Consider the following 72,089-nt stretch of genomic DNA (forward strand, 5'->3'; position numbering starts at 1 on the left):
TGTGTCAATCAAATTGATATCTCTACAAATTTTCCAACTAAAAAGTGTTGTATACAGAATAATTATAAGAAATTATTGTCAGTGACAAGTGTAAGCAAAATGTGTGCAAGAGAGAGAGGTGTATGCTAGTAAACCATTAGAATTTTTGAATAAAAACCAGAAACACGTGTGGGTTGAAAATGTGACTTTGCTTGGGGGTGACAAAGAATCATCTAAGCAACACAAACTTGTGTGAAATTATGGACTACCCAATTAGTGATGGAATTCGATGATGAATTTATCAGCCTAAGCTAGATTTCCAAAAGAAAATGTTAAGAAATATAGTTGAACATATGCACAAAAAAACACTAAAAATGGCTCCCTTATTCTTTGTAGACCCAAAGTGGTCACATGATGAGAGATAATAAGGCCTGGCTCTGTGGTTGAAAGACATCATACTGAATCTTTGTGTATGAAGGAGAGTATTCTTCATGTCCTTCCTCTTAAGCCATCAAATCTAGCTCGATGGTGGCTAGTGGAAAGAAATTTGTAGTGTAGTTGTGCCTACAATTGTATAGAGAGTGGCTCTAACTTCTTTAGTTTTCAACAAGCTACTTTCGTTCAAACAAGTGTATAAACTTCTTTCTATTAATGAAATGATATTGTTATTTAGTGTCTTATAACTAGTGCTAAGTTCGAATTTGATCTTAGGTGAATAGTTGAACACTGAATTTGGAAGGAAGTTGAATATAAATATTTGAATGTAATTTATTCTTAAAACAGGGGAAATCCGAGAAATATCAATGTGTCATATTGAAGATTCGATTGGAAAAGTCTTGATAGAACATCTGAATAACTAATTAAAGAATTAATCAATGAACTCATGAAGCCCGTGAATCTGTTATAAAATTGATGTATAGTAAGTAGTTGTTGGTACAACCATGGAACATAATACATGTTTATGTTGGAAAACTTAAAGAGCTTTTAGTTGTCACAAAGTGCAAGAGCCTATTTTTGGATTCTTGAATCTCGAAATTGTCATGTATGAAGGCACTAGATGTAACATGATGCTTAAATGTCTCTAGAATTCTTGGTGGTGTAATGTGCATTCTATTTCACCTAGATAGAAGTAAAGTTACTTAGATGAACATAAAATGTAAAGTAAAGTATTAGCCTTAATTTCTTATCAATTGACTAATTGGAAGAGTTGATGAAATTTGGTGTATTTCACACACAAATATTTTAATAAGTATTTATTGAGACATTCTCCCTTATTTGATAGAAATCTTATCCTTTCTCCTATATTTTTGGTGGGAAAGAGTTATCCATTGCGTGAAATAAGGCATTATGTTTAGATATAAATTTATTGTTTTATCATGTAAGATTTTTTGTGGAATTTATGCTTATGAGATAAGCTCCTACCTTATCCTTCCATGGCAATAAGAATTACTTACTTCATTAACATAAATATATTCATATTATTGTTTTAACACTCTAATAAGTCTTCTTCGCCTAAGAAATTATACTAAGTATGTCTTTGTAGAATGATCCATGTAAAAGTAAGTCTTTGTTGGATGATCCATGAGGGAGTGCATCTTTGTGGGAAAGTTATTCAAAACCGACACCCTCAAATTTAACATTACATGGCAAGATAATTCTTGCCTAAAACTTAATCTATAACGTTAATCATACAAATTACCAAAACATCTAAAATAACATTATCATAGAATCAATAAACAATGTGGCACAACATAAATGAATAAATGGCACTAAACTTAATATTACATTAAATGCATGAATCCCAACTTTAAATGGAATCCTAACCTTTTTGACATTATAAATTCCATTTTGATGGAATAAGCAAGGTTCCATAAACTACCCACATGCTATCCTTTTCTTTGCTTTGCTATCTAATGAAAGGATATAATAGATTTCATGTGGTGGGGGTCATTTTTTCTTTGGGTCACCTTTCAAAGCTACTCGAAGCAAAAGAATGAATTAAATATGAAATATAATAATATATTCATCGTATACTGCACTCCTGAAAATACCATCTTCTTGTGGTTAAAGACATGATAAACTTATACGATGGCTTCAATGGCCAAATCAACCCATATTACTTCCTAGATTTAGGTAGACTCCCTCCATAAAAAGTACTTTGCCCCTGCCTCAGGCACTTGGTCTATTAACCATTATTTCCCCTTTGCTTAACAATCTTGGAAGAAACCAAAAATGTGTGTGGAAGGAAGGAAGAGTAGGAGCAAGAAGCACTGATTAGCTTAGGCATCTCAATCTTATACACACAGGTAAATGCATACACAATAACTCATATATTTTATTCCTATTTTTCCAAAAATGTTGAGGAACGCCCAAATTAAAAATAGTCGTGTTTCCTGATATGTGATTTGTTTTCTATAGTTGTTTTGGTGCATTCCCAAATTAAGAAGAGAGAAAAAGCGAGTGACTTTCTTCATCCAGAGCTTGACGTGTTTTTGCTCAATAATGGGACAAATATTTATTCTTCAAGCTTAGATATATTTCTGCATTGCTTGATTCTGATTTATAAGAAAATGTCCTCCTTCTATTTTTATCAAGGGAGGGACTGTCAATCCCAGTATTTTGTCCAATTAGTTCATGTATACTAGTGTTTTTTTCTCAAGAAATATCACTGAAAAGAAGGATAATGACCTTGGTTTATTTCATGATTTTTTTTTTGTCTATCCTTCAATATGCCTTAATGTAGTGCTTGGTTGAGTGTTTTTGGGGAAATTCGTTTATTTTCTTGCTTAGGCATATCGTCTCCTAATTTGCGGTAGGATATTTGAAAGATTTAGTTTACTGTAAATATCATAGAGATTATTTTTTTCCCTTCAGTTTTTAATGCGAACCTAAGACCCCCAAAGCTCCATCAAATAAAATTGACATTGCCCATCAATCTTGTTGGGAATTCTTATTTATCGTTACTTTTTTTAGAGGAAAAAAACACTAACTTATATTAATAAAAAGTAGTTCGTATGCATGGATTTCTCAATTGTTTTCATCCCTTCAGTAATAGCCATAAAACACATCTCTTTCTATGTTCTATCAACTTATACAATTCTCAGGTCTTTGTCTTACATATTTTTCAAAACATTCTAACCGATATAAAAAATAAACATCATTGATTTTTTTTATCAATCTCTTCTCTCTACATATACATCTCTATAGAGCCTTGATACACCAACAAAAATCATGAAAACAACATCAAATAGTGAGATCAAAACTTTCAAATTGTAATGAATCCAGTTTTTGGATGGATCAATTGGCAAGAACTGAAAATTTGATCATATTAGGCGCAATACTGCTTCCCTCTTTTGAAAAGCCATTTGCCACCATGTTTTGTTCTCTGTGGATGTGTGAAAATGAAATACTCTTCAAATACCTATTCAAGAGCCTTATCCTCCTCATCCAATTTGATAACATAGAGGACTTGAAAGTAGATCTCATATTTATCCAATCAATGATCACTTTGGAGTTTCCAAAGACATCAATCTCTTCAATAGAAATCCATTTGGCACAACTTATAACTTCCCATAGAGCCAATAGATCTGCTTTATCATTTGATCCTAACCCACGAAACTAGTAAAAATGAAATACCTCTCTTGGCTTCAGTGCAATCAGTGCCGCACTTCCACATACCTTATCTGTTGATCTCCCATCAAAAAATCTTAAAGGGTATTTTTCCCACACATCCTTCATCTGAAAGTGACAACTAGAAACCTTTTCCTTGGGAAGGCCTATCTCAAGAAAATAAGCTGAGGTCTTCAGGAAAGTATCCCAAACATCTAGCTCTTCATTATCTAAAATCCTTGATTTATGAGCTCTCCATATGCTCCAAAAAAATGTAAAAGTGCAAAGCTTTGTGTTCTTTATACTCCATGGACCATTGTGAAAGGAAATCACCAATGGAGGATTGATCCCAACTGACACTTAAGTTGAGCAATTGTAGGACCCTTATCTAGACTAAAACTGTATATGGATACAAGAGAAATAGGTGTGTCACATCTTCACTGCTATTATAACAAAAAATACATGTGCCCAAGCCCTGAAATCCTCTTTTAAGCAATCCCATGTCAAAATATTGTTATGGACAACTGACTATAAAAAACACTTCATTTTTTTGTGGAATTTCCCATTTCCACGATTTATTGAACCATGTGAAACTAGAGTCTAGGATTCACCTCTGTATTATAATTGAATAGACCTTTTTTACCTAAAGTTGGCCATTCATAACATTCCTAGCTGACCATTCTTATTTATCATTACTGCCAACTTTCAGTGAAAATTCTTCAAATGTAAGTAGATTTTGCACCTTAAAATTATTTGAGTATGTGTTTCATCACTCCCTCCTCTTGTGTGGAAAATCAGAGTAAAAACTTAGTGGCAAGTACATGCATTCTTAAGTGAAGCTAGGTCAAATTATGAGCCAATGGAATTATAATTTCCACCTTTATGGACCTTCCTAGGGATTGTTCATTGTATTTTTTCTTGGAAATAAAGCTGCATTTTCTGTTTGCACGTAATACGAAGTCTTGTCAATTCACAAGTTATTTGATTACACTATAGCTCACGGATGGGGTTGAGATCTCCCTCTAACCTCTAATATCAATGTTTTCAAAGATTCTTGTTGGGGTTCAAGGACCTTATAATACGTGTTTTGATCTCATATTAGATATTTTAATATTGCTCTGCAAAACTGTTTATAATAGTGATCATGACCATCGAGGTTGAAGCAGGAAACCCAAGTACTATTTATTTTCTCGATTTTTTGAATATATAGTATACTGGCCATGGCTCTAGATGCGCTGAATGAACCACCAAATTTAATTGTTATATTGTTGTTTTAGTAGTTTTATAGGTGGGTTAATGTAACTCTGAACAATTAAGAAATCCCTCCCTGCACCTCAATTCCCGGAGGTTTGGAAATTTATATTTTATTCTTATATGATGACAGGAATTCAGAAGGTCACTAAAATAGAATCTCTCTTTTGGCTGATAATTGATATGGACTACGTATTAGCATAACCAACAAATATTAGAAGAATACTTTCTAGTATGATTAAAATTATTAGATGACTATGGTGGAAGAGATTTCAAATGAAGGATTACTACTGCATAGTATACAATTCATGGAAGTAGACAAAAAAAAATTCCCTTGAGAAAACTACATTTTGACTAATGGAAACATCTAGGACATCAGAGGAAGGCATCAAACAATCATGTGGGGTGGGCACTTGTCTAGCATCAGAATCTGATTCTCCCAAGAATTTATCAGAAGATAGGATCTCTCAAGTACTGGATACAACAAGCTTGAAGAAAAAAACAAGGACACCATAAGTTCCTCAGACAGAACACCAAAAGGACACCGCTCACAACCAGATCGCAGATCAATACACCAGTATTTTGACGTGGTTAAAACCCTCAAAGAGGGAAACAGTCCACGGCCTGAGCCAACGCGGCCACTTCAGGCAATTTATTAATAAAAGAATGAAAATTTACATATGTTTCTCTCATGCACGGATTACCCTACAAATGACCCTCCATGCGCTTTAAATAGAATTCATGGACCAATCGGGTGTCAATCCATGGATCAAGTGTCGCTAATACCGAGGAGAGAATGAACCGTCGGATCACTACATATCGTGACCGTCAGATTGTAAGTTACAAAATGTACAACGATAAAGAAACACACTTTACCTAACTCTATACCTAACTCTACACTAGACCAAGTTGTACTTAACTATTTCCTATGTGTCAGAATATCCTAACATCCCCCCTTAAGAACAACTTGGGATAGGATTGAAGGATTTACAAATATGACACAATAGGAGAAGGAAGGAGGCACCAGAGCCTATCCCCCCTTAGTGACAACTTCCTGAACTCCAACCATAAATCGAAGTTTAGTGAACTTCGCCTCTGTGAGAGCCTTTGTGAAGATGTCTGCAACTTGATCATCTGTTGAACAATATTGCACTTCAAGAACATGGTCGTGAATGAGCTTTCTGATGAAGTGCATGTGTAGTTCAATGTGTTTGCTGCGCTGATGTTGGACTGGATCTTTGCATAGCTGAATGGCACTTTGATTATCACACCAAAGTGTAGTCGGATGCTGCTGCTCAAAGCCAAACTCTGACAGGATCTGACGAAGCCACAAGGCTTCCTTACTAGCTTCTACGGCACCATGATACTCTGCTTCTGCTGATGAAAGAGAAATGGCACCTTGTTTCTTGCAAGCCCATGTAATAGGTCCTGAACCAAGAGTGAACACATAACCGGCAGTAGACTTCCGATCATCAGGGTCACCAGCCCAATCGGAATCAGTGAAACCAACCAATAGAGGAGATGCTTCGGCATTGTAATGAATCCCAAACTGAACTGTACCTCGAACATAACGAAGTATTCTTTTAGCTGCTTTCCAATGACTTTCACGGGGGTTTTGCATGAACCGAGAAACAAGGCCAACAACAAAGGAAAGGTCAGGACGAGTATGGGTTAGATACAAAAGTTTTCCTACAGGTTGACGGTATAAGGTAGCATCAACTTCAGGAGAAGTACAAGTGACTGAAAGTTTGACTCCAGACTGAAAGGGAGAAGGGGCTGGCTTACAGTCTTCCATGTGAAAATGACGTAGAATATCACAAGCATACTTGGACTGGGAAAGGGAAATACCCTCCTTGGATTGCAAGACTTGAAGACCGAGAAAATAGTGTAAGTGTCCTAAGTCTGTCATTTCAAATTTCCTTTTAAGGCTAGACTTCACATGGTTTATAAGGTTGGGATCACTACCAGTAAGGATAAGATCATCAACATAAAGAACAAGGATGATAAGGGAGTTGCCCACTTTCTTGGTGTAGACAGTATTGTCAGAATGACACCTAGAAAAGCCAGATTCTAAAAGAAAGCTATCCATTTTGGCATACCATAAAGGGATTTCTTAAGTCGACATAAGGAGCTTGCTTGAGACCATAAAGGGATTTCTTAAGTCGACATACAAGGCTGGAGTCTGTTTGTATGAAGCCAATGGGTTGTTCCATATAGATTTCTTCATGCAAGTCCCCATGCAAGAAGGTAGATTTAACATCCATCTGATGGACTTCCCATTTGAAAGAGGCAGCAAGAGAAAGAACAAGGCGGATAGAGTTCATTTTGGCAACAGGGGAGAAGGTTTCAGTGTAGTCAATGCCTTCAACCTATGAAAAACCTTTAGCAACAAGACGAGCTTTATGTTTATCAACTTTCCCATCTGGTCCATACTTGGTTCTGTAAACCCATTTGCATCTAAAAAGTTTTTGTCCCTTTGGTAGAGGAACAAGATCCCATGTATCATTTGCCAATAATGAATGATATTCTTCATTCATAGCTGCTTCCCAATCTGGATGGCCTGAAGCTTCTGCAAAGGTGTCAGGATCATAATTTACTGGAGCTTGAGCCAGTAAAGAAGAGGCTCTCTCGAACTGAGAACGTGTGCGTCGCTGATCTGTAGGATCACCGGCAAGATCACCTGCTGCATCTCGAGTAGCACGAACCCATTTTGGAAGCTCAGGAGCTGAAGGGGGATCCTGAGATGGTGGGGGAGGATTGTCATCCTCACTTTCATCATCTGAAGAAGAAATGTTTTCAAAAGTTGAAGAGATAGGGAGAGGTGGCACAACCGCCGGACTAGGCTCACAGGCCGATATATTTTCATCAAATTTTACATCTCTTCTAATGATAACATTTTTGGACTTAAATGGAATAAGTCTATAGCCTTTATCCAACAAAAGTACATTTTCACTCTTAGGTTCTAAAGCTTTATGCTTTTCATCTAGAATATGGGCCCACGCTTCACTTCCAAAAACACGAAAGTGACTTACATCTGGTTTGATTGAGCTCCATGCTTCTTCTGGAGTGATATTCTTTAAAGCCTTAGTAGGAGTGCGATTTATTATGTAATTTGCACAGTTAATTTCTTCTGCCCAAAAACTAAGACCAAGTCCTTTAGATTGTAGCATACAATTAGCCATTTCCTTTAAGGTGCGATTCTTCCTTTCAGCAACACCATTTTGTTGTGGAGTATATGGAACAGTATGTTGCATTTGAATTCCATTCTCGGTGCAATAGTTGATGAATGTGTTTTTAACATATTCTCCGCCATTATCAGATTTTAACTTAAGAATTTGATGTCCAGATTGTTTTTCAACAAAGGCTTTGAAGGCCAAGAATGTGTTAAATACTTCACTCTTGAGTTTTAAGAAGTATACCCAAGTGTGTCTGGAGAAATCATCAATGAAAGTTAAGAAATACTTGCAGCCAGAGAATGAAACAACAGGAAGTGGACCACATAAATCACTATGCACAAGCTGTAAAGGGGCTAAGGCGTGCCAAGAGGCACGTTTTTCAAAATTGTCCTGATGATGTTTTCCGAGTACACATCCGGAACAAACACCATCTCTGCAAGATACCATAGGAAGACCTGTCACCATATTTTCTTTACATAGATGCTGAAGGGAGCGATAGTTTAAGTGACCAAATCGCTCATGCCAAAGTTTGCTCACTTCATCGTTATGAGCAACAAATACTGAGGGAAGATTTGATGACCCAAAGTTGTGAAACTTATACAACCTTGTAGAATCATCAGCAATGCCAGTAGCCAAAATCTTTTTAGGATCTCTTAAGTCCTTGATTACAACATCATGAGGTGAAAATTCAACAATTTTACCTTCACCTGAATGAGTTATCTGATATACAGATAGAAGGTTGCAGGATAAGGTTGAAACACATAATACATCATTAAACTGACCATTGTCTAGATGAACAGTTCCAGTCCCTACAACATTAAGAGATCTATCATCACCAACATATATATTTTTGGTGTTACAATCATTTAAAGAAGAAAACATGGCTTTGTTTTTGGCCATGTGATAAGAAGCTCTAGAATCAATGAGCCACTCATGAGAATGAGAAGAAGAAGATACATTTAATGCATAGCCAGACCGAGATGCTTGACAACCACATGCAGAAAGTGCCATTCCTGAAGATGAAGTTGAAGTTGAAGATTGCCCCAAGTGGATGTTATGCTTCTTCATTGCTGCTTCCAAGGCTTCCATCTTCTTAAAGCATTTTGATTCTAAGTGGCCATCTCGATTACAAAAATTGCAATGTCTATCAGTCTTCTTCCCTTTGTTTTTATTTGTCTTATCATTTTGTTGAAATGATTTTTCATTTTGGGGCTGAAATTGCTTAGGACCCTTGTTTGGTTTAGGACCATTCTTTTTAGGATATGACTTCTTAGGATTCTTTGAATTTGGTTGCTGCTGGGCGGCTAACGCTTTCTTGGAAGAGTTTCCAAGATTAAGAAGACCAAGGTGTAAGAGTTTTTCTTGTTCTCTTATTAAAGAATCACAAAAAGAGTCAAAGGAAGGGGGCTTGTAGTTTGTTCCTTGAGAAATGAAGGCTTCTCTTGTAGAATGGAAGGCGGAAACAAACACAGAGTAGGCTGGTCCCAACTTTGTAAGAATGGAATAGATAAGGTTACTATCTTCTTTCTTAACTTTAACACCTTCCAAAAAATATCTAAGGGTCTTGAACTTGGACAAGAAATCTTCAATGCAAGAAAAATTATTAGGGTCCAATGTAAGCAACTCATTTTCAAGTTGATGGGCTCTAATTTCATTTTTAATCCCAAAAACTTTATTGATTTGTTTCATTGCTTCATCAGGAGTATCAATTTCTGCAATATGGAATCTAAGATCTGGAGAAATAGACATCCCTATCAATCAACGTGCTTGATCTTGCCTATTTTCCCATTTAGCAGCCTTATCTTCATCCTTCGGTTTCTTTTCTTGGCCTGAGGCTATTCTGTAGAGACCTTTACTTCTAAGTAAATCCTCAATGTAAGCCAACCATTGGAAGTAGTTGGTGTTGTCAAGGGTAACTTGGTATTGACTTTCCATTTCAATAGAAACTAAAGCTAAAGATGCTGAAAATAAGTGTTCCAATGGATAGATCTCGAAAAATTAGGCTAGTTTAAAAAAAACGGCTCTGAAAACGGCTTCCGGATGAAGAAGTTATGGCCTTTTGAAAAAAAGTTGTTGAAGTTGCCGACGAAGTGCGGGAATGTGCGGAAATGAAAAAATCCGCCCCCACAAAATGGAGACTTGAACCCAAGACCTCTACTCTCTTAAAATAGCTTTGAACCAATTGATCTATACAAAAAATTTGAGAGAGAGCGAGAGAGAGAGAGAGAGAGAGAGGGGGGGGTGCTTTGGGTTGCGTGCTTGCCTTGAGAAAGCTCTTTTTCCCTACAAAACAAAAACACAAAACCCAACACGGACATGCAAAGAAAACGAACCTTATGGCTCAAAGTTAGCTTTAGCCGAAAAACTAAATATTTTCAAAAATGAACCTTGCGGCTCAAAGTTAGCTTTGGCCGGAAACTAAATATTTCCCTCAATGTTTCTGATTTTCCGAGATCACCCTAAGGCGCAGGGAAAAGAGCATACGCATGAGAAAAATCCTTCCTTTCTGTTTCTGATTTGCCCAAATCGCACAGAGTCGCAGGGCAAAGAGCATATGCAGAAATGAAAGGTATAGATCCGGTAAAAAAAGGCTAAATAAACCGAAACCGAAATAAACAGAGAGAAAATAACAGAAACTGCAAATAAACACTGTATACCTCCAGATCTAAAAAATGACGCAGCTAGGGCTACCAGAAACCTTTTCATGTGAAACGAAAGGGGTTCCTCACTGGAACAGATGCTCCCAACACAATAGAGCAGTCCTCTCGGCCCGAAAGCAGTCAGAAACAGTAGATCTAGGAAACAGCAGTCGAATGCAGTTCTACCGGCTTCAGATTTGGATCACCAACGGATGCGGCCCTCAAATAGCTCTGATACCATGTAGGAATTTACAGGGTAAGTTCCTCAGACAGAACACCAAAAGGACACCGCTCACAACGAGATCGCAGATCAATACACCAGTATTTTGACGTGGTTAAAACCCTCAAAGAGGGAAACAGTCCACGGCCTGAGCCAACGCGGCCACTTCAGGCAATTTATTAATAAAAGAATGAAAATTTACATATGTTTCTCTCATGCACGGATTACCCTACAAATGACCCTCCATGCACTTTAAATAGAATTCATGGACTAATCGAGTGTCAAGCCACGGATCAAGTGTCGCTAATACCAAGGAGAGAATGAACCGTCGGATCACTACATATCGTGACCGTCGGATTGTAAGTTACAAAATGTACAACGGTAAAGAAACACACTTTACCTAACTCTATACCTAACTCTACACTAGACCAAGTTGTACTTAACTATTTCCTATGTGTCGGAATATCCTAACAGTTTCAACACTCGGCAGCTCCTCAAGTTCGTTACACTCTTCAATGTGCAACACTTCGAGCATTGGAAGACGAAAAAGGCCTTCTATATTTCTCAAATTAATACACTCCTCTAAGATTAACTCTGAAAGGTTGGGGTATACAACTTCATCAGATAATACCTCTGATGTGTGGATTATGGCAGAAGCAGCCACTTTCAACCAACTCAACTAACTCAGTCGTTCAAGCGATGCCGATAAACACTTCACTTCCTTGCAATACTCGAGACCCAATTCAAGTGATGATGGCAAACCATAATTAAGATGAAAAACAGAAGTGAAAATAGTGAAAACACAGTTATACCAGACAACAATATTGATTACGGAGTTCGTCCCTGATGGACTACGTCTCTGAGTCCAATTTCAAGATGGGCGACCGTTTTTATTAGGAATGAGAAGAAGGTGTCGATTACATAATGAATTAGACAGACTGAACTTGCACACAGGAAAACGTGACCTTTGTCATCAGATAGCCCTGTAAACCAGCTTTCCAATGCCACTTATGGTTTCTAATTCCGACTCTCGATGCTCTCGAAACACTAAAAACAACATCACCTCTATTAAAAAAGTTGAAAACCACCAATGCCTCTTCAATGATTGAATTGGTGACTTTATAAGGTAGTAGATACACTCTAACTCCTGCTACCTGAGTTTGGAATGTACTAGCTGAAGTTAAGGTTACATTTTAGGGTTTTAGATTAATGAATTAATGTCATTATGCCTTAGGTGTAATTAAACAAACATATTCGAATCAAAACCCACTGTTAACCTTAGAATAGCCCGAAAACCGTTATCGGTTAGCTAACCGGGTGGAAGCGTTGACAGCACATGTGAATAGGTGGATAACCCCCGCAGTTAGGGCTCCATGGTTCTGGTGACTGCCCCGCTGACTGCGTGGTCTACTGTTTGCATTCACATGCTGTGGTTCCAATGTTGCGGTTTGAAATGGCAGTTAAGGTCCTGACATCTCCGCTCTACTATTCACATGCCCAACTATTTGCACCACACGGTTCCGATATGGTTAGTGGCCAGTGGTTATGGTTGTAGTTAGCATTAACTAGGCGGCTTAACATAGCGCGCTCACATGAGCCCGACACGGTTTATGAAGGTGCGGTTTAGGGATTATGTGTTTTGTTTGTAAATGTATTGTTTTATACATAGGATAAGAGGTTTGTTAGGTATTTTAGCATAGGTATAGGATTTAATACATAAATTAGGGTTTTTATGTACTTTTTAAAAACCCATCTGTAAAATATTGTCACAATGCAACGTTCATGACATTCATCACATGATGACAATAAACCCATGCCTATCATCAACAAACAATGATATCGATCCTCTACCACGATGACAACCCACGCACAACGTCGACTCCAGCTATCTTTGCAATGACAACCTGGACGATGAACCTATGCCACGGACGACACCAATCCTTTTTTTTTTAACAACAAAACACATGTCGTCAACCAAACCTTGGGGAACTGTCGATGAAATTCAAGTCGACAACCAGGCACTGAACCATCTCCGCTGAACACCATGAAAACCTATGAACATTACTTGAAAAACTTGATCATAACCAACATTGTCGAAACTGAACAACACCCATACACTGAGGCAACAACGACACTGAACACCTGTACAATTTTGAATCAACGGATCCTCTTGGATCATTCCTCTCCACTTGAAAGCTTTTGGACCACAAAATTTTGACTAATTAAATAGTCGATAAGGGTAGAACTCCCTCTCTTTCCACCTTGACCTGACGATGTACCAATACATATGATTAATCACCTGCAAGTGATGACCCTAATAATGATGACCCTGGCACATTTTAATCGGTGACCTGTTTCTTCCATCCAAAGTATGAACAACTTGCGACGATGGGCAAACAACCTGTTATCAACATGGAAATTGAATTCTTTCCACGAAGAGTCATAAGTTAGTGATTCAGAAACATCTTTGAAAACAGTGTTTGTAGAACTTTGTTCAATACATTTGATGGGTATTAACAATCTATCTTCTGGAAAAAATGAAATATTCAAAGACTACTTTGATTTTGACTTCACATGAATTACTTGACTTGATTTACTTTCCTGTTGAATGAATACTAAGTGAATTTGCTGCACAGAACTCATCCAGCTGTGATGAAAAGACTGCTACAACTTAGTTTGATTTTGAAAGTATCTAAGTAATTGTTGATTTACTTGAATCACTATTTCTTTGTCTATTAATTGATATCTCCATTGACTAACACTTTCACTTAGTGCATTAGTTTTCAAATCATGATAAGGAAACTTTAAATCTGCTTTTGAAAATGCTTTGTCATGAAAACTTATAGGCTTCCTCTCCACTTGAAAAGAGGCTTCATTACTTTTTAAAGCATGAAATGATGATGCAATACTAAAGAAATGTATTCCTAACTTTCCCCAATACTGACCTACACCCCTGAAACTAAAAATAAACATACCATTTGAAACAAGTCTCTGAATAGACTCACATGTACCATTCCCTACAATACACTGTTGATGATGATAGTTTCTAGAATTCAGTTAAATGAATGAATTGAGATTCATTCTGTTTTTAAGAAGATGTTCATAGGACATTGAATGTATCTCATGTTGCTTATCTTGTTTATGAATAAGATTTCTTGGAAAAGAATTAACCACCTTGACCAATTGATCTATACACTGAATCTTTCGTTTCGAACAATCAACCTTATGTTGTTCCTTAATAAACATGAGTACATATTTACTTGAACTTATTAACCGCTTAACTTGATTTGTAACAATTAAATCCAAGTTTGATTTGACTTTATGTTCCCTAAAAATAAATTCAACCCCTTCTTTCTTTAGGTGATATTTATTTTCTCTTTTGTAAAACACCGCATCTCTATCATAAATATAAGGACTTCTGAAGACAACTCCACATATGTCTACTGGGACCACATCTAACTCCACTTCATCAATGTACTTAGATGTAATTGCAAACTTTAACCGACACTTCTTTGTGACATGTATCAGATTTGATTTATTAATCCAACCTAATGGGTATGGTCTTGGATGATGTTGTGTTTCCAATCCCAATTGATTAACTATATGTTCATATATTAAATTTTCTTGCGATCCACTATCAAACATTGTGTCAATCTTTGTATGCTTAGAAGTTATCCTTATGTGGAAGAGTTCAACTCTTTTATCCTCATATGGAGGATTTATGTTTGAAGAAGATACATTAGTTTTCAAACTTGAACCAGTATCAGAATTTTTACCTGTCGTAACCATGGCAGTTATCCTCCTTTCATCACTTGAATCTGAACGTAGATCCTGCTGGACTGCTGCAATGGCCTTCTTTTCATCCATCGACTTAAAGAACTTTTTGGGCTTAAGTTCTGGATGAAGTTTCCAGCACTTCGATTCATCATGACCGATTCTCTAGCAATGAGTACAAGTAGGTCTTTCCTTCTGAACGATCGCTGATTTCTTTCTCATTGAAATGTTCTTCCCCTTACTGTCACTAGAATCTCTAGTTTCCATCTCTTTGGATGACTGAGATGAAAACTTGAATGGTCTTCCACCTGATTCAATATTTATGGCCTGAACACACACCTCATCAAAATCATCAGGATTAAACATCAATAAAGTATGTTGCAAATATGAATGTAAATTGCCAATGTATTTTAACAAAGTTTCACATTTATCCAATGAAATACCAAGCGCTAATGCTTTCTTCCTGAACTCCTGAGTAAAATCCTAAACACTCTACCCTTTACCTTGCCTCAAATGCTTCCAATCAATAAAAACTTGTTGCATGTATCCTAAAGGATATAATTGTTTCCTAAGAGCTTTTAAAAACTTAGATCATGAAGAGATGACTTTTCCTTTACGCTTTACATCTAGCTGAGTTTTTCTTTGCCACCAAATTAAAGCTATTCCCCCCATTCTAAGTGTAGCTAACTAAATTTTAGTTTTATCTCTAGAAATGTTTTGAATGTGACAATACACTTCTAACTGCTTTATCCAGTTATCTAACTTTTCAGGATTCATTTTTCCATCATAAACAGGTAACTCAAATTTAACACAAGTTTCAAAAGAGATGATTTCTTAGGTTTCTTTTCCGTCTCAGATTCTGCACTAGAAGAAAAAGAAGATGAAGAGGATGATGGAGATGATGGAGGTGAAGGTGGTTTATCATTCTTCCCTTTACCTTCGTCCTTCTTCGATGCCTTTGAAGAAGAATTTGCATCTCTCACCTTCTTGTCTTCGTACAATTCTCCCAACATCTGTTGCATAGTTAAGAATGCATGCTGAAACTGTTCCTCACTCAGCTTAGTCTTAGTGTTTTCGCCTGCATGGTCAATTTCTGAATGACTCGTCACTTTCCAATCACTAGATCGATCTGCTCAAGGGTTCCTTCTCCTCATTGCAACTTAGACCTAGTTAACATTCAATGGCACATTCTACAAATGAAACCTACTCTGAAACCACATTATATGATCTTAAATGACCATACACTAAAAATTGATGTAGAATTGATTAGCCATTAATGAGTTGAATATTAAATGAAAGCATGGAAATCAAGGAAAACTAATTGAATAGAACACTTTACGAAAACTGATAAACCATAATTAATATGAAAAACAGAAGTGAAAACAGTGAAAACACAGTTATAATAAATAGTAAGATTGATTACAGAGTTCATCCCTGATGGACTACGTACTTGGGTCCACTTTCAAGATGGGCGACCGTTTTTATTAGGAATGAGAAGAAGGTGTTGATTACACAGTGAATTAGATAGACTGAACTTGCACACATGAAATTATAACCTCTGTCATCAGATATCCCTCTGAACCATCTTTCCAACACCACTTACGGTTTCCAATTCCGACTCCTGATGCTCCCGAAACACTAAAAACAAAATCGCCTCTATCCCTCTAGAATCTGCATACAAAAGTTGAAAACCACCAATGCCTCTTCAATGATTGAATTGGTGACTTTATAAGGCAGTAGATACACTCTAACTCCTACTACCCAAGTTTGGCATGTACTAGCTAAAGTTAAGGTTATGTTTTAGGGTTTTAGGTTAATGAATTAATGTCATTAGGCCTTAGGTGTAATTAAACAACCATATTCGAATCAAAACCCACTTTTAAACTTAGAATAGCTTGAAAACCATTAGCGGTTAGCTAACCAAGAAGAAGTGCTGACAGCGCATGTGAATAGGTCAATAACCCCCACGGTTAGGGCTCTGGCGGTTCCGATGATTGCCCCGCTGACTGCGCAGTCTACTGTTTGCGTTCACACGCTGTGGTTCCGATGCTGCAGTTTGAAATGTCGGTTAAGGTCCTGACATCTCCGCTTGACTATTCACATGCCCAACTATTTCCACCATGCAGTTCCGATACAATTAGTGGCCAATGGTTAGGTCTATAGTTAGCGTTAACTTGGCGGCTTAACATAGCGTGCTCACATGAGCCCGACACGATTTATGAAGTTGCGGTTTAGGGATTATGTGTTTTGTTTGTAAATTTATTATTTTATACATAGGCCAAGAGGGTTGTTAGGTATTTTTAGCATAGGTTTAGATTAGGGTTTGGTGTTTTAGCATAGGATTAGGCTAGGGTTTGGTGTTTAGCATAGGATTAGGCTAGGGTTTTGTGTTTATCATAAGATTTTCTTGTAAGGCATGACTTTGATTAGGATTTAGGCATAGGTCTAGGATTTAATACATAGATTAGGGTTTTTATGTACTTTTTAAAAACCCATATGTAGAATATTGTCACAATGTGACATTTGCGACATTCATCACATGATGACAATAAACCCATGCCTATCGTCGACAAACAATAATATTGATCCTCTACCACAATGACAACCCACGCACAACGTCGACTCCAGCTATCTTTGCAACGAAAACCCGGACGATGAACTTATGCCACGGACAACACCAATCCTTTTTGTCGAATGACAAAACACATGTCATCGACCAAACCCTAGGGAACTGTCGATGAAATCAAGTCGACAACCAGGGACTAAACCATCTCCGTTGAACGCCACGAAAACCTATGAACATTACTTGAACAACCTGATCTTAACCAACACTGTCGAAACTGAACAACACCCATACACTGAGGCGATGACGACACTGAAAACCTGTACAATTTTGAATCAACAAATCCTCTTGGATCAATAAAGGCTAACCACTCAAGCTGAAGCTTTGGAGGTCTTGATGAGATTGCACGAGACTCTAATGCAAGATCCTAACCTGGGAGTCTAGTAGATTCATGCACCGTTGAAGAACTTGTGCCTTGAGATGCAGAGTTTGAAACAAGATAGGACAGCTCATCCAGAAGTGTGCGACGAGGTATGGTGCATAAAGTGTAAGGGCCAGGGGGACGACAAGGACCACTGCCCGGTGTTTGCAAATTACCTCGCAAGAGGAGGACCAATGCCATTGAGACCGGAGGCACAAGTAGGACTAAGCGCGATGCCTGTGTTGTGGTGCACGATTTGTTAGATAGGAGGGAAGCATGCTACATATAACTACCATGTGTTACAGAAGTATACACAAAATTCCCAGCAGTTGTTTTGTAATTTCTGTAGATCAGTAGGCCATGATGAGTGCGCTTGTAGAATTTATGAACTAATGATGGATTGGACTCCTACCTACAGAGTTCAGGCCAAAACACGGCCCCTCGATCAAAATGCAGGAATGACGCGCACTGGATTTCAGGGGCATGGACGAGGTTGAGGTGGAGTGGGACCAGGAAGAGGTCACGGATAGCTAATATGTTACAATTACGGAGGACCAAGGCATTATTCCTGCGACTGTACAAATCCAACGAGACCATCATGCTTATATTATACATAGTTTGATCATGAGACGGAGGACTGTCCCATGCTGATAGTGAGGTTGTGTGATAAAGGAGCAATCCAACCTCCCCCAACTCAGAACCTGCATTTGATGAGGTCTGAGCTACGCGAGGAAGATCCAAATGTAAATATCGTGCTCTGAAGTGGTATCATGATAGGGGATGACAAAGGCAAGCAACCCAAAGAAAGTACCTAGGTTCACAAGGCTCCAACAAAGGAACTAGAATTTGATTTGGAGCGCGCTAAGGAGATATTCATGGAAGCTAAGAAGAGCTTCACGGATGCCTCCACTTCAGGAAGTAAAGACAGATTGGAACCAGAAATGGACCCATCAATGCTCACTACATTCTTGGAGACATGCATGAAGCTGTTGCATGACAGCAAAGCTGTGAAGGGGTTGTAAGAACTCATCACTAGATGCGCTGGGACTACGCTAAGAGAACCGCGCGTAGTCTGGAAGCTGGAGAAGCACACAATGCGAACAAGAAGAGAGATGAGATTGACCGCACAGATCGGGGAATATGAAATGGATCAACTAATTTTGGATCTAGGATCGAACGTGAACGTCCTGCCAAAGCAGACGTGGGATCGCATGGGCAAGCCTATGCTACAATGGTCTCCTATCCAACTGCGAATGGTGAACCAACAAAAGATCCTACCTATGGGAAGATTGTAGGGAATAATGGTAGATATCAAAGGTGCGAGCACGCTAGCATATTTCGAAGTGATATAGATTGTTGATGACAACAATCCCTTTCCCATGCTACTGGGAATAGATTGGGGCACTGACATGAATGGAGTGATAAATCTAAAGAAGCGCAAGATGATTTTTGAGAAAAAATCACTGTGCTTAGTGGTACCTTTAGACCCTACGGAATGATTGCGTTACACAGAGCCAATGCACGACTACGATAGTGATGACAATCTAGACTGCATCTACAAGATAATCGCGTGGGAGCAAGATTGGGTAAATCCAACCGTGGATGGTTGAATATCATGGGATCCTGAAAGCTCCTACACATCAGATTTTGATGAAGAGATAGAATGATAGCAGAACCAGTTACATGACGTACCCACACTCAAATATAACATGATGAAAAGGTCGCTACACTGCGTGGCAACAGAGGTAAGAGATATTCCTATGTATGATAGGTTGAGCGAGGTGGATGGTTTCCTGAAAAAATTTGAAAGAGAAGTATTGGAACATCAACGTTTCGACACTATGAAATGGGTACTGCGTGCTGCACCTGCAAGATGGTGGGGTATGCACTAAAGAAGTTTTGAGGATTGGCGCGAATGCAGAAGGATGATGTGCATGCGGTTTGGGAAGCCTCAAATGCGGTTAACAAATAAGTATGACAGACGGGATGATCCACGTGTACACCTCGCAAAATGGACCAAGGTCTATGGTGATCCAGGTGGATATTGGTGGCCACCTACCAAGTCCACCTAGACCCCCACCATTGTTTCTCTCAGCATTTTCAGTTTCCTTAATTGTAGCACAACTTACTATTTTTAGCAGTTTTTCGGGTCCTGAACTTCTGGAGCCGTTTTGAGGCCTTAAACGACGTTTTTTGGGAAATCTAGGGGCCCTTCCCAAAGTGGTAGTGCGTGGATAGATCTTTTTAACGAGCTATTGTACGCGTCAAACGGAGATCGTATGCCAAATTTACGACCCCGGGAAGTTGATGTACCAATTTACCCAAACGGGGCCCATAGTTTGGCGTTTCATCTCCTAGGGTTAGGTTTTGGACTGTTAAGGGTTTTCCATTGTTTCTCAACAATAAATAGGCCTTCGAGCCTCATTGTGACACAGTTCAGAGGCATGTAGCCACCACATCTCTTCTCAGAGATAAGCTACCATCGCCCTAGCTGGTTTATTTCCATTTCTGGTTGTAAGCATATTTCAGTATTTTCCATTAATGAAATGAAGTATTATTTCCGCTGCATCTTTGTGTGTATGGTTATCTCTGTAATTTGTTGCGTTCTTGTTTAAATCTGGATCATACGGGGAAGAGCCACAACTTGAGTGGGTGCACCTGTTCTGTCATACCCTGGATATTATACCCATGCACTGGTATATAGAAACAGAGCTCTGCCATAGCATGAGCGAATGGAATATCCTGCGTGAAGGATTCCTATTAACCTTCATGTTTGAGGATCGTTGGTGGGATTCTCTTGATGATGCGCTACAAGCAGTAAAAGCAACTATCTTCAAAATACCCTAGGAGCCAATGGAAGTGCTTCAGTAGGAATGGGCGACCCAGCTGAGCTGCGCATTGGAGTGTTACCACGTAAACATTGAGGAAGACGATGAATATCCGCAAAAAGTTAACATTCTAGAAACTGAAGGCTATCGGGAGATTCAAGGACCATTGATTGAAGATCTTGACATCACCGTGCCAGTAAAAATGATGCATGTAAACATTAGGACGGAGGCTGAACCAAAGTATGCAATGCTCGGCGATTATTGGGATGATGCCACAGTGGATAAGGTCGCTAAGTTACTCCACGAGTACCAAGACTTATTCCCGACTAAGATTACAGAATTAAAGGGGATCGTTGGTGATTTAGGGATGATGAAGGTCACCCTCAAACCCTGTTGGAAATAATACTGAGAGGGGGGGGGTGAATCAGTATTATCAGATCAATAAAACTTTTTCATTTCCATACTTAGATACATATACGCTACTTCATTCAAGGGAAACCACGTGTATACGCAACTGTGTCTAAAGCAACTAGCGTATATCCAAAATACTTATGATTCAGTTAATCCATTAAATGTTGATCCTTAGTTAGTGTAGCAGAACTTCATTAATCATATGAACAGTAAGCAGGTGCAGTAAAACAAAACAAATCATCACACACAAGAAGCACACATGAACACCATGATATAAGGTGGAAACCCAATGTGGGTGAAAACCACTTGCTGCAATTCGTTTCTATCTTCCTTTATTAAGAAGCTTCTTTTACAATGTACTGGTGCAGTCCTTTACTAGCACACAGGCTACAACCTGCAGAAGGCTACAACCTTCTCTTGTTCTCCAGACTCTCCTGGAAGGGAGCTTCAACCCCCTTTGCTCTTGTACTAGCTAAAATACTAGTACGTAGGCGCCGGCCTACAATCTTCTTTCCTCCAGGTACCACGTTTCATAAATTTTCAGACTGGATACTCCTGAAGCACAACATATAATCTGAAAGGCCACGTTTCATCAAATTTTCATATTGGACCCATAAATATCATTGAAGCACAAAACAATCAATACTAGCCTCATCAATCTCTGAATCACTGAAACCCTGTCAACAACACAGTCACCAAAACACAGAGCAAAACTCTGCAATAACAATCAGAACCAACTGTACCATTAAAATCATGCATCAGACTGCATACGCTACTTGGAAGTTCCAAACCTGCGTGTATACGCAACTTCATCAAGATGAACCCGTGTATATGTCATTAATCACTTATTCATAACTTTGCTGCACTTCCTGACTTCAGACATAACCAGATCATGACATATACAAGGATAATATATTTGTTAGCACCCAGATCTGGTCCATCAGATCTCATAAATATGAGTCATTATGATCCTGATCCAATATTAGTTCTCATCCATCAATACTGAAGCTAAACACAATCAGCCAAACAAGATATGCAGAATACTGACACCTTTAAACTGTCATCAGAACCCTTCAACCACCTGTAACTGCAAATATCATAGCTCAAAAGGTATACGCTACTACAATGAACTCAACCTGCGTACATACGCGCATACACCAAAGCCAACCCGCGTACAGATCTATAAATATTCAATCATGACTTGCAGTGATTTCAAACTTAAGTTATACCCAGTTCAGATCATTACATGCGTCAATATACAGATCTAGAATAAACATAATCAATCATATAGAGATAGTTCATTTCAAACCATTTGATCCCGATCTATCCTTAGATCTTGTTCTCCATCCACCGGTGAGATCCCTCCTTAGCTCAGATCAAGCAATGCATCATCAACCCATAACCTGCATACTGGATCTCATACTTCCTCAGATATTCAAGACTTTTTTTTTGGATGCACTTGCCTAATGTTCTTCTTCTCCTTTTATAGTCTTAGGCCTTGCTCAATACCACGGTCCAAAACCATAATAAATCAATACCAAGAGCCCAATACTTGGGATCAACACACTTGTCGAGATACCATGGCCCAAAACCATAGGTTCAAATACCGAGGACTAACTACCACGGACCAAAAGTAAGCTTTTTGACATGTACGTGCTTTTCTGTGCATAAAACTGCGTGTATACCCTACTTGGTATATAGTGAACCTGCGTATACGCTACTTGGTATATAGTGAACCTACTTGTATACCCTACTTGGTATATAGCGAACCTGCGTGTATACCCTACTTGGTATATAGTGAACCTGCGTATATATATTTTCTCTTCATACTTGTAGTCTGATCATCAATTCCTTGTTGCTATCCTTCTGCACTATGATTTGTCATTAGTTAGATTTGCCATCAAGGACAACACTTGTCTCATAATGCCAACAATCTCCCCCTTTGGACTTGATGGCAAAGCTAACTTATGACACTTAGAACTTGATCTTCTTGTTCCTTTGAGCTGTCCTGCATCCCATTCATTTAGTCACATCTGTAGATTGATCTAGTTATATGTAAGTGAGATGTTCTTCTATGAGAGGGTTGCCATCAAGTACAACACATGCATCATAATGCCAATAATCTCCCCCTTTGGACTTGATGGCAACAACACCAAATAACTCTCCCCCTTTGACATCAAGGGCAAAGGGTGGACCAAGATATTCTCTTTCCTTGATAAACATTCTGCTGTCCATACTCCCCCTGAGTACCTGCTGAAATCTCCAAATGTGCTCCCCCTTTGTATATGCCAAAGTGTGCCAATCTGTCCATGCTCCCCCTGAGTACATGCCAAGTCTCTGTACTGCTGAAGTGTGCCGTTCATGCTCTTCCTGACTGAAGGCAAGATTTGCAAAAAGATGTTGTTCAAGAAGAACCATGACTTATACATCATAAGAGACCTTTCTATCACCAAAAAACTCAATACATACATCCATTTCCCAACCATGTGGGGATATACTAGAATTGACTCATCCACCCAACCAAGTGGGGATACATCAAAAGTTTACACATGATAAAGCAAGAACATTACATCTTCATCCCAGGCATAGTGGGGAAACCAATATAGGTTGTTACATGACCTTGACACCATGAAAGAGATATCACAAAAGAGATATATGACCGAAATATCTAGAGAAAGATAATTGATATCGCCAGCATTTGTCGATCACCATTCAGATCAACAACCAAGAGATCCTTATGTTCTCCCTCTGCCTTTGTTTCACCTGAAACCAACAACAACTGTGAACTAGAACCAAAAGCTTCTAAGGTAATGCCAACAATGCATCATTGGAAGATTATCTGCTCCCCTTATGCCATATGGTCTCTGTCAGACCCATATCGGAATCTTCTCATTCTGAGTTTGACCCACTGATTTCCTTCAAATTATCATATACGCGACTGTATGCACACAAACAAGCGTATATACGCGGATATTCCTTGTGAAACTCGCATACAACCAATTCTAGATCGGCAACCTGTAAATGTCCTGTAGAGAATAAGTCATCAACCTATAACAAGGTATGTCTGCATCAATTCATCCCTTTGAACAGAATTCAGAGTCATTCACATTATATCATGTGTGAAACCACCATAGCCATTTCATCAACATCAAGATCTACATGATCCAAGTATCATTGCTTGGGAACATCTCCATCAATCAACATATGTAAGTATCAACCTATCATCATATAGATAAGAACTCATCATCATGTCTCCAACAAAGCAACTTTGAGTAGTCATCCATGTATCAGCACTATGTATCTTGAGCTCAAGCTCATTTGGCAAAACTTCTTGATAACATCAACAGCAACAATCCTTATCCACAAGAGTGCCTGCATCATAACTGTATGACCTTTATGCATATGACAACAGCAGCATATGAGTGACTCATCATCAAGTGAGGAAGATGTGTATTCAATATTTGTACTTCTCCTTATCCTTATGAAGATCATCATGTAAGCACCATATATGCATCATCAAGAATCAACCATAAATCTGATCTTAACATCAACAATGTAACCCCAAGAATCATATGAGATTTTATCATGGACAACTCATAACCACATCATAGCAAGATATATCATTTATCCATATAAGCATCATCACCAAGGACTATTAACCATAATGTCAACAATGAATTATTAAAGGCATATGCTCCCCCTCAACCTGTGCCATCTGTTAGATCTGTTCATGCATTTATCAGCAATAAGCATCAAGACATCATCATCATCAAGTTAGGATCAAAACATTTCTAGACATCTTACAAGTATCAAAACATTTCCACACATCCTTAGCAGACTGTAACTATTAACCAATAGAGCAAATAATGGACTGAATCATATCAGGCACTTTTTCTCAGCATGTCCCCACTGCTTTTCCTCAGACTGACATATACGCAACTTTGCAGTGTCTAACTCGCGTATATACGCGACTTCCCTTTAAGAAACTTGCGTATGAGATTCAGGACACTGAAGTTTTACACTTTCAGCTCCCCCTGATTCTGTTATGTCTGTGCTGTGCTGTGTTTGATTATATTGTGTTGTGCCACATCTTTCTGACTGTACTTCCTTCTTCTTCCATATCTTCAAGCATGATGATGTTTTCTTCTTTTGGTATGGTGCCCGTACTTTGTTTCTACATTCCTTTGCTGTATGTCCAAGCTTGTTGCATGCATAACAACTTACATGTTTCATATTCCTCCTGTAGCAATCAGCCATTTTGTGACCAAACATATTGCAAGCAAAACAATATCCATTAAAGTACCTTGAATGTGATGATCTTTCTACATGATGGTCTTGATCCCTTCTTCTTCCACATCTAGCTGCAACATGTCCAAGATTATGACATACATAGCATTCAACATTTTTCATAGGAGGAGTAAAAGATTTTCTTTGAGGAGTCTCTTTCCTTGATTGTTGATGGGGTTGACCTTTCATCTCCTTGTTGATCATTTTAGCTTTCTCTTTAGAGTTCCTTGCCTCACCTTGTGAACTAGATTCACCTTCAATAGATTCATGAAAAACAAGACTAGTCTTGATAGCAGGAGACCTTTGACTACTAAGAATATCATCCAAGGCTTTAGTACTATCTTGAAATCGTAATAGTTTATCCTTTTCTTCTAATTTACCTTTCAAGATATTTACCTCAACTTGAAGTTGTTCTTCCTTTTCTAGACATTGCTTCTTCATGTCTTCTTCCGCTTTCCTTCCTTCTTCCAACTGATGCCTCAGTTTGAGAATCTCCTTTTCTTGTTCTTCATTCACATTCTGTTGCATTTGACGAATTCTGAAGGCACATTCCAGTTGAGATTTTAAGTTGATAACTTCATTTTCCTGTTTTTCAATAGCTTGGAGTAGATCTTTATTCTACTTCTTTGTTTCTTCAAGTTCTTCCTTTAGCGAGAGGGTCGTAGCTTCAAGACTTTCATAATAACTGGATCGACCTCTAAGCTCCTTGATTGTTGTGTTCTTTTCAATGACTTCATTTCTTAGAGATGTTACTTCATCCTGTAACTTTTGATATTTGTCCTTGAATAACTCTCGTTGGCCCTTTAGTCTAGTAACAGCTTCTTCGAGGGCACCATCCTTTATGTTCAGAAGTGTCTCTTGTTCACTAATTTTGTTTGTCAACCTATTAAATTCTGCCTCTATTTTATATCCTTCTTCCTCACCCATAAGAGCACATTCAGTTGTTTCGTTATCACTTCCATATTTTCCAAATGGATAGATAGCTGGAGCATCAGAGGATAGCAAATTCATACCTGATAGTTCATCTTCATTTTGAAATGATTTTGAATCTGAATCTGAATCTGAAGAGATTATTATACCTAATCCCCAATCATTCTCCCACTGTCATAGTTCTTCTGGGATGTCTTCTTCTTCTTAGGTGCTTTCTTCTTAAGCTTCTTTCCCATCGTCCCACGGATCTCCTTCAAGCGATCAAGCTTCTACTAAAGGACCTGCTTTGATACCAATTGTTGGAAATAATACTGAGAGGGGGGGGGGGGGTGAATCAGTATTATCAGATCAATAAAACTTTTTCATTTCCATACTTAGATACATATACGCTACTTCATTCAAGGGAAACCGCGTGTATACGCAACTGTGTCTAAAGCAACTAGCGTATATCCAAAATACTTATGATTCAGTTAATCCATTAAATGTTGATCCTTAGTTAGTGTAGCAGAACTTCATTAATCATATGAACAGTAAGCAGGTGCAGTAAAACAGAACAGATCATCACACACAAGAAGCACACATGAACACCATGATATAAGGTGGAAACCCAATGTGGGTGAAAACCACCTGCTACAATTCGTTTCTATCTTCCTTTATTAAGAAACTTCTTTTACAATGTACTGGTGCAGTCCTTTACCAACACGTAGGCTATAACCTGCAGAAGGCTACAACCTTCTCTCGTTCTCCAGACTCTCCTGGAAGGGAGCTCCAACCCCCTTTGCTCTTGTACTAGCTAAAATACTAGTACGTAGGCACCGGCCTACAATCTTCTTTCCTCCAGGTACCACGTTTCATAAATTTTCAGACTGGATACTCCGGAAGCACAACACATAATCTGAAAGGCCACGTTTCATCAAATTTTCATACTGGACCCATAAATATCATTGAAGCACAAAACAATCAATACTAGCCTCATCAATCTATGAATCACTGAAACACTGAAACCCTGTCAACAACACAGTCACCAGAACACAGAGCAAAACTCTGCAATAACAATCAGAACCAACTGTACCATTAAAATCATGCATCAGACTGCATACGCTACTTGGAAGTTCCGAACCTGCGTGTATACGCAACTTCATCAAGATGAACCCGCGTATATGTCATTAATCACTTATTCATAACTTCGCTGCACTTCCTGACTTCAGACATAACCAGATCATGACATATACAAGGATAATATATTTGTTAGCACCCAGATTTGGTCCATCAGATCTCATAAATATGATTCATTATGATCCTGATCCAATATTAGTTCTCATCCATCAATACCGAAGCTAAACACAATCAGCCAAACAAGATATGCAGAATACTGACACCTTTAAACTATCATCAGAACCCCACCTGTAACTGCAAATATCATAGCTCAAAAGGTATATGCTACTACAATGAACTCAACCTGCGTACATATGCACATACACCAAAGCCAACTCACATACAGATCTATAACTATTCAATCATGACTTGCAGCGATTTCAAACTTAAGTTATACCCAGTTCAGATCATTACATGCGTCAATATACAAATCTAGAATAAACATAATCAATCATATAGAGATAGTTCATATCAAACCATTTGATCCCGATCTATCCTTAGATCTTGTTCTCCATCCACCGGTGAGATCCCTCCTTAGCTCAGATCAAGCAATGCCTCATCAACCCATAACCTGCATACTGGATCTCATACTTCCTCAGATATTCAAGACTTTTTTTTTGGATGCACTTGCCTAATGATCTTCTTCTCCTTTGATAGTCTTAGGCCTTGCTCAATACATGGTCCAAAACCATAATAAATCAATACCAAGAGCCCAATACTTGGGATCAACACACTTGTCGAGATACCATGGTCCAAAACCATAGGTTCAAATACCGATGACTAACTACCACGGACCAAAAGTAAGCTTTCCGACATGTACGCGCTTTTCTGTGCATAAAACTGCGTGTATACTCTACTTGGTATATAGCGAACCTGCGTATATGCGACTTGGTATATAGTGAACCTGCTTGTATACCCTACTTGGTATATAGCGAACCTGCATGTATACCCTACTTGGTATATAGTGAACCTGCGTATATATATTTTCTCTTCATACTTGTAGTCTGATCATCAATTCCTTGTTGCTATCCTTCTGCACTATGATTTGTCATTAGTTAAATTTGCCATCAAGGACAACACTTGTCTCATAATGCCAACAAACCCGACGAGAAGTCGATTAAGTAGAGGCCTTACCGCTTGAATTCGAAGTACAAGGAAAAGGTTCGCATAGAGCTAGACAAAATGCACGTAGCTGGAATTATTGAGCTGATGGAAGAATCCGACTGGGTAAGCCCTATGGTAGTACAGGAGAAAAAGCAGAAGGGCGAGATAAGAATATACGTGGACCTCAGGAAGTTGAATGACACCTATGTACATGACCCATTCCCAACCCCGTTCACAAATGAAGTATTGGAAAATGTCGGTGGACAAGAAGCATATTCCTTCACCGATGGGTTCTCAAGGTACCACCAGATCAAAATCGCGTCGGAAGACAGGAGCAAGACCACCTTAGCAATGGAGTGGGGTTGCTTTCAATACACCGTCATGTCGTTTGGGTTAAAGAACGTGCCAGCCATCTTTTCGTGCATAGTTGTAGCCACCTTCAAAGAATTTATCCACAAATTCCTGGGGGTCTATCTGGATGATTGGACTATATTTGGATTGGTTAAGCACCACGTAGTGAGCTTACGCTTGACACTAGATACTTTCCGATGACACCAAATTGTGCTGAACCTTAAGAAGTGTACGTTCCTCGTTCCCTTTGGGAACTTACTGGGACATGCGATCTTCAAACAGGGACTAATGGTAGATCCTGTGAAGATTGCAATAATTTTGAATTTGGAAGCACTGAGAAGTGTTAAACATTTGCGCACTACCTTGGGACATACAGGGTACTATAGGAAGTTCATCAAAAGTTATGCCCAGATCACTGCACCAATGGAGAAACTATTGAAAAAGGATGACACGTTCTGCTAGAATGATGATTGCATGAAGAGCTTGGATGTCCTAAAAGAGAAATTGGCCTTCGCTCCAATCCTCTTGGACTTCCCAAAATGGGATGTGGAGTTTCATGTCCATGTTGATGCATCATGTATAGTGCTGGGAGCGGTGCTCACATAAGAGGGCGGAGAGGGCTTGGATCACCCTATCACGTTTTGCAAGTCGCAGGTTGTCCAAAGCGGAAAAGAACTATTCCACCACTGAGCACGAGGGATTGGCTATGGTGTACACGCTCCAAAAATACTGGCACTATTTGCTAGGAGGACATTTCAAGATGTATACAGACCATTCCATGCTAAAATCCTTGGTCAATAAGCCTGTGTTGGGGGGGCGCATATGTAGGTGGCTCTTATTGTTCCAACAATATGACTTTGATGTTATGGTAAAACCTGGACGCTTGAACGCAGGACTGGATCACTTTTCGCGTATTGAGATAGGCAAGGAACCTACTAGTTTGGAGGAAGGATTACTTGATGCACAACTCTTTGTTGTGTGCGTCGTGGACGGACACTTTGAAGATATAATCCACTTTCTGACGATAGGGACTGCGCCGAAGGAATACTCTATCCAAGGGAAGAAGGAATTGGTGGTGCGCGCAGCAGATTTTTCTGTCATTGCGGGTCACCTATACAAAATGGGAAATGATGAGATACTACGAAGGTACGTACCTGAATTTGAATGAAGTCAGATCCTCGCGGAAGCACATGGGAGTGCTACAGGAGGACACTATGCAGGACAAGTGACCACACAAAATATTCTCCGCGCAAGGTTGTGGTTACCAACCCTTCATCATGATTCAAAAGCACACTGTAAGGCCTGCAACATATGTCAAAGGATTGGTAAACCATCGTGAAGGGACGAGATGCCTTTGAATCCAAAAATGATGTTGCAACGCTTCAAAAAGTGGGCAATTGAATTGTAGGACCTATCAAGCCTTAGGGAAAAACGAGCGCACAATACATCACCATGACAGAATACTTGACTCGTTGGTTGTAAGCACAGCTAGTCAAAGACTTCATGACCGCTACGACTGAAATTTTTTTGTTTGAACATGTGTTGAATTGATTTTGCTTTCCGAAAATCTTATTGAGTGATCACGGTACACATTTCCTAAATGAAACCATCAACACGTTCATGAAAGAGTTGCTGGTGTATCATCAGAAAAGCACACCGTATCACCCACAAGCCAATGGGACAGTAGAAGCATTCAACAAAATACTAGATACTGCGCTAACCAAAGTTTGCAGCACGCAGCGAAGCTATTGGGACCTGTGCTTACCTACAGTACTATTGACTTATAGGACAATGTGCAAGAAACTGATGGGACAAACACCTTTCCGGTTAGTTTATGACGTGGAAGTTGTCATGCCAATGGAGTATATTGTACCTAGTCTGCCCTGGAAGAAAGGATCGCACAATTGGAAGAACTTGAGGAGGAATGGTTCCTAGATGGCTTTCATCAATAGGGGCAAAAGCAGCGTGAGAAGGCCTAGCACGATCGCCATATTAAATTGCGAACCTTCAAGTTAAATGATTTATTATTGTAACATTAAGTTTTATAAATTCCCGGGAAAGTTCAGAATGCATTCGCTGGGACCATACTTTGTTAAGGAGGTCACAGATGGAGGCACGGTCCAACTAGTCAAACTAAATGGAGAACCTTTTCTAGGCAAAGTGAATGGCAGCCGCTTGAAGCCCTACATGGGTGGTCTGACTATTTGACTAGCCAATAGACGCATAGTCTTCGCACTCCAAGGATTCGAACAAAGGTGCAGGACTATAAACAAATGCAGTGGATATCGACACAGATGAAAAGAAGCACTTCTGACACAGAGGTCTCAGAATAGCATATGCAGCAGATCCAACAAGCAGAAACTCAGTGCATTGCTGACCTCCGCACAGTTCGAGAATAGTTGGAGGGAATCTGTGCAAAGATCATCAAGCCGACAGAGTGACTCAAGTGCGAGTCACAATGTTTTTGTTGAGGGCCTATTGGGCATGGAATCCCCCCAAGGCATGTTTTGGGGCTTAAAGCCCAAGTTTTTACTGAATCTTGTTGTAAATCTCCACGAATTGTGGGCGCGGGGCGTGAAAGTATGATAGAGTCATAGGGTTTTCCACCCTAGTTTTGTAATGTAATGTCGGCTAGATAGACCTACCCATGGTCTGCGGACCATAGGATTGTATAAATAGAGGGAGGCTCTAAGTGTAAAAGGAAAAAATAGAGAATAGAGAATAGAAGAGAAGCATTAGAAAGTCTAACTAATGTGGTCGTAGGTTGAAGTGTGTCTTTGGATCGTAGAGTAGGAGAAGGCTCTGTAGCTAAGTGCGCAGAGGCCTAGTATCTGCAGCTTAGTGCGTGGACCCCTGCAGCTAAGCACACAGGGCGAGTCGAGTCTATGACCGTGGAAGGAATCAATAAAGAGAAGTTTTGTTATGATTCTATGTATCTGTTCTTGGGTTAATGCATGATTGATATAATTTGCAAATATACTGTTTATTTACTGCGTGCACCTATATGAATGGTTTATGTTGTTAAGTATAACTTAAAGCCCTCAAGTAGGCAAATATAATTAACTAACATTGGAATACAAGTAAGGTCTTGGGTGATAACAAAAACAACACCACAAATAGGTTGCTCCTGGACCGACAGAGGGGTGAAGCTTAAGATCGGCCATGACGACGGGTCCTGGCGTTCGATGCCGTGACCGACTGCAACCCGCATCCCCTGTTGCCTGCCTGCACCTACCCCCATAACTTGTTAACATACCCGTACTCCCTTCTGCATTACTTGCTTTGGTTAACTGTTTGACTGACCCCAACTGTGGCGTTATACTTCTATCTCTCAGGGTTTCATCCCTTCCCATTTACTAACCCTCACAGTTTTCTGTTGTGCTTCTGTCCTCTTCTGCTAGCTGTCATAAAAAACTCTTAACATTTATTGATGAGCTGGGCAACTTTCTAGATCCTTCGGAGGATGTGCCAATATGGACTCCCACCAGGACCACCACTGTCAGTTTTTTCCCTTTCATGTCCGACCTTACCGACGAGATAGAAGCTCTCCCACCATTTTCTCGCCCTCGCATTCCGTTGGTTTCTCTCCCTGAAGACGTGCTCTCTCCCCCTGAGTTCATCTCTCAACCCCTCTTGCCATGCTCTCTGGCCCTTATCGAACCCCCGCTTAAGCCTATCTATCCAACTCTCGGAAGCATTTCTGCCCTTAACCCTCCTCCGATGGTGATTAGCCCTATTCCCTCAGAAATTCCCCAGGGTTCTACAGTCCTTGGTATGGCTGCATCTGCTCAGTCATTCTCTTCAGCTCCCTCTAGGGGGGCATTATATAGGCATTGGACCAATTTCAGGCATTTTTGGATCTATCTCGTAGGAGGTGACTAAAAACCCTAGGGTTTCTCCTTCGTTGGGACCTTCTCAACCCTCCACGACTCAGGAAGCGTCGGCTGCAAGGGGTTCTGGGCTTTCAAGAAAGAAAAGGGGTTTAAAGCTTCGGGCCTGTGTGGTGCCCCTCAATTTTACAAAGGACATCAAATTACTGGATGCCATGGACATAGCCAAGAAGGTGTTAGTTGGTAGGGTTCGCGGCAGACACTGCAGTGTGGCAAAATTACAGCAATGGGTCTCGGAGGTTTGGGGCGAAAACCTGGAGGACATCCCGAAGGTACAAACCCTAGTCAAAGATTGGTTTTCTTTACATTTCAGCTGTTTGGAGCACACCAACTGGGTGCTCTCCACGGTCTGGCACCTTGACCTGGCTCCCGTTCTTCTCAGAAGATGGACCCCCCTTTTCAACCCAAAATGGGAGAGGGTTGATGCAGGCCCTATATGGGTTCGTCTGCTCGGACTACCCTTGCATTTTGGGACAAAAGATGTATTCAAGCGCATTGGGAATGCCCTCAGTGTTTACCTCACATTTGATGATTCATACCAGAATTCAGGGAAATTAGCCTATGCCAGGATATTGGTTCATCTGGACCTCTCAGAGGGCTTGCTCGAGTACATAGACATCCGTTGGAGTAACAACACTAGAAGAAAACTTCTAGACTATGAGGGCATCCCATTTCGTTGCCAAAGGTGCCATAAGGTAGGGCATCTCTATAAATACTGCCCCCTATTGGGCAAAAAGAAAAATCAGGCCTCAGCACTAGAAAATGCCTCCCACCTGCATTCTCGCCAGGATGCTCAGCCTAAGAGACAAGCTCCTACGACTCCACAGAACCTGGCTGCTTCTAAGATCCCGGCCGGCCAGTGGAAGAACCCAGTATAAAAGACAACGACTCCACCACAACTGAAGAAGAGAGGGTGGCCTCCCAACTGTTCTCAACAGCCTCCACCTTCTTGACCACAGTCACCATCATAGGGCTTGCCCTTGTCGGGTATGATTCCTCCTTCCATCCCTGTTTCCTCTTGCTGCTCATATCATATTGATTACATTTTAGCTTGATTTTTTTTGAACTACATGTTATGAACCCATCTTCTGAACATCTGGGTCTGGGTTTGGATTCTGACCCCCCTTTCATCGCACCGCTCACTTGCCCGATTTCATCCAACCCCATTTTCTCACCTGCACCCTCCTCGACTTCTCCCTCTCACCTCCCGATCACTACTCCTTCCCTCCAGCCCCCCCCACCTGGGAGATACTTGACTCATTCAAAAAAAAGAGACAAGCCCAAGATCATGTTGGGCTTGATATACTCCATTCTCCCCCTCCCCCTAAACTCCACAGAGGCCGACCTTCCAATCTTTCTAAAGCCCAAGGCACTGCTGAAGATGAGATTGCTTTGGGGGTTCAATCTAGCATCCCAGGGACACTTAGAGCTAGAGAATCCTAGCCTGCCCCCCCTCCATGAAGATATTCTCTTACAATTGTAGAGGGCTGGCTAGGCTGGATAAAATACTAGCTCTTCGTCGTCTGTTAAAATTTGTTCTGCTTGATATTATTTTTTTACAAGAAACTGTGGGACCTGTATTAGACATCACTCAGTCCCTCCAAAACATGCTTCCTGGTTGGATTTTTATTGGACTTGATGCTCATGGGAGGTCGGGAGGTTTAGCTTTAGGCTATAACTCCCATACCATAAAGATGCTCAATTGCTGGGGTGGTCTGGGCCATCTTGGAGCAGATACCAGATCTGCTGACCTCGGGATGAATTTTCGGATATATAATGTCTATGGGTCGTGCTAGAATAGACCAACATTTTGGAAAAACCTTTTGAGTTCTGATTTATTTTTGACTGATCACCTGATCCTGGGTGGGGATCTTAATTTTTCCATTGGACATTTTGAATCTTGGGGACACCAGGCACAACGAGACTCCCTTTTGGATTACTTTCTATCTGAATTGGACGCTCACCAACTGATTGACATCCCCTCTGCAAAGCCCCAAGTGACTTGGAGGAATAACAGGACTGGGGAAGATAGTCTGTCCCACAGACATGACTGCTTCCTTGTCAAAGAAAAGGTTTTGGACTTGGGTTTACATATCAGACACTAGGTAGGTACAGGTGTGATCTCTGATCACCTACCCATTACCTAGAAATTGAAGGAGGGCAAGCAAAGCCAAAAGGACCCTTTAAGTTCTGTTTTATCTAGCTCAAGGATGACTCCTATAAAAGAATGATCACTGATTGTTGGAAAGCAAACCCCCCTAGGAAGAGAGAAGATAGTACTAGAAGATTTATACAAAATCTTACAATCCTTAAGACGATGTCCAAACATTGGGCACATAACAAAAGATTACAGGAGGAACAAACTCTCTATAGGATTGAATCTGAAATTCCTGCTTTTGAAAATGATCTTGGAGGAATATACACCTCAGACGATCATAAGGACAGGATGGTTTCTCATTATGCTGAAAGGGAAAAAATACTCAAGGATAAGGAAGAAACCTGGCGCCTAAGAAGCCAAACCATCTGGATGCTTGAAGGGGACGAAAACACAAAATTCTATCACAAATTCACCAATGGAAGAAAGTTGATCAACACCATTTGGCAGCTACAGAATGAGCAGGGGAAGATTGTTAATACATTCCCACAACTTGCTGAACTTGCCTCCTCTCACTTCAAAAGCACATACCGTGCCCCCAGGGATATCAACTTGGCTGAAATTATCAGGGTTGCACAACTCTTCCCCAGATTTGTGGATCCTGAGGAAGGAGATGAATTAATAAAGGCAGTCTCTCTGGAGGAATTGGAATACACCTTAAAGTGGTTCAAAAAGGATAAAAGTCCAGGTCCCGATGGCTGGTCGATTGAATTCTACTTGGCTTTCTTCGACATCATTGGGGAAGACCTGCTCAGAATTGTTGAGGACTCGAGAATCAGAGGATTTCTTGAAACCTCAATCACCTCTACTTTCATTGCACTCATACCGAAGAAAGACAACCCAGACTCATTTGAGGACTTTCGTACCATATCTCTCTCCAATTGTATATATAAGATCATAGCTAAGATCATTGCAAACAGGATGAAACCTATTCTTTCTAATCATATCTCTCCAGAGCAATTCACTTTCCTACAGGACAGACAGATCCATGAAGCTGTAGGTACCGCTCAGGAAGTAATTCATACTCTACACTCAAGGCGTGGCAAAGGTATGATTATGAAGGTCGATTTATCAAAAGCTTTCGACAGGGTAAATTGGCTTTATATTAGAATGTTGTTAACTCATTTAGGTTTTCCTTACTTATTCATCAAATGGATCATGAGTTGCATTACTAATATCCCTTTCAGTGTTCTGGTGAATGGTAGTGCCTCTCCCTTCTTTACCTCTGAAAGGGGGCTGAGACAAGGATGTCCCCTCTCGCCTTTGCTCTTCTTGCTTGTTATGGAAGGTCTCAGCAATCTTATCAAAGAAGAGCACCGAAGGGGCAGATTAAAGGGTATTAAAATACCATAAGGTTGCATCCTGACTCATCTTCTCTTTGTGGATGATATCCTAGTTTTCATAAATGGCAGTATTGGAGACATTAGTATCATCAAAGAAAATTTCTCCCTTTTCCAAGAAGCAACATGTATGATCATAAATGACAACAAGTCCACATTAACAACAGCTGAATGTACTCTGCATGAGATCTATTTTGCTCTGCAGCGTTTCCATTTCACTCAGCTGCAATTAGCTGATGGTTTAAAATATTTGGGTTACAAGCTAAAGCCACTTGGATACAAAATTGCTGACTAGACTTGGCTCATCTCCAAGATGGAGAAAAGACTTAACACCTGGTATCTCAAATATCTCTCATGGGCAAGACGACTAACTCTAATCAAAAGTGTCCTGGAGGCCACTCCTGTTTATTAGATGTCCCTGGCTTGGATTCCCAGAGGCATACTCACTAGAATACAACCCCTCTGCTGTAGATTTCTATGGCAAGGGAACAAACAGGACATGATTTTTGCTTGGGTTAGGTGGGAGGCTCTGAACCTACAAAAAAATCGGGAGGTTGGGGTCTAAAAATTTTATAAGATTTCTCATTAGCACTTGCGGCAAAACTCAGGTGGAAATTAGTATCAACAGACAGCCTTTGGACAAGGGTTACATATGCCAAATACATTACTCTGATGCACATCATGGACTAGATTAGAAGATCTCACCTAATACCTCGGGCATCTCTATTATCTGGAAGGATGTTCTAAAGGCTTTGAACCCTATCAGAGAGGGCCTCACTTGGAGAATTCGATCGGGACACACTGTTCATATTGGCCTCGATCCGTGGGTGGGATGTGGTGTTATGAAACCAGCTCATAAAAAGATAGAAAAGATAGATCAACGCCTTAGAATTCAGCCTCTTCGAGGGGGCAACCTCCTTTACATTACATAAATGAATGATTCTTTGATGATACAAATGACAAGACCTCCTTTCTATATATAGGAGTATAAGGGATCATAATATAATCAGAGCCGACATAACAATAATAATGTAAGGGCACACTAATAACAATAGTGGGCTTCTATGGGGCACAATAATAACAATATGGGGACTACATGGGTACAACAATATAATAAGGGGGTTGTACTAATAACAATAAGGGGTTACACTAGTAGTATAGGGGCCTAACATGCCCCTCTCTTTCAAAAAGTGTTGTCCTCAATGCTTGAGTAGTTCTTGATGCTTCTGTATAAAATTCTTGTCCTCCCATGTAGAATATTTAGCGGGTAAGTTCTTCCACTTGATGAGATACTCTGAAATTGATCAATTTCATAGCTGTCAGGTTCTTGTTTCTGTGACTGCTCCAGGTTCCAATTTGATTTTTCCTTCTTCTTCAAGTTCTAGCAATATTGTTTGAATTGGAATATTCTGCAACTTTTGAATGAGTGGCCACACTTCTTTGTCCTTCTTCCATTCACCCCTTGCTTCATTTATCTAATCTGGTTAGATAATATAAATAGCACAAAACAATGCTTCCACATCCTCATTCTTTCTTGAGAGTGCATCTGCAACAAAAATTTTCTTCCCTTTTCTGTAGATGATGTCAAAGTCATAACCCCACATATTTGTGACCCATTTTTTCTGTTCTACTAAAGACAATATTTGTTCTAAAAAGTATTTAAGACTATCATGATCCATTGAAGTGTCTTCCCATTGGGTAAGGTCGCCATTTCTTAAGTGCATGTAGTATTGCCAACATTTCCTTCTCATAAATAGCTTGCTTGAGATGTTGCCGTAAAAATACCCAATCACCTACATCAAAACTATTTTCACTACAATTTTGATCTACCTATTGTTTCATTCGATTCTACACCAAAGTGGAATTATCCTTTAAAAGTTGGAGAACTCGTTGTTGATGCTCGATGTGATCTTTCACTGCTTGAACCTTTTTCTTCTTGATATGTCCTATCTTAAGAGTTTGAGGAGTGATAATTTCTTCCAATTCTCTACAAGATATGGTCGGATTCATTTCTTGATGCTTGATGTGATCTTTCACTTCTTGAACATTTTTCTTCTGGATATTGTTGAAAATGCAACAAGATGATGGAGCTTAGTGAAAAGAAGTCGCCTTCACTAAGTGGGCCCGCAGGCTATTTTTGGCACAAAGTCTATTTTTAGACTATGTCTATTTTTAGACATATGGATCATGGTCTATGAGTTGCAGGATGCTATTTGTGGATGATTGGTCATGTTGGTAAAAAAATATATGGACTTCTATTTTTAGACATATGGCGGAGTCTATTTTTATACTGCTAGTCTAAAAATAGAACAGTCGAATATTATTAGCTCTTAATAATATTTGGACTATAAACATTATCTTATCCTCTTGCAGCACTTCAGTTCGAGCTACGGATGTGGAACATGCAACTGCTAGAAGGAAATACGCTTTTCTTATGGGTTAGTTGAGCTATTGCATGATGGACTTTAGTTAGAACTCAAGTGATTGAGTTTGGTGGAGTTGATTGAGGAGTTGATGGAGTTGTGTTCAGTTTGACTTAGTTGAACTAGTTGTATTTAGTCTAACTGCCAAATACACTAGTGATGAGTGACGTGAATTAATTGTTAATTAATTCACTAATAATTAACTCATAAATCAACTAAAGAATACATCAATTAACTCAATGCATGGATAGTTCAGTGGAGACAAGTGTTAGAGGTGGGTGAAAGGGTGAGACTGCTATCAATTGTGACTATAGCTGTGCATGAGATTTGCACAATCATTGATTGAGATTTCCAATGAGGATTGCACAGTACAAGCCAAGGGAAAATGAGCTTGGATCATTCCTATTCTCACATTGGATTGCATAGTAGAGACAGGCAAAAAGTGGAGGAGATTTGAACCTGTGACTTGATTCAGATCTGAGCTAGTTTGTGTGTAGCAGGTGGAGATAGTACTGAGAACTTGATGAGCCCCAAAAATGGATAATTATATGGGCTCATTCAGCCTCCTAATTTGACTTAATCCACCATTCTCATTATTTTATTGCATGTTTTTTATTATATTTATGCTAAAAGAGTGAATTGGGTTAGTCATTATATCAACAAGTCTAATGTGTGCTTTATGCAGTCTTTTTGGTCAATTTGGAGACAAAATCAAAGGTTTAAATGAGCACTTGGCAGCCAAATTCGTGGAGAGGATTTTTAGGAAGGTGTCCCCTTCATTTATGGGTCCTTACCTCCAATTCTCCACCATCAGCTTGGAGTTCAAGGGCCACCAAATCGATTATCACAAGGGCAGTCGAGCAAGGGCTAGTAAAGGTGTTGTTAACTACAAGTTTTGGCAGCCGAGTTACTAAAGTTTAGGAGGGCTGTTGGGGTCCTCAATTTGTATAAATAAGAAGGCTTAGGGCCTCATTTCAGTTAGTCACTTTGTAGGCAGAAGTTAGCTAGTTTGTAGTTCGATTTTAGTCATTCTTTTAGTCATTTTTTAGGCAGTAGATTAGCTCTGCATTTCAGCACACTTTCAAGCTTTCCCTTGTGGACAGTTTTTGATGTAACTATTATTTCTTGCTCAATAAAGATGAATCAAGCTTTTCACCAGCTCTAATCTCTCTTGGGAGGTTGTATCTCTTGGGGTTGGGCCCAACTCAAGTGCCCAGTACCTCCTTTGTTTACTTTTATGTGTTTTTGCTGCATTCTTAGAATAAAATCTGTTGTTTAGATTTAAATCTTGTTTTCTTATTTAGGTTGCTTTTGATGATTAAAAAGGCTTTTCATGTTCAAATTGATTTGATAGGTTAATAACAGAGAATATCTTCAGAAAAAAGGCTATCAAGCACCTCTGATCTCACCTCTCCCTCAATGGGACCATGAGCTGGGACCAAGGTGTCCTTGCTGCCACCAAAAACACTGTTTTTGCTTCATCATGCAATTATTAGTGTTAGATTCTCATTTGCAGAAGTTGATACCAGTTGTGATTACATGCTCAGGTTCATGATTGCTTAGTTTGCATAGCTATTTCACATGATTTCATTGCAAATAAACTGCTGTTCATTTTCTTTGCTGTTATTTAGATCAGATTAGGTTCAAGTAGCTAGGTCCTTGATTTTCCGAGTCTTTGTTTGTTCAGTTTGAGAAATAACTTGCAGAGCACCTGTGATACCTCCTCATCTATCCTTACCCCATCCATGCAACCTGCTTTGTCCTCTAACTCAGATTCTTGCCTCTCATTTGCCACGTTTTCTCACTTTGCCCTAGTTTCTACATTCTTGTGCATCATTGCTCCCTCCATCCTTGAACAAATCCAATCACTCCTTAGCCTCATTCACCAGGTCCTAAACCCCTTAACATCCTTATCCAACCTCCATTTCCACTTTCCCACCATTTTTCCTCCATCAACCCTCCAAAATCCTCTTTTCGGAACATCCTGTAGAAATTTTAGAACATCCTGTAGAACCCCTGCAAATTTCCTATAGAAGCTCACGAAAGCGGTTTCTTGACAGCCAAACTCTGTGAAACTCTCTGGAAGGGTGCTAGGGACCCCTTAGGCCCTCTTCTAACCTTCCCAACCTCCTTTAATCATTTCATCTCGCCAATCCAACTCTGCACAGTCAAAAACCAGTTAAAGCACATGCACAATAATTCTGCCAACTTACTCAAAAATACAAAAACATGTTTCCTTTCAGATTTCACTTCAGAAGTAGCTTAGTCACGTGCATTTTACCTTTCTAAGAGTCAATGGCATTCCTTTCTGTAGCTTTCATCATTTTTCTTGCACTAGTAAGGTTAGTCAGTAAAACTAGGGTTTGTTAAGGTTTGCATTTCCTTTCCGCTTTCAGTTTCTTTCTGCAAGTAGATTAGCCTCCTTTGAGTTAGCTTTCATCCATCAATTAAAAACCTTATTTTAAGAGCTCATAGAAGTTGGCTTAAGCTCCTAGCGGACTTATGCCAGCTGATCAAGTGACAGCTGCGGCAAGAGCTAGTACTTGTGCATACAGCACCGTCGCTTTCAAGTTTGTTACAAACTACCAGGTTGATAAAAGTAAAGAAGGGAGTCCCAGGAGTTGCAGCATTATTGCTGCAATAATGGGGCCCACCATATTTTTGGCGCCATTTCCGGGGACGCATTAGAGTATTGGTGATTGCTGCTTTTCTTCTATTTTATACTACAACCTTCTGCTAAGTAGTTTATTTCAGCAAGCGTAGAGTAGATTGTTTCATTTCCATTCCGTAATTTCATTTCCGCAAAAGTAGATTAGCATTTCTTGCTTTCATAGATTAGCATTTCAAGTCCGCAATTTCAATTCTGCAAGCGTAGATTAGCATTTCAATTCCGCAATTTTAATTCTGCAAGAGTAGACTAGCATTTCATTCCTGCAATTTCATTTGAGCAAAATAGATTAGCCCTTTCCTACTTTCATTTCAATTCCGCATTTTTATTTCAACAAGATAGTTAGTTGCAGTTCAATTTATTTCAGCTTTGTAGGTACAAGAAAAAAAAAAAGCAAAAATCAACCAAAAAGATTTCCTTTCCTGCCTTGTAGGAGTAGAGATAATTCAGAAAAATGATTGCACAACACCCCCACTACTTCACACAACCAACCTTCTCTCTTCTTCGATGGATGTGATTAAAGAACCCTTAGGTGGACAACAAGACATATTTGAAGAACCTCAAGGGAAGAAGAAGAAGAAAAAATTCCTCTGGAGCAAATGGCTACAAGCAGAAATGTTGGGAGCAGTACCTTATCCAAAAACGAATTTGCAAAATCAGATGGAAGATTTCAAGAACGAGATGAGGCAGTTTCTTGCCATGCAACTGGATACCTTGCAGATCCAAAGGAAGCAAGAGGAAGCCAAGAGGGCTTTGGCCATCTTTTGTCCCAGGTGCACTAGAAAGCATCCTAGGAGTAGATGTCCATTGCACTCTATAGAAGTGTGTTTTGTCTGTGAAGAAGACCATCCTACGAATCAGTGCCCTTCCTTGCCCGGACTTAAAGCTGCATATCAGAAAGCCAAAGGAGTCACTGAACCACTCTATTTCATGAACCAAAGGAGACCACATGGACCCAGAACTTACCAGGAGGGAATGCAAGGGACATATCAGACCCATTATAACCCCTATGAAGCCACTTCCATGCTGTCTTGGGGTCCCCCTGCTCATCCTTCCTGGTCCACACCCCCTCCTTGGTCGTATCCTCCTCAATACCATGCTTCTCCAGTTGCTCATTTGTTTCACTCTTATGCTCAGCCACAGCCTCAGTGGAATGCACCTCATCAGGGGTGGAGGCCCCAGTACAACTCTCCTCCCGCTCCTTTTCCTCCACCACCTGCTCAACCACAACCCCATCCACATCCATCTCAAATATACACCCCCACTCAACTACCCGTACCACCATTTCCAAACTTGCCCATTAGAGTAGCTCAACCCAATTGCAAAGCTGAGGCACAACATGTCCAAATGACTCCTCTTGAGCTCAATGATATTCACTGTAGCTCAGGAAGAGTATTGCAAAAAAGAGACTATATTGAAGGCATTGAAGGACCACATCCAGCAGAAGAAGATTCAAAGGAGGAGATCAAAGAACCATGGGCTACACTTGATGAAGAGAAGACATCAAAATCAGAGATCGAGAGAGTTCCCTCATGGTTACCATCAAATCCTCCATGTATTCAAGAGAAAGATCAACAAAAAGAGGAAGATGTGAAGGTCATGATAGAAGGTGACATGAAGAATAATCTAGATCAACAAAAGGACTAAGGATATCAGAGCTATATTGAGATATGGTTCCAGATAGTCACTAAGTTGCAGCAGTACTCTCTTCCTCGGCTATGTTTGATCCCTTCAAAGTCAAATCATTTGGTCTCTGAAATCCGGATAGCTGTCAAAGCATGCATCTCAAGCCGCCACATCATTTTGTCTCTAATCTCGATGTGCACATGGCTCCATTGGAAGTATTCTTATACTTGAAAAGAATTTTGTTTTTCAAGTAGGGTAGGGTAGGAAAAAAAAGAGAAAAAAAAATGAAAATAAGATGAAAATAAAGATCTAAGGTGAAAACCTCCTCGGAGGCGCCTTAGATTGGCTCATTGATTGAAAACCTCCATGAGGCGGTCAATGGGTTGGAAAGAAGAAAAAAGAAAAAATAAGATCCCTGGGTGAAAACCTCCCTTGGAGGCACCCAGGGCAGGCAATTAGGGTGAAAACCTCCATGAGGCGCCCTAGTTGTTTTCAAAAAAGAGAGAAAAAAAGAAAAAAAAAAGAAAGAAAAAATAAACCTAATTTCTATTGAGTAATTACAGGTTGCAAGAAGGACATTGCAGGTCAGGAGGATCGCTCAAGACAAAGACAGAGGAAGTTCTGTGCCTTCTACAGGAAGTTCTGTGTCTTCTACAGGAAGCCTACAAACAAGCCAGAATCGATCTCCGAAGAGGACCGGAAGGCTAGGAATATGTCCATGAGGCCTGCAAGCATCCATGTTTCCATCCCTCACCCTTCTCCATCATTTTTTCCATCTCATTATGCTTATTTCCTAAAACTGCGTGTTTTACACGAAGTTCCTGTAGAAATTACAAGATTTCTACAGGAAGCTAGAAATGGATTTCAAAAAGGTAGTTTGCTGAACATGATAGCTTCCTCAAGAGTTCAGAAGTCCTCCTACAATCTTCAAACTCCTCCTCCATCATCTCCATGCCTGCATCACAGCCCAAGCTCATTTTTCTTACCATGCAAAAAATTGCAGAATGGTTGGAAGCAAAAATACATAGAACAAAATTTGTTTTTTCCCTCACGTGAAAACCGTGCATCCATTTACAAAACCGTTTTACGGGGAGTTGTACAGGGATGATGGAAACTTTCCTAAGCAGTTTTAGCCAATTCCAGTGCATGATTTCAAGGAAACCAGCCTCCATCACCTTCAGCCATTTTTTCATTTTCTCCATATCCGTGCATCCGTTTCAAAACCTATTTCATGGGGAGATGCATATGGATGATAGTAACCTACCCAAGCAGTTTCAACTGATTCCGATGTATGGTTTCTGAGAAATTGACCTCTGTAATCTTCAACCATTTTCCATTTTTCTCGAAATCTGTGCATCCATTGATCGCAATTTTGCTATGGGAGGTGCATAATGATGATAGAACCATGCTCAGAAAGTTTCAGATCGATCTGGTCTATCGTTTGGGAGCTGTGGAGAAAATAAGTCGTTGTCTTGTAAAAATTCAACATCAATAGCTTGAGGGTGCAAGTCTGAACGTGGAAACAAACTCCTGCAGCGTAGATCCAGCCAGAGGATACCTACACAAGAAAAATAGCCATGAATCAGCAACCAAGCCATCATGCAACCACAGAAACAAATGCATGCAGCAGCAAAAAGCACCTCACAACAGCCACATTCGACTTCCAGGTACGTGACTAAACTCGTTCCTCTGATTGCATGAATGTAATTTGAAAACTGCGTGAGCAATGAGATGGTTGTGATTAAAAAAATCAGTGGCCAGCTAACTGGCCACCCTCATCCAGTTCAAACAGCGCTCGGTGGGTGAATACGACACATGTGCTCAGCCATCTCAGGAGGAAATCTGGAAACAGGTAGTGGTGATCGTTTAAACCTCAGCGTGATTGATGGACGTGGTTACAGGCAGAGAACAAATAGTTAAACATTGCAGTGGGGACCAACAGTCTGCATGGGGCCAATGTGCAGTTGGCCAGCTCACCCTCCATCAACAGAAATCTTCATAAACAACCAATCGAACTCTCACCATTGTTGTTTCCAGTTTATCATCGTCCTTGTAGCTACAACAAGCTCCATACCACTTCCATAGCAGCAAACCAAGCTTTCTCGGCTAATTTTTAAACCCTCCTGCTTATCGGTGTTCTACAGGAAGTACGGCACAGCTTTCAGAAGCAGGGAAGCCTCAACTTTTCTTCATCGAATTTGGGGTTTTGAGAGAGGTAGGCTCGAGACACTCTTCCATGCATGATATATTCTGCAAAGATGATGAACTGAGCTGTTTTGAATTGGAGGGTTAGAGACAAGTCTGCCTGTGAGTCAAAAATAGCAGCTTTCCTGTGTTGCACGAAATTTCTCAGTCGGTTCTGCGTCAATATTCTCCTCCACAGTTCTTGTTAAAACAATTTTTTTTTTTTGTAGAAAAGATAAAGCACTGTGAGGGCTAGCCTGTATATAAAAGAAAAAAAAAATTGAATATGCACTTTTGTATGTATTCTGGGAGTAAAAAATTGAAGTGTTGTATCCTATCTATGGAAACCAAATTTCTCTCTCCATAAATGGGCAGCCGAGTTCTGGGCAGCAATAGCCTTAGAACCAGGGAATCGGTGATAATTGATAGTTGAAATCCCTTGTCCAGGGGAGAAATCCATACACGACATTCCCTTTTCTAATCAGAGCATAAAATAGAGCACTCTCACCATCAGCAGTGAAGAAGGGGAACACACTGAGGTAGGAAAGAAAGCCAATGGTAAAGAAACATAGGACAAACCACCACAAAAAGAACAGAAGGGGAAACAAGGAAAAGGGCAAGTTGCTGAGCCTAAAACTGTGGGAGGACCAATGGCACACACACCCAGGGAGAAACGATTGCAGAGTAAAGAAGAGAGGACTGAAAAAGTCCAAACAAAGGAGGGCACAACCAAGGCAACCAAACAGGAATTAAAAAGAAAGACACATCCAGCCAAACAGGCCGAGACAGCTCTACAAGAAGCTGAGACAGTTCTACATGAAGTTGAGAATTCTCTACAGGAAACTTGGGCTAAGTTAAAAGAGACCAAGAAATTGGAGGAAAATGTGGCCAAACAATCACAGGAAGAAGGAAAGACAAGGAAACATCTGATGAACAACAAGGAGAGGACAAGCTGTCGGCCGAGGTTGAAGCTTTAACAAAACTGCTACAGGAAAAGGAGCACAGGCAGTGGGAAGAAGTAAAGAGAAAAGCATGAAGAGGACATCACTTTAGAAGCTTGGCATGACAGGGAGGCCACCAGGGCCATCAAAGATGAAGAGATAGATTAGTTGCTCAGAGGATGAGCAACACTTTCAGTAGGGGGTGATGATGAGCCCCAAAAATGGATAATTATATGGGCTCATTCAGCCTCCTAATTCGACTTAATCCACCATTCTCATTAGTTTATTGCATGTTTTTTATTATATTTATGCTAATAGAGTGAATTGGGTTAGTCATTATGCCAACAAGTCTAATGTGTGCTTTATGCAATCTTTTTGGTCAATTTGGAGACAAAATCAAAGGTTTAAATGAACACTTGGCAGCCAAATTCGTGGAGAGGATTTTTAGAAAGGTGTCCCCTTACCTCCAATTCTCCACCATCAGCTTGGAGTTCAAGGGCCACCAAATCGATTATCACAAGGGCAGCCGAGCAAGGGCTAGTAAAGGTGTTGTTAACTACAAGTTTTGGCAGCCGAGTTCCTAAAGTTTAGGAGGGCTGTTGGGATCCTCAATTTGTATAAATAAGAAGGCTTAGGGCCTCATTTCAGTTAGTCACTTTGTAGGCAGAAGTTAGCTAGTTTGTAGTTTGATTTTAGTCATTCTTTTAGTCATTTTTTAGGCAGTAGATTAGCTCTGCATTTCAGCACACTTTCAAGCTTTCCCTTGTGGACAGTTTTTGATGTAACTATTATTTCTTGCTCAATAAAGATGAATCCAGCTTTGCACCAGCTCTAATCTCTATTAGGAGGTTGTAGCTCTTGGGTTTGGGCCCAACTCAAGTGCCCAGTACCTCCTTTGTTTACTTTTATGTTTTTTTGCTGCATTCTTAGAATAAAATCTGCTATTTATATTTAAATCTTGTTTTCTTATTTAGGTTGCTTTTGATGATTAAAAAGGCTTTTCATGCTTAGATTGATTTGATAGGTTAATAACAGAGAAGATCTTCAGAAAAAAGGATATCAAGCACCTCTGATCTCACCTCTCCCTCAATGGGACCATGAGCTGGGACCAAGGTGTCCTTGCTGCCACCAAAAACATTGTTTTTGCTTCATCATGCAATTATTAGTGTTAGATTCTCATTTGCATAAGTTGATACCAGTTGTGATTACATGCTCAGGTTCATGATTGCTTAGTTTGCATAGCTATTTCACATGATTCCGTTGCAAATAAACTGCTATTCATTTTCTTTGTTGTTATTTAGGTCAGATTAGGTTAAAGTAGCTAGGTCCTTGATTTTCCGAGTCTTTGTTTGTTCAGTTTGAGAAATAACTTGCAGAGCACCTGTGATACCTCCTCATCTATCCTTACCCCATCCATGCAACCTGCTTTGTCCTCTAACTCAGATTCTTGCCTCTCATTTGCCACGTTTTCTCACTTTGCCCTAGTTTCTACATTCTTGTGCATCATTGCTCCCTCCATCCTTGAACAAATCCAATCACTCCTTAGCCTCATTCACCAGGTCCTAGACCCCTTAACATCCTTATCCAACCTCCATTTCCACTTTCCCACCATTTTTCCTCCATCAACCCTCCAAAATCCTCTTTTCGGAACATCCTGTAGAAATTTCAGAACATCCTGTAGAACCCCTGCAGACTTCCTGTAGAAGCTCACGAAAGCGGTTTCTTGATAGCCAAACTCTGTGAAACTCTCTGGAAGGGTGCTAGGGACCCCTTAGGCCCTCTTCTAACCTTCCCAACCTCCTGCAAGCATTTCATCTCGCCAATCCACCTCTGCACAGTCAAAAACCAGTTAAAGCACATGCACAATAATTCTGCCAACTTACTCAAACATAAAAAAAGATGTTTCATTTCAGATTTCACTTTAGAAGTATCTTAGTCACATGCATTTTACCTTTATAAGAGTCAATGGCATTCCTTTCTGTAGCTTTCATCATTTTTCTTGCACCAGTAGGGTTAGTGAGTAAAACTAGGGTTTGCTAGGGTTTGCATTTCCTTTCCGCTTTCAGTTTCTTTCTGCAAGTAGATTAGCCTCCTTTGAGTTATCTTTCGTCCATCAGTTAAAAAGCTTCTTCTAAGAGCTCAAAGAAGTTGGCTTAAGCTCCTAGTGGACTTGTGCCAACTGATCAAGTGAGAGCCACGGCAAGAGCTAGTACTTGTGCATATAGCACTGTCGTTGCCAAGTTTGTTACGAACTACCGGGTTGATAAAAGTAAAGAAGGGAGTCCCAGGAGTTGCAGCATTATTGCTACAACACTGGGGCCCACCATCTTTTTGGAGCCGTTGCTTGGGACGCGTCAGAGTATTGGTGATTGTTGATTTTCTTCTATTTTCTATTACAACCTTCTGCTAAGTAGTTTATTTCAACAAGCGTAGAGTAGATTGTTTCATTTCCATTCCGCAATTTCATTTCCGCAAAGTAGATTAGCATTTCCTACTTTCATATATTAGCATTTCAATTCTGTAATTTCAATTCTGCAAGCGTAGATCAGCATTTCAATTCCGCAATTTCAATTCTGCAAGCGTAGACTAGCATTTCATTCCTGTAATTTCATTTGAGCAAAATAGATTAGTCCTTTCCTGCTTTCATTTTAATTCCGCATTTTCATTTCAGCAAGATAGTTAGTTGCAGTTCAATCTATTTCAGTTTTGTAGGTACAAGAAGAAAAAAAAGCAAAAATCAACCAAAAAGATTTCCTTTCCTGCCTTGTAGGAGTAGAGATAATTCAGAAAAATGATTGCATAACACCCCCACTGCTTCACACAGCAAACCTTCTCTCTTCTTCAATGGCTGTAATTAAAGAACCCTTTGGTGGATAGCAAGACATATTTGAAGAACCTCAAGGGAAGAAGAAGAAGAAAACATTCCTCTGGAGCAAATGGCTACAAGCAGAAATGTTGGGAGCAGTACCTTATCCAAAAACGAATTTGCAAATCAGATGGAAGATTTCAAGAGCGAGATGAGGCAGTTTCTTGCCATGCAACTGGATACCTTGCAGATCCAAAGGAAGCAAGAGGAAGCCAAGAGGGCTTTGGCCATATTTTGTCCCAGGTGCACTAGAAAGAATCTTAGGAGTAGATGTCCATTACACTCTATAGAAGTGTGTTTTGTCTGTGAAGAACACCATCCTATGAATCAGTGCCCTTCCTTGCCTGGACTTAAAGCTGCATATCAGAAAGCCAAAGGAGTCACTGAAGCACTCTATTTCATGAACCAAAGGAGGCCACATGGACCCAGAACTTACCAGGAGGGAATGAAAGGGACATACCAGACCCATTATAACCCCTATCAAGCCACTTCCATGCCATCTTGGGGTCCCCCTGCTCATCCTTCCTGGTTCGCACCCTCTCCTTGGTCGTATCCTCCTCAATACCATGCTTCTCCAGTTTCTCATTCCTTTCACTCTTATGCTCAGGCATAGCCTCAATGGAATGCACCTCATCAGGGGTGGAGGCCCTAGTACAACTCTCCTCCTGCTCCTTTTCCTCCACCACCTGCTCAACCGCAAACCCATCCACATCCATCTCAAATATACACCCCCACTCAACTACCCGTACCACCATTTCCAAACCTGCCCATTAGAGTAGCTCAACCCAATTGCAAAGCTGAGGCACAACATATCCAAATGACTCCTCTTGAGCTCAATGATATTCACCGTAGCTCAGGAAGAGTATTGCAAAAAAGAGACTATATTGAAGGCATTGAAGGACCACATCCAGCAGAAGAAGATTCAAAGGAGGAGTTCAAAGAACCATGGGCTGCACTTGATGAAGAGAAGACATCAAAATCAGAGATCGAGAGAGTTCCCTCATGGTTACCATCAAATCCTCCATGTATTCAAGAGAAAGATTAGCAAAAAGAGGAAGATGTGAAGGTCATGATAGAAGGTGACATGAAGAATGATCCAGATCAGCAAAAGGACCAAAGATATCAGAGCTATATTGAGATATGGTTCCAGACAGTCACTAAGTTGCAGTAGTACTCTCTTCCTCAGCTATGTTTGATCCCTTCAAAGTCAAATAATTTGGTCTCTGAAATCCGAATAGCTGTCAAAGCATGCATCTCAAGCCGCCACATCATTTTGTCTCTAATCTCGATGTGCACATGGCTCCATTGGAAGTATTCTTATACTTGAAAAGAATTTTGTTTTTCAAGTAGGGTAGGGTAGGAAAAAAAGAGAAAAAAAAAGAACAAAAAGAACAAAAAATGAAAATAAGATGAAAATAAAGATCTAAGGTGAAAACCTCCTCGGAGGCGCCTTAGATTGGTTCATTGATTGAAAACCTCCATGAGGCGGTCAATGGGTTGGAAAGAAGAAAAAAGAAAAAACAAGATCCCTGGGTGAAAACCTCCCTTGGAGGCGCGTAGGGCAGGCAATTAGGGTGAAAACCTCCATGACGCGCCCTAGTTGTTTTCAAAAAAGAGAGAAAAAAAGAAGAAAAAAGAAAGAAAAGATGAACCAATTTTCTATTGAGTAATTACAGGTTGCAAGAAGGACATTGCAGGTCAGGAGGATTGCTCAAGACAAAGATAGAGGAAGTTCTGTGCCTTCTACAGGGAGTTCTGTGTCTTCTACAAGAAGCCTACAAACAAGCCAGAATCGATCTCCGAAGAGGACCGGAAGGCTAGGAATATGTCCATGAGGCTTGCAAGCATCCATGTTTCCATCCCTCACCCTTCTCCATCATTTTTTCCATCTCATTGTGCTTCTTTCGTAAAAATTGTGTGTTCTACAGGAAGTTCCTATAGAAATTACAGGATTTCTACAGGAAGCTAGAAATGGATTTCAAAAAGGTAGTTTGGCGAACATGATAGCTTCCTCAAGGGTTCAGAAGTCCTCCTACAATCTTCAAACTCCTCCTCCATCATCTCCATGCCTGCATCACAGCCCAAGCTCATTTTTCTTACCAGGCAAAAAATGGCAGAATGGTTGGAAGCAAAAATACATAGAACAGAATTTGTTTTTTCCCTCACGTGAAAACCGTGCATCCATTTACAAAACCGTTTTACGGGGAGTTGTATAGGGATGATGGCAATGTGCCCGAGCAGTTTCAGCCAATTCCAATGCACTATTTCCAGGGAACTAGCCTCCATCACATTCAGCCATTTTTTCATTTTCTCCATATCCGTGCATTCGTTTCAAAACCTGTTTCATAGGGAGATGCATATGGGTGATAGTAACCTACCCAAGCAGTTTCAGCTGATTCCGATGCACGGTTTTCGAGAAATTGACCTCTGTAATCTTCATCCATTTTCCATTTTTCTCGAAATCTGTGCATCCATTGATCGCAATTTCGCTATGGGAGGTGCATAATGATGATAGAACCATGCTCAGAAAGTTTCAGATCGATCCAGTCTATCGTTTGGGAGTTGTGGAGAAAATAAGTCGCTATCTTGTAAAAATTCAACATCAGCAACTTGAGGGTGCAAGTCTGAACGTGGAAACAAACTCCTGCAGCATAGATCCGGCCAGAGGATACTTGCACAAGAAAAACAGCCATGAATCAGCAACCAAGCCATCATGCAACCACATAAACAAATGCATGCAACAACAAAAAGCACCTCACAGACATTCGACTTCCAGGTACGTGACTAAACTTGTTCCTCTGATTGCATGAATGTAATTTGAAAACTACGTGAGCAATGAGATGGTTGTGATTAAAAAAATCAGTGGCCAGCTAACTGGCCACCCTCATCCAGTTCAAACAGCGCTTGGTGGGTGAATACGACACGTGTGCTCAGCCATCTCAGGAGGAAATCTGGAAACAGGTAGTGGTGATCGTTTAAACCTCAGCGTGATTGATGGACATGGTTACAGGTAGAGAACAAACAGTTAAACATTGCAGTGGGTGTTAGCCTCCTATTGCAATAGGTTTCACATTTCATGATTGACTGTTTTACATGCCAAATATGTCATCTTTTCATGCTGCAAGGTTCCATATTTCCAAGAAGTTCCATTTTTGAAGAATCATACCATTTTTGAAGAGTTTTACAGTTAAGGGAAAGCCAAACAGCTTAGTCTTGGCTTCCCTAGGTTTAAATTGCTTGTTTTAGAAAATAGAGAATGAATATCTGTCCAAACTGTTTAATCTTGGCAGATCTTAGCTAGGTAGAGAAACAAGGGTGCTCAACAACTTAATCTGAGCCCCTGGAAGCTATAAGGGCAGAGTTAGATAGGAGGATAGCCAAAAGAAAAGTTGAAAGCTGGGTTTGCTAGTTCAAGTGCACCCAAACCAAAAAGAAGAGAAAATGCATGGTAAGTAGACTGGGTAGGTAGTTTTGAGGTTGTAGAATCAATGATTGTGATCAGTTTTGCGTTTTCAAGTGTTATATCTATTCAGATCACAAGTATGAGGCAGTTTTCCATTTGGATCAGCTCAAGCGAGGCATGTCTAACTTCCCCTTCTTCCTTTTCCTCAAAATCGTTCACTAACTTCCCCTAACGAGGTCAAGATCTGCTTGATATCTCTTAAGTTCATCAGTTTTCATGACTTTTGCCTAAGTAAAGATCTGCTCTACTTAGGAGTACTCATATCTCTTCTACAAGTTCTATCTCCCCTTTGTAGCCTAAGATTTCTATACTTAGCGCTTTCTTCACAAAATTCATATTAATTTCTAACTTATTACGTAAATCCCTATCTATTTTCCCCTTCCCCTACTAAAAATATGTATAAAAATTCCCCTATTTACATATCCCCTCCCCTGCTTGAAAGATAACCATAAGTACGCTTGGGAATTACTAAGTTTGCCTGAAACTTAGCAAGAACCCTCATTTGCCTCTCAAACCACCTTCCAAATGCTTTTGGACCCCTTCCTAAAGCATAAAATCCCCCTCAAAATGTATAAAATCCATCTTTTGGCCTTGTTTTACCTTTTCCAAGGCATAAATCCTTCTTTTCATGCTTTCGGACCCCTTCCAAAGCATTAACAACCCTCTTTTTATGTTATCGGACCCTTCCGATCATACAAAAACCCTCTTTTCCATGTAAAAAACCCTCCTCCGATCAAGTTCCTCCCCCCTCCGACGCGATATCGCTATCGGAGGCGGCAATGACATTGTTGGCCCCTTTTATATCCATTTGATCCTTTCCCCGCCGATGCGATATCGCAATCAGCGTATCGCAAGGTTTCGTGCCCATATACATGCTTCCTCTCTATTTCGCCGATGCGATATCGCTATCGGGAGCCTTCCTGCCTCATATATCCATATATACCGCATATCCCCGCTTTATCGTTTATGGCCCTTTATCGTTTAACTTAAAGTTTTTTATAAAAACTTAAGTTATAACGTAAAACCCGCATTTTCCAATATATCGCATCGCATCGCATTATATATAAAAGTCCCGCCCCCCGGGCTTCCCCGATAGTGAAACAATGACCAAATCTCAGCCGTCCATCGCCCCCGCTCATCCAATGGTCCAGATCATTTCGGCGATCGCATATATATAAACCCTCCGCCCCGCCGATTGTCGAAACAGTGATTTAATCGCAGCTGCCCATTCAGGGCCCCCAGATCAACGGCCCATATTTAGTCGCATCGCTCCCATATATGGCTCTGACTGCCGGAGCCGAAATACAATAAAGCAGAGCCTAATGTGTGTCGGGTCCGAAAGGGGCCTCTGTACAGCCAAGCGGGAGGTCTCCGATATTCCGGAGCCGAAATACAATAAAGCAGAGCCTAATGTGTGTCAGGTCCGAAAAGGGGTAGTACTGTACGCTCCTTTTCCGGGCCTGAAAAGCTATAAAAAACAATTTTGAAGGGATTTCGGGTCCGCAGACCCATTTTTATTAAACTCCGTCGATAAGGGTTCACCGATGGGCCGGACCCGATATCAATAAAAGTGGGCCTATAAATAGATCGGGTCCGCAGGCTTCATCGCTCATTGGAGGTATTTCAATTTGGGACCGCCGATCCGCCGATTTAGCGCCAGCCGTTGGATCTGCCTTCGCACAATCCAACGGCCAAGATTTAATCCCCGCTACAGTGCCACTCCCGCCTGTGTTTTTTACGATTTTTGCATATAATTTGGTCTTTTTTGTGTAAAGGGAAAAAAAGGCCATTTCTTCGCTGTTTTCACAGCTGCGCCTGCGCGCGCCCAGTCAAAGGAAATAAGGCATTTTTCAATCATTTTGGATCGCTCCAAAGCCTAGCATTTCTCCAGAAAACCAGCCTCGGCCCAACACAGTTATCAGGTTGCAGTCCTCCTCCATTTTTGCAGTTTTTCTTCAGGTTTAGCATTATTTTGATTGGCCAGAGCGCCGATAGCATTCCAAAGGCCACAGAAATCATTTGTAGCAGTTATTTTTGCCTTGAAAAGGCAAAAAATGGGCGATTAGACAGTTAAAGAGTATCAGAGAGAGAAAGTGGCTCGATTCAAGTGTTAAAGAGTATCAGAGGAAAGATAAAGCCCAGATTCAATTAAAGAATATCAGTGAAGCGGCGAAGTGTATCAGATCGACAATATCAAAGCAGGTGAACATTAAAGAGCCCCCCATCAAAGTCAAAGAAAGCGGCAAAGCCACTCAAGGCTCTCAGATCAGTGATTAAAGCATTTAAAGCCACATAAGATCGGTGGATCAAAGCCCAAAGCACAGTTATGGCTAAATGAACAGCACAGAGCCATAAGGACAGACTTCAACTCATTTTTTAGGCAGCTGCCCCAGCACAGCACTTAGATAGATATTTTATGCATTAATTTTAGGATAAGATTAAATTAAAAGGCACTCATTTCCCTCCGATCTGTTTAAGATCTGTTGTAATAGATATTTTGGGATATTTTCCCTATATAAACCACCCTGATTCATTGTTTAAAGGGTTGGTTGGTTGATAATCCAGAGTTTAGACTTGCGCTGTATACTTTGAAAGCATCTATAATCAAAGACTGTTGGAATGCTTGGATGATTGAACTATCTGTTGTGTTTTTAATGGCTGAAGAGTGACTGTGGAATTCCTGTGCTACTACATGACTCAATAAGTGTTTCTCACCTCTGTTTTCAGTTTAATGTTTGCTATATCATCTATGTGTCATGATCCAAATAGCAAGAAAGAAGAATAGCTTAGGATTTGCTTGATTGCACTCTATGCTCAGTTCTTGTTATTTCTATATGTTTTCCTCTGAATTGGCTATGAATATGAATACCCCTTGGCTCATATTTACACTAATTCCATCACATATGACTGTTATTTAGGAATTCTTAACTGCTCCTAGATAAACATTCATTCACCTTCCTTCTCTGTTAGCTGATGAAAGATTCTTAGTTGCCTTTCATCTCTGGCCTTCATTCCATCTTTTTCAGCAATTGGTATTGTTTTATGTGTAGCTATCCTGCTTTGTATTCCTCTTGTGACCAAGAAAACGCAACAACAAGCCCTAATCCATGACTCCATGCCCAATGGTTTGAACTTCTCACACTATGCATCCCAACTGTACTTGAAAGAATCCTCCTTCCCACCAAAATCAAAACAAAACCCAAGAACATCATAACTAGCCTAAAATCAACCCAAAACAAAGCTAAATTATAAAGAGAGAGCCCTCTCTGATTGCAAGTAGGCTAGGACCTGCAGTCCAAAGATTGGTTTGTGGTTACCTCGGCCATATCCCCTAAGGAGCTAAGGGACAACCTGAGTGATAACAGTGGGGACCAACAGTCTGCATGGGGCCAACGTGCAATTGGCCAGCTCACCCTCCATCAACAGAAATCTTCATAAATAGCCAATCGAACTCTCACCACTGTTGTTTCCAGTTTATCATCATCCTTGCAGCTGCAACAAGCTCCATACCACTTCCATAGCAGCAAACCAAGCTTTCTCGGCCATTTTTTAAACCCTCCTGCTTATCAACATTCTACAGGAAGTACGGCACAGCTTTCAGAAGCATGGAAGCTTAGACTTTTCTTCATCGAATTTGGGGTTCTGAGAGAGGTAGGCTCGAGACACTCTTCCATGCATGATATATTCCGCAAAGATGATGAACTGAGCTATTTGAATTGGAGGGTTAGAGACAAGTCTGCCTGTGAGTCGAAAATAGCAGTTTGCCTGTGTTGCATGGAATTTCTCAGTCGGTTCTGCGTCAATATTCTCCTCCACAGTTCCTGTTAAAACATTTTTTTTCCTGTAGAAAAGATAAAGCACTGTGAGGGCTAGCCTGTATATAAAAGAAAAAAAAAAATTGAATATGCATGTTTGTATGTATGCTGGGAGTAAAAAAATTGAAGTGTTGTACCCTGTCTATGGAACCCAAATTTCTCCCTCCATAAACGGGCAGCCGAGTTCTGGGCAGCAATAGCCTTAGAACCAGGGAATCAGTGGTAATTGATAGTTGAAATCCCTTGTCCAAGGGAGAAATACATACACGACATTCCCTTTTCTAATCAGAGCATAAAACAAAGCACTCTCACCATCAACAGTGAAGAAGGGGAACACACTAAGGCAGGAAAGAAAGCCAGTGGTAAAGAAACACAAGACAAACCACCACAGAAAGAACAGAAGGGGAAACAAGGAAAAGGCCAAGTTGCTGAGCCTAAAACTGTGGGAGGACCAATGGCACAAACACCCAGGGAGAAATGACTGCAGAGTAAAGCAGAAAGGACTGAAAAAGTCCAAACAAAGGAGGGCACAACCAAGGCAACCAAACAGGAATTGAAAAGAAATACACATCCAGCCAAACAAGCTGAGACAGCTCTACAGGAAGCTGAGACAATTCTACGGGGAGCTGAGAATTCTCTATAGGAAACTTGGGCTAAGTTAAAAGAGACCAAGAAATTGGAGGAAAATGTGGCCAAACAATCACAAGAAGAAGGAAAGACAAGGAAACATCTGATGAACAACAAGGAGAGGACAAGCTGCCAGCTGAGGTTGAAGCTTTAACAAAACTGCTACAGGAAAAGGAGCACAGGCAGTGGGAAGAAGTAGAGAGAAAAGCATGAAGAGGAAATCACTTCAGAAGCTTGGCATGACAGGGAGGCCACCAGGGCCATCAAAGATGAAGAGATAGATTAGTTTCTCAGAGGATGAGCAACACTTTCAGTAGGGGGGTGATGATGAGCCCAAAAAATGGATAATTATATGGGCTCATTCAGCCTCCTAATTCAACTTAATCCACCATTCTCATTAGTTTATTGCATGTTTTTTATTATATTTATGCTAATAGAGTGAATTGGGTTAGTCATTATGCCAACAAGTCTAATGTGTGCTTTATGCAGTCTTTTTGGTCAATTTGGAGACAAAATCAAAGGTTTAAATGAGCACTTGGCAGCCAAATTCATGGAGAGGATTTTTAGGAAGGTGTCCCCTTCATTTATGGGCCCTTACCTCGAATTCTCCACCATCAGCTCGGAGTTCAAGGGCCACCAAATCGATTATCACAAGGGCAGCCGAGCAAGGGCTAGTAAAGGTGTTGTTAACTACAAGTTTTGGCAGCCGAGTTCCTAAAGTTTAGGAGGGTTGTTGGGGTCCTCAATTTGTATAAATAAGAAGGCTTAGGGCCTCATTTCAGTTAGTCACTTTGTAGGCAAAAGTTAGCTAGTTTGTAGTTCGATTTTAGTCATTCTTTTAGTCATTTTTTAGGCAGTAGATTAGCTCTGCATTTCAACACACTTTCAAGCTTTCCCTTGTGGACAGTTTTTGATGTAACTATTATTTCTTGCTCAATAAAGATGAATCCAACTTTGCACCAACTCTAATCTCTCATAGGAGGCTGTAGCTCTTGGGGTTGGGCCCAACTCAAGTGCTCAGTACCTCCTTTGTTTACTTTTATGTGTTTTTGCTGCATTCTTAGAATAAAATCCGCTATTTAGATTTAAATCTTGTTTTGTTATTTAGGTTGTTTTTTATGATTAAAAAGGCTTTTCATGTTTAGATTGATTTTATAGGTTAATAACAGAGAAGATATTCAGAAAAAAGGCTATCAAGCACCTCTGATCTCACCTCTCCCTCAGTGGGACCATGAGCTGGGACCAAGGTGTCCTTGCTGCCACCAGAAACATTGTTTTTGCTTCATCATGCAATTATTAGTGTCATATTCTCATTTGCAGAAGTTGATACCAGTTGTGATTACATGCTCAGGTTCATGATTGCTTAGTTTGCATAGCTATTTCACATGATTTCGTTGCAAATAAACTGTTGTTCATTTTCTTTGTTGTTATTTAGATCAGATTAGGTTCAAGTAGCTAGGTCCTTGATTTTCCGAGTCTTTGTTTGTTCAGTTTGAGAAATAACTTGCAGAGCACCTGTGATTGTTATAGACATTTTTGTGCCTCGCGTCAAGGAGCATGGAATGTCAATAATTACAGGGATCCTCAGTCCCTAAATATGTTGTTCTTACCCCTAAAAAGAACAAGGTCATCAAACAACAGCACTTCCAATCAGTTCTCCACCTGAAAACACTTCAAAACAGGCTTATTTTGGATCATGTCAGCTGCTTAACTGAGCATCTGCGCTGTATTGCAACTGTCCCACTCTGTACCTGCGCTGGAAGTCAAAAACAATGAAGGCTACCTGCGCTGGGCGAGATTGGCCAAGTGGCACAGTCATCCTGCAAGGTGTCAATTGCCCAGGAAGCTTCCAAAATGACACTTGGTTCATGAGATTCGCCCTGTGATGAGTAAGAGGTACTTGATTACCATGTGTAAGCAAGGATCTCCAAGTGGACACACGAACTGAAGATTAACTGAAGATGGAGAGGACACTAGTCAGCTATATGCCAGCCTCCAGCTGACTCATCCTTTCCTCTTCCCTCCTATATATAGAGCTCTTCTATGAGGTCTAAGGAGGCGGGAATTTTGTATAAGCAAGGAGGTGCTGTTGGTATACCGCCAGGATTATTGGGTGATTGTTTTACTAGAGGTGAAGAGGAGAGTTCTTGCTGCCGAGGAAGTGCTGCTGGATTGGATCCAACATCATTGGTTGTAACTTCCTCTGGAACCCTGTTACTTTCTATCAATAAAGTTTGCATGTTCTCCTATATACTTGTTTTACATAGATGCTTTGTGTTTACATGTATATTTGATGCACCCTAATCCATGCTTCAGTTATGAGTACATGTATCTTGTAGTTCGCTCTCTTGTTTTGTGCAGGATCTGTATGTAGCTGGATCGGCTAGGAGAGCAAAGAGCTGGGAGCAGGATACAAAGAGAGAAGGACAAGGATCGACTAAGCGCAAGACACCAGGTTGGTTGACCTTCTTACTATTCTCTCTGTACTTTCATAAAGTGGAACATGAAAACTTTATCATTCAGTTGTTGCTAAAGACTGTCACCTTTAGAAGGGTTAGTGTCATCCGCATCGGATACTTTTCCCCACAACAAACTGGCGACTCCACTGGGGAGCCTAGTATCTTGTTGTTGTTTGTAGTATTTTGCTATTCATTTCTTGAAGAAAAGAGTACCAAATCGAAAAGCTTTTGACTATATCAAAAGCGAAGTAGAGGGACTGCTACTCTTGCTCCTTTGCTGAGCAAATTCAAGATTTAAAGAGCTAATCTACAGATGAATCTTTACTCTTTGTGATAGATCTTTATCCTCTTGATCATCCCTTAGCCTGTACTTGACCTATAGCTTTTTATTTCAGCAAATATAGTGCATTTTTGAGCTTTTTATGACCCGGAATTCTTAGCAGACGTAACTCTCGTAAGTCAGTGCAGGTTGTCCACAGGCAGTCTGCATTACAGCGCAGGTGCTCCCTTCGGGAACTGCGCTGAGAGTGAGATTGGCAGACTAGAACCTGCGCTGGTCCAGTTAGCCCTTGTCTTGCTCAATCTTCCTTTTGTGTCTTGGCCCTGTTTGCACTTGTTTTTGGCTGATTGCTTGCTGGTTATTGTACTTGCTGTAAACCACTTCTCCTTGACTTTATTCCGCCTCAGTTGTGTGATGAAATTGTAAACGTTCTTTCAGTATTTCTTGTTTCAGTTACAATTTCCCATTGTGAAAAGCGAACCTAGTAGCTGTGGCCTCTTAGATCCTGAGCTGTAAAAGTATCTTTGCGATCTTATGAGTTAGTGTTATTACTGTTCATGGCTGTTTGAGTTGGTTTGTTTTTTTTGCTTTATGGTTTGAATTCATACATTTTTAGTGTACAACAAGTACCTGTAAAGCGTCTTTTCATTTAGACAATACTTGTTTGTTTACACTTCAAATTGAATTCGAAAGTCATACAACAGTTTTCCTTTTGTTAGCATCAACATTAAAGGAAAAGAAAAGAAATACATGCATCTTGCATTTGCATTTTTGATAAGTTTGGGTGTCTGATCTAGGAGAAAGTGCATTAGTTTGTGCTTTGTGCTCTGTGTGGAAAGATATTGTTTTTCTCTCCCTTCAGTAGCTAGGATTTTCAAAGCTAAAAAGATTGTGAAAGCTTGCTTATCATTTTAGCTGCATTTAGGAATTTGTACCAATACATCTCGTGGTGATCCTGAAAGACAAACTGATAAACAAGATCAACTTAAAATATATTGAATGAATCTAACAACGCATTGTAACATAACGCTCACAATAGAGGTCTAGGTAGAGACGTGTTCCGGCGTCGTTAAACGTAGTGACTGTCGATCTCTACGAAGGTGGGTGATTCCTCCTGAGGGACGATAGCACTAACACGGACTTGTGCTCCCGCGTACCGTCGCGTATATTGGGAGACCCCTATAGGCTTTTATCCTTTATCCTTAGGAAACCGTGTCGGCCGCCCTACTGATCGCGATGCAGTGAACACAACATTCACGAAGATCGACCACCCGTACCGTAAAACGTATTCTGTGGTTTCGCGAAAGGTTTGGCACACCCTCTGCCTAGATCTCCAGAGCAGTTTCTTTTGGCCTTTTTCAAACTCTATAACTGAAAAAGTCCAACCGAGCATTTGTCACTTCGGGCTCGTTAATACATCGAAGGCGACTAGAGTCATCTTTAGCTTTTTCTCGACTCTTAAAACATGAAAAAGCAAGTTGTGTCTAAAGCGTCGTTATAAAATTTATTTTAAGCGGAATAATCATCACCCTTCCCTCGTTGATCTTCGAAGTTAGTCCACCACAAGTGGAAGTTCCTGTAAAATCGCTAAGAAATCTTTTGGATAGACTAGATATGTCTGAACAACCGTCGACATCTAGGACTGTGTCGTCCGACACAGCAGCAGCAGAGGCTACTACTGCTACTCCAACGATGTTCGCTGGTATACCATCTGTCCCGGCAAGTTGTCAACAACAAGCCGGAGTCCCATCAGGGACGATGACATGGTTAGTTCCTATTTCTTCGTCCGGATTATCATCTGGTATTTCTTATGTTGAAACTCGCCAAATTGATCCATTTGGAGGTCAACCTAGGCAATCGATCCTTTTGAGTTCTGGATTGATGCCATATGGGGGGCAGTATGCCTTTTCATTACCTCCTTCGGGAGGATGCCCATCCGTGAGTTCACAACAAAGTTCAGGTCAAACTGGAATTACATCCAGCAGTTGGGTACCAATACTGCCTCAACAACCAGGAGTTGTATATTCTATGCAACCAGTCCACCCTGTGTCGAATGTTGCCACTATACCTGGTATGGCGAATGTGTCGCAAGTACAAGCGCCACCTGTTGTAATACAACAACCTCTTGGCTCAGCGACTCAATCACAATCTCAGGGTAGTGCCTCCTTATCTGGAGCGACTCAGGCTCAAACAAGTACTGTGACTACTCATCCTGGTCAATCATCCAGTATTGGTCAACAGCAAATGGTCCAACAACCAGAGCTGTTTCAAACTCAACAACCGCCATTCCAGCAATCATATCAAGGACCTGAGCAACAAGTCTTTGTAAGTAATGGGCAACTATACTATAATGGTTATGCCCATCAACCTTGTCTAAGTTGTCAGCATAATGCTGGTCTGCAAAGACCCATTGCTCAGGCGATACCATCTTATCCTGGATATGCTTCGCCTAACCTGAACCAACAGTTGCCCTTTGTAGCAACTCTAGAACTACCAGATCTAAACCGGCTGACGAATGATCCAATTGCTTATACCCCTTGGTGGCCAGTGATTCCACATAAACTTCCGTCAGATATTCCTAAATTTAATGGAAATCCGGGTGAAGACCCATCGAATCACGTGATGACATTCCATCTGTGGTGTTCGTCGAATACCTTGAATGATGATTCGATAAGGCTTCGCCTCTTCCAGAGGACATTGACAGGTCCAGCGGCTAAATGGTACATTGAATTGCCAAGAGCCTCTTTCGACAATTTCAGCTCCTTAGCCACGACTTTCTTAACCCATTTTCAATTACCGATAAGGTATGAAACAGGGACAGAACTCCTTACCAACTTCAAACAGACAACGGCCACTCACATATCTGATCATATACATGAGTGGCGACGTCGTCGTAGAATGGTGAAAACTTACGTTCCCGATCAGCTGTTAGCTGAATGGTTTATAAAGTCGTTACTTCCAGCTATAACGGAAGATGTGGCCAAGGGAGGAGTCGTAACAGAGGAGCAAGTCATTGCTCGTGCTCAATATTTAGACTTAGTATATACTCAGTCGGGCACACTCTACGACAAAATACCTGACGCCCCTAGACCTGAATTTTCAATTCCTCCCCCTCCTGGATCGAATACTAACTCTCACGCCAGTAATGGCGTGACTGGCAAACGCAAAAATTCTAGTCAAAATGCAAATGAGCGACTTCTTGCCTCAGAAGTAAATGCCATGTCGACCGACAAGGGCAAACAACTGAAGAAACCAGGGGGCAAGAAGATAAAGAAAAGGAAAGGGAGACCCCCGACAGGGTGTCATATATGCGATGAGGATCATTGGACGAAAGATTGTCCACATATAGCTGAAGTTAAGAAACTCTTCAAGAGTTCAAAAAACCCAGTAGTATTGACTGATCCGTTTCCTAATCCAGGTCAAAATATGGTTGCTAATCAAAATGCTTCCAGATCCCAAGTGCTTATGTTGTCTACCTCGAAGCAACAGAATAATGCTTTGACAAGGAGTAAAGATTACAGGAATCCAAAGCTGTCGAACAACAAGGTTAATGAACGACCTAGTAGTTCAACAACAACTGTGAATGAAGTTGTGCCACCCATCGTTCCTGAGCCAATGATAAAGCTGCCAAAGGGAGTAGTACACAAATCGACATTTAATCCTCGTGCCAAAGTAACACAGGATTATAATATAATAGAGGACCTGGCTCAATCGTCGTCCGCTATGTCGACACTTGAGGTACCACAAAATCACCCCTCCCAAGAGCAAGCTTTATTATCAGCAATAGGTGGGATTGGCCCAATGGATTCCAATCTTGTGGCCTTTGATCATAAAGGATATGACCCGCAATTACCAGCTCAACTAGCTTTCCTTATTCAAGTGAAATCCCTCAACAAAACTGTTCATCGAACAATTATTGATGAGGGGGCATCTACATGTCTTATGTCGATGAGTTGCTGGAAAGAATTAGGCTCACCACCCTTGTCGGAATCGTCAACGACGTTAAAAGCATTTGATGGACGATCATACACTCCATACGGTATTTTAAGTAACTTGCAAGTTGAACTGGGGGGCAAAACAGTAGGAATTGATGTTGAAGTAATTGATGGAAACCTCGATTACAACATCCTACTAGGGAGGCCCTGGATCTATGCCATGGCCGCGGTTGTGTCGACCTATTTCAGGAGGATTGCATTTCCCTCACAAGAAGGAATTACAATCGTCGACCAACAAACTTTTCTCCCCAACAGTTCACAAGTTACAGGAAGCATTCCGATGATCCATGCAAGGAATCATTTTTTCCAAGATATCGGAGTAGGTTTCCTAAAAGACCCTGCCTTAATGGGTACTTTCGCCCTACCGCCTCCGAGTAATCTGGCGGAAGTGGCCACTGTGGAAACCTACAACATGAAATCTAATCCAATCTTCTGGTTGGATTCGGAAGATTCCTAGATATTTTGTCGGCGCCGAGGATAGTTCCTATCTCAGGTCAACCTCGTTAAAAAAAAATGAAACAAGGAGTCATGAGGATAGTTCTCGTACTATGTCAACCTCATTAAAAAATGAAACAGATCCCCTTTTCAAAATTCAAAGGTAAACCTTCATTCCAATCACCAAGTTGAATGCAATGAAGCTTGGGGGGCACCCTCCTTTGACATGCGTTATTATGATGCTGGGGTCATGCAAGATCCGAGCAGTTTTAGCACATAGTTCATGCTCGTTAAAAAATAAACATAAGTTATGAGCAATCTTCCCCTAGAGTTCAAGCTCATCCAGAAAAAATGAACCGGTAAATAACCTTTTGAGATCGTAAATTCATCAGCCATAAGAACCTTGATCGTGTTTTCATCCATCACCTCCACCATTCATTTGGCCGATCATTCACTTCCATTTGTGTGTTTACCTCTTTTGAGAAACAGCTGCGAAGAGTGATTCCACCTAGCCATCCTCGTAACACTGCCGTGATTGGAATATTCCAACCTGTACCTGGAATCTGCTGCTGCCCTGTTAATCACTCGTTCCTCGAAAGATGAGTCGTCTTTAAGCTCTTTTCACTGACTCGTAAAATATGAAAAGATTGCCGAGTTTTGGCCTTCCAACTCGTTAAAGCGACCGGAACGCTATCCCTCCTCTAAATTTTAATCTTTTTGGACCTGAGGGATTATTGCACAAAAGGATCGAGCGCTTGTCTTGTTCGGCTCGTTAAAAGTACCGAACAGCCATCCCTTCTGTATTGTTTTATACTTGTTCGGACTTAAGGGATTTGCTGACGAAAAAGGAATTATGGAGTTAACTTTCTGTACCTTTTTAGACTCTCTAAAAATGAAAAGGACCGAGTTTTATTTGTCGTTAGACTCGTTAAAATGATTAAATAGCGACAAACTTGTCTTTAGACAAGAACGAGTTTCCCTATCACTAGGCTCGTTAAATCATAGCAATGGGCTTGCCCGAAGGGCAGGTTATAGAACAAGCATATGTTATCCTCCTCAAGCTTGACAAAAATAAAGAGGTACTGGTCAGAAATGACTGGGGAAAAATTGGGAGAACATCAAAGTTTAAAGGTAGCAAGTCACTCTTGGACATGACACTTTTCCTCCGTACCATATCGGGTTGGGTTGTTTCATTCACCGGTCTCATCACCATGGTCCTCGCCACACCATCCACATTTGGGGTAATGCTACCGATCCATCGCATCAGTGTCGTTATATGTTCAAGAGGGGTCATTCTGGAAGTGTCAACCGTGTCCCATCCACTACCATACATTATCCTTCATCCATTCATGATCGCCACCCTGAATCATATTTCACAGTTTGTTTTCACCTCCACTAAAGTCATTAGCTCCGTTCCGTGTCATTGATGTGGGATTCATTAAGGCCCTCCTTTGACGGATCGCTTCTTGTCGACTTCAGCTCATTATCCAAGAAGTTGATCTAGGAACACCCCCATCAGTACTTTGAAGCTTGCATGCCTCAATGGCAAGTTTCTCACTTCCGGCGACAGGTATACATCAATGACCTTCGACCAGAAGATTTTGCGTGGCGTTCGACGCCAAGTCCTTTTTCACGCCACGTGAATTGTACTGCAGTACCTTGAGGGTCATCGTCATTATTGGTGATTCCTCTCGCGCTTGTTAACGGTTTTCATTATTGACCGGTAATCAAGCGATGTCTTTCCATGTTCGACTTCAGCGCAATTCTCACATGGATCGACTTGTACTTAGAGTGAAGATCGAACGAGTTTGAAGACCCCGGATCTAGTTTCATCCATCCGGGCTGCGATATATATTCAGGAAATATAAAAACATTTGCCATGTACATCATTGCAGCAGATGATCATCCTATTCAAAGGATGATAGTTTCAGCAGAAAATTATCAGTCTATCTTCAGACGATCGTCTGTCATATGTACCAAAATGTATTTATAGAAAGCTGAGCATGGGAATGCCCGCCTCAGCTAGATCATGAGAATAATGATGAATGAAAAATAATGTATTGTATTGTATTGTATTACAGGGCACTCTCCTCAGCACTGGAACGAACTTCGGATCCTCTAGCTAAAGCATTTCACCCGATAAACGGCCTCATACTTTAGGGGGCAACTGTTATAGACATTTTTGTGCCTCGCGTCAAGGAGCATGGAATGTCAATAATTACAGGGATCCTCAGTCCCTAAATATGTTGTTCTTACCCCTAAAAAGAACAAGGTCATCAAACAACAGCACTTCCAATCAGTTCTCCACCTGAAAACACTTCAAAACAGGCTTATTTTGGATCATGTCAGCTGCTTAACTGAGCATCTGCGCTGTATTGCAACTGTCCCACTCTGTACCTGCGCTGGAAGTCAAAAACAATGAAGGCTACCTGCGCTGGGCGAGATTGGCCAAGTGGCACAGTCATCCTGCAAGGTGTCAATTGCCCAGGAAGCTTCCAAAATGACACTTGGTTCATGAGATTCGCCCTGTGATGAGTAAGAGGTACTTGATTACCATGTGTAAGCAAGGATCTCCAAGTGGACACACGAACTGAAGATTAACTGAAGATGGAGAGGACACTAGTCAGCTATATGCCAGCCTCCAGCTGACTCATCCTTTCCTCTTCCCTCCTATATATAGAGCTCTTCTATGAGGTCTAAGGAGGCGGGAATTTTGTATAAGCAAGGAGGTGCTGTTGGTATACCGCCAGGATTATTGGGTGATTGTTTTACTAGAGGTGAAGAGGAGAGTTCTTGCTGCCGAGGAAGTGCTGCTGGATTGGATCCAACATCATTGGTTGTAACTTCCTCTGGAACCCTGTTACTTTCTATCAATAAAGTTTGCATGTTCTCCTATATACTTGTTTTACATAGATGCTTTGTGTTTACATGTATATTTGATGCACCCTAATCCATGCTTCAGTTATGAGTACATGTATCTTGTAGTTCGCTCTCTTGTTTTGTGCAGGATCTGTATGTAGCTGGATCGGCTAGGAGAGCAAAGAGCTGGGAGCAGGATACAAAGAGAGAAGGACAAGGATCGACTAAGCGCAAGACACCAGGTTGGTTGACCTTCTTACTATTCTCTCTGTACTTTCATAAAGTGGAACATGAAAACTTTATCATTCAGTTGTTGCTAAAGACTGTCACCTTTAGAAGGGTTAGTGTCATCCACATCGGATACTTTTCCCCACAACAGTGATACCTCCTCATCTATCCTTACCCCATCCATGTAACCTGCTTCGTTCTCTAACTCAGATTCTTGCTTCTCATTTACCACGTTTTCTCACTTTTCCCTAGTTTCTACATTCTTGTGCATCATTGCTCCCTCCATCCTTGAACAAATCCAATCGCTCCTTAGCCTCATTCACCAGGTCCTAGACCCCTTAACATCCTTATCCAACCTCCATTTCCACTTTCCCACCATTTTTCCTCCATCAACCCTCCAAAATCCTCTTTTCAGAACATCCTGTAGAACCCCTGCAGACTTCCTGTAGAAGCTCACGAAAGCGGTTTCTTGATAGCCAAACTCTGTGAAACTCTTTAGAAGGGTGCTAGGGACCCCTTAGGCCCTCTTCTAACCTTCCCAACCTCCTGCAAGCATTTCATCTCGCCAATCCACCTCTGCACAGTCAAAAACCAGTTAAAGCACATGCACAATAATTCTGCCAACTTACTCAAAAATACAAAAAGATGTTTCCTTTCAGATTTCACTTCAGAAGTAGCTTAGTCACATGCATTTTACCTTTCTAAGAGTCAATGGCATTCCTTTCTGTAGCTTTCATCATTTTTCTTGCACCAGTAGGGTTAGTCAGTAAAACTAGGGTTTGCTAGGGTTTGCATTTCCTTTCTGCTTTCAGTTTCTTTCTGCAAGTAGATTAGCCTCCTTTGAGTTAGCTTTCATCCATCAGTTAAAAAGCTTCTTCTAAGAGCTCATAGAAGTTGTCTTAAGCTCCTAGCGGACTTGTACCAGCTGATCAAGTGACAGCTACGGCAAGGGCTAGTACTTGTGCATACAACACCATCGCTTCCAAGTTTGTTACGAACTACCGGGTTGATAAAAGTAAAGAAGGGAGTCCCAGGAGTTGCAGCATTATTGCTGCAATACTGGGGCCCACCAGTACTTGTGAGGAGTATTGTACTATGTATTGTTACATGTTCTCTATCATTATAATATACAGATAGTTGGGGGTTTTTCGCTGTATGCTTCCCCAATACATACTGTGTTGATATGTGTGATTGATGTTTCAATGTGCGCATGCAATTGTTTTTTATTCCACAAATTGATGAGCAACGTAGAGGAGGTTATGTATTATGCATGCATTCCACAAATAGTGTATAATCAGGATAATCTCTGTGAATAAGTGTTATATTATTCAAAATTTCTACATGGTATCAGAGGGAAGTTGATCATCAGATCTATTATTCAGAAAGTGATTACATTTTGTTTCTTTAGGCAGAGTCTGTAATCAAGCCAGGTAGCCTCTGGATTCATCCTTCTTTTGGAAGGTGAGATATCCGGTGAATGCCCATATAGTCAATCTCTGTATGAGAAATACTTTGTTCTCACGAATTTTAGATTAGAAGTGGTTGAGTTTTGAGCTAGTGGAATTCAAATTTGCAGCAGTGTTTTCTTGGTGTCGAAGTTGAAATGTCTTTCAACGGATTACGATTGGAGTATGCCCTTGAAGGCAGCTCAAATTATATTGCATGGAAAGATAGGATGGAGGCAGTGTTAGATGACAATGGGTTGAAGGAGTTCATAGAGGCTGAGGTCCCAAATCCTACTGATGCTACTCATGTTGAGGCTTGGCAAAAGAAGACAGCAAAGTGTCGAAGGATTCTATTGGAAGGCATGAAGGATCACATTGTATCCAGCCTGCATGGAAAGGCTTCTCCATACTTGATGTGGAAAGTGTTGACAGATTTATTCCAAAGCAAGAGCAACCAGAGGAAGTTGGTGCTCAAGGTTAAACTCAGAAACATTAAGTGTGAGAATGGAGACAGTATGCCCAAGTATCTCACAAAGTTCACCCAATGTCGGGATGAGCTGGGAAGTGTGGGGGTGATTGTCAATGATGAGAACTTGGTGATCTTGGCTCTCCTTGGTCTTCCGAAGAGTTGGAATTCCTATCAGGACTCTGTCAACGGTCGGGAGAAATTGCCAGGATGGGAGAAACTTTGGTCGGATCTTGTGCAAGAAGAGATCAGGCGGAATACCAGGGACGGATCTTCATCAAAGGCATCTGATGAAGAAAATTGCGCTTTAGCTGCCAAAGAAAAGAAGGGGAAGGAGAAGGGTTCTCTTTCCGAATCCAGTTCCTCCAATGATGGGAAGAAGGTTGACAAATTGAAAGTGTGATGCTTTCATTGTCATGAGGTGGGCCATTATGCTGCAAATTGTCCACGGAGGAAATCCAAGAAGGGATCCGGGGAAGGATCTGAAGGTGAGGCACTTGCTTCACAGTTTGAGTTGGATTTCACACTCTTTGCATGCATGGTTTCATCCATGGTGGGAAGTGGTTGGTTTCTTGACAGTGGAGCTTTTTTCCACATGACCGGTGACAAGAGTTTGTTTAGTACTTTGGAGGAGAAAGATCTCCAGATACTCATAGCGATGGGTAATGATGAGAAGTATAGTGTCTCAGGTGTAGGCACGGTTATTTTTCAGAGGGAGCATGGAGCTCGCCTTACCTTGACCGATGTCAAGTATGTACCAGGACTGAAGAGAAACTTGGTGTCGATCCTGATGCTGGAAGACATAGGCTATGATGTAGTCTTTAGTAAGGGAAAGGTTTTCCTTAGACACATCTTCACTAGACAGGTGAAGCAGATTGGTTCACGGGTCAAGAACCTGTATGCTCTTGAGGTTCAAGATGCATGCAAAGCCTTGAGCAGCGAGGCAACTGATGGAGACTTGGTGGTTGAGAGGGAGCATATATTACCTCTCAACATGCAGAGCCAGAAGAAGTCTCAGACAATTGTGGAGGAGCCACGATTGGTGTAGCAACTTCAAGAGGTTGTGGAGTAGCCACAACAAGGGAAGCTGAGAGGAGATCGAGTAGAGACATCTACTCATGCAGAGACCTCCAGTAGGGGGAAACTTCGAGCCAGGTGCGCTGAGGGATCACATGCAGCCATACCTCCAGGTAGGAGGTGGGGCGATATAGAGTGATCGTCCCAAGGAGGAGGGGCAAGATCCTTGAGGTACCCAACCTCTTGGATGAGACCTTGCTACGGGAGCCCCGATGTGGAGTAGCAGGAATTGACTGATTGGGTAGAGATAGATGCGGATGGAGCAGCAGCGAGAGCGATAGTGTAGGGAATCCCAGGACAGCGCATAGTTAGGAGGCTGCAACAATGTGAGAGGCACAAGTGTTTTACATAGTGCTAGGTGGCACAGAGAAGTGTGCAATGGTGTGAGATGCATGGAGATGTTGCAGTAGCACAGATGTCATAGAGGGAGCACTTGTCATCAGCAGGTAGAGCTTCAGCATCAGAGTATGTTCCTAGCCCAACAGAGTGGTCAGTCGGGAGTGTTTTTGTTCCAAGTGTTGTTGGAGCAAGTGGAGCGGGCAAATGTGTTGCATGCAGAACATTCCAGAGTTGCAGGATAGGGGTTGCAGATAATCCATATCTTGTTGAGAGGGAGTGTTGAAAATTCAACAAAATGATGGAGCTTAGTGAAAAGAAGTCGCCTTCACTAAGTGGGCCTACAGGCTACTTTTGGCGCAAAGTCTATTTTTAGACATATGGATCATGGTCTATGAGTTGCAGGATGCTATTTTTGGATGATTGGTCATGTTGGTAAAAAGTAGATGGACTTCTATTTTTAGACATATGGGCGGAGTCTATTTTTAGACTGCCAGTCTAAAAATAGAACAGTCGAATATTATTAGCTCTTAATAATATTTGGACTATAAACATTATCTTATCCTCTTGCAGCACTTCAGTTCGAGCTACGGATGTGGCACATGCAACTGCCAGAAGGAAATACATTTTTCTTATGGGTTAGTTGAGCTATTGCATGATGGACTTCAGTTAGAACTCAAGTGATTGAGTTTGGTGGAGTTGATTGAGGAGTTGATGGAGTTGTGTTCAATTTGACTTAGTTGGACTAGTTGTATTTAGTCTAACTGCCAAATACACTAGTGATGAGTGATGTGAATTAATTGTTAATTGATTCACTAATTATTAACTCATAAATCAACTAAAGAATACATCAGTTAACTCAGTGCATGGACAGTTCAGTGGAGACAAGTGTTAGAGGTGGGTGAAAGGGTGAGACTGCTATCAGTTGTGACTATAGTTGTGCATGAGATTTGCACAATCATTGATTGAGATTGCCAATGAGGATTGCACAGTACAAGCCAAGGGAAAACGAGCTTGGATCATTCCTATTCTCACATTGGATTGCGCAGTAGAGGCAGGCAAATAGTGGAGGAGATTTGAACCTGTGACTTGATTCAGATCTGAGCTAGTTTGTGTGTAGCAGGTGGAGATAGTATTGAGTACTTGTGAGGAGTATTGTACTATGTATTGTTACATGTTCTCTATCATTATAATATATAGATAGTTGGGGGTTTTCAGCTGTATGCTTTCCCCAGTACATACTGTGTTGATATGTGTGATTGATGTTTCAATGTGCGCATGCGATTGTTTTTGATTCCGCAAATTGATGATCAACGTAGAGGAGGTTATGTATTATGCATGCATTCCACAAATAGTGTATAATCAGGATAATCTCTATGAATAAGTGTTATATTATTCAAAATTTCTACAGATATGTCCTTCTATATTGATAGTTTGAGGAGTGGTAATTCCAGCGAATGCATTACAAGATATGGTTGGATTAATCTTCTTTCTCGATATGATCTTTCACTTCTTGAACGGTCCTTCTATCTTAGGAGTTTGAGGAGTAGTAATTTTGGCTAATGCATTACAAGATATGGATGGATTCATTTCTTCTTTCTCGATGTGAACCTTTCACTTCTTGAACCTTTTTCTTCTTGATATGTCCCTCTATCTTGAGAGTTTGAGTGGTAACTCTTTCCAATGCTTTACAAGATATGTTCGGATTCATTTCTTATTTCTCGGGGGTTGGGTCCTGGCATATATCCTCTTCTTTTGATGTTTCTTGATCCTTTTCTTCCTCCTCTTCATACTCTATGTAAAATAATTTATT

At 40.7% G+C, this 72,089-nt stretch overlaps 1 protein-coding gene across 1 annotated transcript; it reads left to right on the top strand.

Annotated features, from left to right (window-relative positions):
* The first annotated feature begins 32,743 nt into the window (after positions 1 to 32,743).
* LOC149199416 (uncharacterized) lies at positions 32,744 to 33,466 on the top strand. The gene has a single exon (XM_089400571.1). The coding sequence runs from the start codon at positions 32,744 to 32,746 to the stop codon at positions 33,464 to 33,466; it is 723 nt and encodes a 240-aa protein (XP_089256697.1).
* Positions 33,467 to 72,089: the final 38,623 nt, after the last annotated feature.

The sequence above is a fragment of the Pinus tabuliformis genome, chromosome 2_1, assembly GCF_031772625.1.
Source record: "Pinus tabuliformis cultivar Carrire ecotype Pingquan chromosome 2_1, CPIR1, whole genome shotgun sequence".
Taxonomy (NCBI): domain Eukaryota; kingdom Viridiplantae; phylum Streptophyta; class Pinopsida; order Pinales; family Pinaceae; genus Pinus; species Pinus tabuliformis.

What these genes read in the sequence shown, in the direction of transcription:
- LOC149199416 (XM_089400571.1), top strand. Translation starts at nt 32,744, where the DNA reads ATGGACATAGCCAAGAAGGTGTTAGTTGGTAGGGTTCGCGGCAGACAC.